The sequence below is a fragment of the Rhineura floridana genome, chromosome 6, assembly GCF_030035675.1.
Source record: "Rhineura floridana isolate rRhiFlo1 chromosome 6, rRhiFlo1.hap2, whole genome shotgun sequence".
In the NCBI taxonomy this organism is placed as follows: Eukaryota; Metazoa; Chordata; class Lepidosauria; order Squamata; family Rhineuridae; genus Rhineura; species Rhineura floridana.
Genome location: NC_084485.1, coordinates 1272897 through 1329428, shown reverse-complemented (window position 1 = coordinate 1329428; position 56532 = coordinate 1272897). Strand labels below are relative to the sequence as shown.

Genomic DNA, 56532 nt, shown 5'->3' with positions numbered 1-56532 from the left:
TGCTAGGGGGAGATGAGTGGGGTGTCCATCATAAAGCGGAGAGGAGGTGGGTGGAGAAAAAAATAAGCCCTCTTCCTTTGCAAAGCAGCTGTCAAGGTTTTGTATATAAAGCCAAGCATGGCATTAAAGAGAGCTTCAGAAAGGTGGCTGTGGAAAACCTATGCTGTTTATGTTGCCTGAGCATAAAAGACCGTCCTCTTGACCTTCCTGTCTGCTCAGCAGCGGCAAAGCCCTTCTTGGCAGTTCAGTTCTGTGCATTGGTAAAGAATTCTGGCCCCCTACACTTCTAAATATTTAGAAACTGTCCTGGAAAAGAGGAAGAACTCTTGTTCGCTACATAACCTTGAAGCTGGGCTAAGATAAGAAGCAGGGTGAGGTTTCATTGTAGCATTAGGAAGCTTATTAAGTAAGCATATGCCATCTCTTCCTGAAGGCATTAAAGAAAAGGTTGGCTGAGCAACTGGCAGGGATGCTTTGAAAATGAGCTATTGCATTGCAGAATATCAAGATGTTAAATCGGCAAAGGGGTTCCTGTGCCCCCACAGCATGGTTCCCAACTCCAGATCCTATGAGCATGGCAATAGTTGGGGATGATGGAAGTTGTAGTCCCAACAACGTTGAGAGGGGCGCAGATTCTCCAACCCTGTGTTAGATGGACTTAGGTCCAGCTCATCAGTCATAGAATCACAGAGTAGTAGACTTGGAAGGGGCCTATAAGGCCCTCGAGTCCAACCCCCTGCTCAGTGCAGGGATCCAACTGAAAGCACACCTGACAGGTGGCTGTAGAACCTTCTTTGCAATAGCTCAGAAATCTAGATTTCTGTACTAATAAGCCCCCCCTTCTGCAGTCAAAGTGAGAGAGGGCACCTTGGGTTCATTTATAAATGCTTAAATACAAAATCTGAGCCCCCTCCAAAATAGGTTATGTGAGTGGGACCTGACCTAGTAGAGCAAGTGACGTTGTACAAAAGTGGGAAGTTACAGGAAAGGATGGGGAGATGTGCTTGTCACTTCTTGGCTTCTGATTCCTGCATTGAGCAGGGGGTTGGACTCGATGGCCTTGTAGGCCCTTTCCAACTCTACTATTCTATGATTCTATGACCCCTTACTAGCCACAACAAGGAAATAGCCACAGTTACTTCTGCATTTCTATGCTTCTATAAAATCTGAAGAGTCTGTATAACCTGATACAATCACAGCACCCGTGTCAATAGCAAGAAAGGTATACACAGGAAAAGTGTATGCATTGTGGCTCAGAACTTAAATCTCCTGGAGGGTAAGGCTACAGCGGCTACCAGCCACAATGGCTATGTTCTTCCTCCACCATCAGAAGCAGCGGGCCTTTGAATACCAGTGGTAGGCATCACAAGTATGGATAGTGTGTTGCACTCAGACTCTGCGTGTGGGCATTCCAGAGGCATCTGGTTGGCCACTGTGAGAACAGGATGCTGGACTTATGGCCTGTTCCAGCAGGACTCTTCTTATTTTCTTACGCTCCAAATAGGCTTGAGAAGATGTTTGTCTTTCCAATTCACTTCAGTAGGCCTGACATCCTTAACTATCTGGCCACAAATCAAGATAATAAAAATGTGCTTTGTATAATTTGAATTTATAACAGCATGAAGGTTTTGCTGTCCTGTGTAATGACCAGCAACACATTGCAGTTTTTGCAGTGTAGAAGTTGAATCTGGAGTCTCAGTTGTTTGCCTGTTCCTAAAGGGGCATGGTTTTATTTTACGAATTTTAGAAAATTTCCATCTTCGTGGGGAAAGGCTATGGGTGGATGGCAGAGCACATTCTTCGCATGCAGAAGGTCCCAGGTTCAGTTTATTAAATTTATATATTGCCCTTCTAAAGGAGACCGGTGTAGGGCTTATGAGAGATCCCTGTCTGAAATTCTTGGACAGCGGCTGCCAGTTAGTGTACACAATACTGAGCTAGATAGACCGATAAGGCAGTTTCCTATGTCCCCACCCCATCTTTCTACCTTGCAAGGTGGCTTCCAGATTAAAAACATAAAAATAAATCATTAAAACAGCAGCAGAGAGCTTTTGGTATCCTAGTTTTGCAACTAAGAGGCAGAATGATCACACCCCATCTTGAATGATACCCATTGCCTATCTGAGCTGTTCTTTGGAACAAGTTTTTCCAGCATTCCAGGCCTCATTCTGAGAGATGGTAGACCTATTTCTTGGGTGTTCAGTGTCAGACTGAGAGTAGAGGTTCACATAATTGAATACTCACTGGTAGAAGAAAAGGCTGTGAAGCACAGGCTGTTGTAAAAATATCACTGTGTTGGACACTTGTGTGTCGTCTTCAGTGGTCTGGAGAGGGCTGTTTAGTTTTTAAAAGGAGGGGTGGAGCCTCTTCTCTAAGCTGCTTGAAAACAATAGCTGGTTGCCTGGTGTACATGACCTTATATCAGGTTAAGGAGAGGACTTTTGTGTTTATAGCCTGAACCTTGTGTCTTTCATTTATCAAAAACGGACAAGGGGACAAAAGGGAGATGACAACCGAGAGGTTTATGAAGCAAAAGGACAATACCTCCAGTTAAAAAGAAAGACCTCAAAGGATGACTGAAGAAACTCTTAAAATGGTTAAAGAGAGAAAGCAAAAGCAAAAGGTGATAGAATCACAGTCAGAACCCGAAATGCAACAATACAGCGACCAGTACATAGGGACAGCGAGAACTATTACAATAGGTATTGTATAGAAATAGAAGAGGACAACAAAAAAGGTAGAACAAGAGCCCTATTCCAAAAGATTAGAGAAATGAAAGGGACATTTAAACCAAGGGTTGGGATGTTGAACAATCAACGGGAACACACTGACTGACTGAGATGAAATAAAAGGAAGATGGAAGCAATACACTGAAGAACTCTATAGAAGAGATGCCAGGATGACAGATTCATTCACGAACCATATGATGAAGAACCAAAAATTTTAGAATGTGAGGTGAAAGCTGCTCTTAAAATACTTGGAAGAAACAAATCACCAAGAATAGATGGCATACCAATAGAGCTTGCCACAAGCTACTGAGACTGAATCTGTCCAAATTTTGACAAAAATGTGTCAAAAAATGTTATGTGCCTCCAAGTCAACTACAACTACCCAAGAAATATGGAAAACTAAACAATGGCCCACAGACAAAGTGCTCAATATACATCCCAATTCCAAAGAAAGGGGATCCCAGGGAATGCAGTAATGATCGAACTATTGCCTTAATCCCATGCAAGCAAAGTAATGCTCAAGATTCTACAACAAAGGCTCTTACCATATATGGAGCGAGAAATGCCAGATGCCCAAGCTGGATTTAGAAAGGGAAGAGGTACCAGAGATCATATCGCAAACTTACGTTGGATAATGGAACGGACCAAGGAATTTCAGAAGAAAATCACCCTGTGCTTTATAGATTACAGCAAAGCCTTTGACTGTGTAGATCATGAAAAACTATGGAATGCTTTAAAAGAAATGGGGGTGCCACAGCATCTGATTGTCCTGATGCGCAACCTATACTCTGGACAAGAGGCTACTGCAAGGACAGACTATGGAGAAACCGATTGGTTCCCCATCGGAAAGGGTGTGAGACAGGTGTATTTGATCATCCTACTTGTTTATACGCAGAACACATACGGAAAGCGAGATTGGAGCAAGATGAAGGAGATGTGAAAATTGGAGGGAGAAATATCAATAATTTAAGACATGCAGACGATACCATATTACTAGCAGAAACCGGTAATGATTTGAAATGAATGCTGATGAAAGTTAGAGGAAAACACAAAAGCAGGACTACAGCTGAACATCAAAAAGACTAAAGTAATGATAACAGAAGATCCACGTAACTTTAAAGTTGACAATGAGGACTGTCAAGGATTATCAGTACACTTCTCTAAGCTGCTTGAAAACAATAGCTGGTTGGCTTGACACAAGATCTGAACAAGGTGGCTCATGACAAATGCTCTTGGAGGTCACTGATTCATAGGGTCGCCATAAGTCGTAATCAGCTTGAAAGTACATAACAACAAGAGTATAGCACCATCGTTGTACAAGGTATTATTATTATTATTATTATTATTATTATTATTAAGGCAACTTACAACCTACAAGAGGACAGGATGAATCTATGATTCAGCATGAAGGAGAAAGAGGGAATAGAGGGGTAAGCACCAAAATGAGGGCTTCAAATACATCTACTTTGTCTTAGAGCAGGTTGAAGAAGCCCAAGGCTTCATGGGAAATTTGTTGTTGTTATGTGCCTTCAAGTTGATTACAGTAGGGCCCCGCTTTCCGGCTTTCTGCTGATGTGGCGGCTTTCAATTGGGAAATACCCCGTTTTAAAGCTGATTTTGCGGCATTTTCGTGGCATTTTCGCGTGACACGACCCATTATAGTCTATGGGTTCCGTTTTACAGTGATTTCTGCTTTACGGCAGGGGCCTGGTCCCTAACCTGCCGTATAAGCGGGGCCCTACTGTACTTCTTATGGCGACCCTATGAATCAGTTATCTCCAAGAGCATCAGTCGTGAATCACCCTGTTCAGATCTTGTAGGTTCAGGTCTGTGGCTTCCTTTATGGAATCAATCCATCTCTTGTTTGGCCTTTCTCTTTTTCTACTCCCTTCTGTTTTTCCCAGCATTATTGTCTTTTCTAGTGAATCATGTCTTCTCATGATGTGTCCAAAGTATGATAACCAGTTTCATCATTTTAGCTTCTAGTGACAGTACTGGTTTAATTTGTTCTAACACCCAATTATTTGTCATTTTTGCAGCCCATGGTATGCCCAAACCTCTCCAACACCACATTTCAAATGAGCTGATTTTTTTCTCAGCTGCTTTTTTCACTGTCCAACTTTGACATCCATACATAGAGATTGCGAATACCATGGTCTGAATGATCCTGAGTTTGGTGTTCAGTGATACATCTTTGCATTTGAAGACCTTTTCTAGTTCTCTCACAGCTGCCCTCCCCACTCTTAGCCTTCTTCTGATTTCTTGACTATTGTCTCCATTTTGGTTAATGACTGTGCCAAGGTATGGATAATCCTTGACAAGTTCAATGGCCTCATTGTCAACTTTACTACATAAATCTTCTGTTGTCATTACTTTAGTCTTCTTGACGTTCAGATGTAGTCCCACTTTTGTGTTCCTCTTTAACTTTCATCAACATTCATTTCAAATCATTACTGGTTTCTGCTAGTAGTATGGTATCATCTGCATATCTTAAATTATTGATATTTCTCCCTCCAATTTTCACACCTCCATCTTGGTCCAATCCCACTTTCCGTATGATATATTCGGCATACAGATTAAACAAATAGGGTGATAAAATACACCTGTCTCACACCCTTTCCAATGGGGAACCAATCGGTTTTTTCATATTCTGTCCTTACGGTAGCCTCTTGTCCAGAGTACACGTTGTGCAACAGGACAATCAGATGCTGTGGCACCCCCATTTCTTTTAAAGCATTCCATAGTTTTTCATGATCTACACAGTCAAAGCTTTGCTGTAATCTATAAAGCACAGGGTGATTTTCTTCTGAAATTCCTTGCTCCGTTCCATTATCCAACATATGTTTGCGATATGATCTCTGGTGCCTCTTCCCTTTCTAAATCCAGCTTGGGCATCTGGCATTTCTCGCTCCATATATGGTAAGAGCCTTTGTTGTAGAATCTTGAGCATTACTTTGCTTGCATGGGATTAAGGCAATAGTTCGATCATTACTGCATTCTCTGGGACCCCCTTTCTTTGGAATTGGGATATATATTGAATGGTGCCAGTCTGTGGGCCACTGTTTAGTTTTCCATATTTCTTGACACATTTTTGTCAAAATTTGGACAGATTGAGTCTCAGTAGCTTGTAGCAACTCAGTTGGTATGCCATCTGTTCCTGGTGATTTGTTTCTTCCAAGTATTTTAAGAGCAGGTTTCACCTCACATTCTAAAATTTCTGGTTCTTCATCATATGGTTCCTCCACGAATGAATCTGTCATCCTTGCATCTCTTTTATAGAGTTCTTCAGTGTATTGCTTCCATCTTCCTTTTATTTCATCTTGGTCAGTCAGTGTGTTCCCCTGTTGATTATTCAACATCCCTACTCGTGGTTTAAATTTCCCTTTCATTTCTCTAATCTTTTGGAATAGGGCTCTTGTTTTACCTTTTTTGTTGTTCTCTTCTATTTTTATACAAGAACTATTGTAATGGTTGTCTTTGTCTCTACGTACTAGCGGCTGTATTGTTGCATTTAGGGTTCTAACCATGTTTCTCTCTCCTTTTGCTTTTGCTTTGCTTCTCTCTTTAACCATTTTAAGAGTTTCTTCGGTCATCCATTGAGGTCTTTCTTTTTAACGAGAGGTATTGTCTTTTTGCATTCTTCCCTGATAACGTCTCTTGCTTCACTCCATAGTTCTTCTGGTTCTGTCAACTAAGTTTAAAGCCTCAAATCTGCAGATAAGTGGCAGCAACTCGTTTTGTTTATTTAGTTTTATCTTATTTGTTATCTCTTTATTGATGCTCTTATTTCTGTCTTTCATTGTGTTTAAAAAATATATTTTAGCATCTAGCACAGCACTTACAATTGCTAAACAGGGAGAAAGATCATTTAAGTGGGCCACCAATTTCCATGGGGTGGGGGGTAGTTTGTGAACCTCAGTCCTGTGCTAAAGAATCTTGCATCAGTCTAATGAAATCAATAGAAAATAGATTCCAGATTGGACCAAGGAAGAGTCAAGACACAACGGCATCATAAAGCGATCCAGCGTTTTGTTCTAGAAGCTGAAGCGATGGCCACTCCCTGAAAAGGGGAATCAGACAAATGACAGCGGGGGGAGAGCAGTGGACCATCAACAGCTGGCAGCCATAATCATAGAGTTGGAAGGGGCTTGTAAGGCCATCGAGTCCAACCCCACGCCCAACGCAGGAATCCAACTTAAAGCATAATAGTTCTTTGGAACCTCCGCCTTCGGAGGCAGCCTATCCCAGAGCACCAATCGCTGGAGAGCGGCAGTAGGCAGCATCTGGGTGGGCACCGTGTGAAGCGGGGTGCTGGGCGGGCTTTTGGGCCTGACCCAGCAGAGGCCTGTTGCTGCCGGAAAAACCGGCCTGCCTCCTTGGGCTTGTGGCCATGCGGATGTGGCCAACGCTGCGCCCTCCAGACGTCGCACCGGCGAGGAAGGGAGCCCAGGAGAAGCAGGAGGAAGAAGAAGAGGGCACCGCTACGTGGGGGCGGGAGAGGGGCCCGCCCAGGGGCCGTGACGGGCCGGGCCAAACGAGACACCTCCCCCCCTCCCAAAAATAATCTTTAATGGAGGCGGGAAGCCAAGCGTTCTTCGTCACGTGAGCACGCCGCTTTCCCACCCACCCGCAGACCCTCACTAGTTCCTATTGGTCAACAAGTTGCCTTGACGACTCAGCCGCGGCCGCCTTCCGGTGTCCCAAGCTCTGATTGGTTAGGAGGGCCTGGGCACGGTTTGACAGTCTGGAGGCGGCGGTCTACGATTGGTGCGTTCGCCACTCGCTCACTTGGTGCTGGCGGAGGCGCGGGGCCGGCATCGGAGTCTGGGAGGAAACAAAATGGCGGCGCCAGTGGCCGGTGAGGGACGCGGAGCGGGGCGGGAGAGACCCGGCGGGAGGCCCACCCCCGGACGCAGGCCGCCTCCTTCCTTCCTTCCTTCCTTCCCCCGGGGTGGGCGCTTCCCACCGCACTCCCGGTCTGCGCCCACCCCAGCGGGGTAGCGTCTTGCCCTGAGGCCTGTGAGGCCGTCCTCGGCCTCCCCTCCGCCAGCCTCCGGGGCATCTTTCCACCCGGCGGCGGCGGCGGCATCCCGCGTATGCCTGGTCCACCTTGCTCCGTGTTGCCTGCTCTGGCTGGCAGCAGCGGCCCTCCAGGAGTTCAGGCGGGGAGTTCTGGCCCCAGCCCTCCTGGAGAAGACGCCGCGAGGGCCGCTCTGCCGTGCAAAGCACAGGGGTTTGTGCCCCTGAGCGGCGGCCCTTCCCCTACGCAGAAACAAAACGGGGTTCTCGTGGCCGGGGCCCTGAAATGAGGAGCTGGCTGAAATGGGAGTCGAGGAAGCTTTGGTTTGGATCCCTGCATTGAGCAGGGGCTGGACTTGATGGCCCCTTCCAACTCTACTGTTCTGTGATTCTATGATCTAAGCGGCCTTGTGCCGGCCCAGTATTGCCAAGCTGACTTTCAGCAGTTCTCCAGGATTTCAGACCGGGAGTCTTTCGCCGCCCAGCTGCCCTGGCCTGTGGTGAGAAGATAGTTCGCTGCTCTTAGTGGAGCAGGACGATGGGATGTTCGTGGGCAAATGACAACTTGGTAGAGATGCACCCGAACAGTCCAGTAGTATGAGTGCAGCTTCATCAAATGCAATATCCATATAAAAATTCGGAAATATACTTTAAGAAGTATAAGAAATAGAAAAATTATACAGAGCAATAGGCCTGTTTATGGTTAACCTTTATATTAAACAATATAAAGAAGAAGTGCAGTCTTCTGTAAGTCCTATAGCAACAAGTGTGCTGGATATGCTTGGGATACCAGTAACAATGGTATAATGTTATGCTTGGAAGCAACTGGCCTCAAGAACAGCAGTCAAGGGGACAGCAGAACAATGGAATAGGACTGTGCTTGTATTCAGTGGAAGTCTACCTGCACATACGCTCTTCTATCTAGGTATTAGAATTACCTAAAAACTACCTGATTGGGTTAGAAATACTGCAGAAAGTCGGAACCCTTATGTAATGCTTTAAGGTAACTGTATGATTGGTGGAATAGTTTCATATGCTTTATTTTGAACTGTATAAAAGGCCTATGCTGCCAGTGCCACGTGGTAGTCCTCACCAGTTGCTTTAGGGAGGCTGTCCGTGCTTACGCTCGTATAGAATAAAGGCCTACTTTTGCCTGAAGCCCGTGTTCTCTAATTCCTTAAGGACCCCTAGTCCAAGAACCCCAAATTTCCCGTCATTATTTTGCATAATGTAAAATACTCGTGTCAGTCACCTTCTGGAGGCTATTCTGGGCATCCTTTTATTTATTATTATTAATTGAATTTATTAATCGCCCATCTGGCTGGCTGTCCAGCCACTCTGGGCGACGTACAACATAGGCATACAATACGTAGGCATTAAAAATCAAAAACAATGAAGATAAAATCTAACACACCAGAACAGCAGCACCCATCGGGAAAATTGTCTTTGTTTAACCATTTTTCTTTCCCACTAGGCCCTGCAGTCTGAGATGAGCTTTGATCGCTCTTAGCACCTGCATGAGAGCAGCAGAAACACCAACTCTTTCCCTGATTAGCATCACTGAAAAAGCTCTACAAGAAAGAGGTTCAAGAAGAGAGTCCATCCAGCCCCTGGGGAGTGATGGCCCTTGACACTGTGAAGGAGCTACTAAGCTTTGACTGTGGCTCACTGGTGGCTTACCAGCTGGACAAAAACTCCCAGCTGGAGTCCATCAGTTTTCAAACTATCCTAATGAGGGATGTCTTCATAAATCACCCGGAGGTTGTGCTTATTCATCGAACACACAACCCATGGGGCAAGGCCCTCTACGTGTTCATGGTGGACAAGCCTTTCCTGAAGCTTGAAGGGGAGATGACCAAAGTGATTCACTTTTCAGTCCCCACCAGGGAGTCGGCAGAAGGCCTGGCTCACATGTACCACACCTTCAAGGCCTTCAATCCTGAATGGAAGCAGATCAAGACCTTCCTTGTTGATCCACGCTTCCGGTGGCTGCCAACACTGTCAGAAGCATTCCCCTCTGCAGATGTCCAACTGTCAGTCTTCCATATATGCAAACATTTGCAGCACAAGATCCACCAGGTCTCCCTGGAATTCCACACGGAAAGGCTGATCCTGAGTGCCTTGAGGAATGCTATGTGCGCCCCCAGCGAGAGTAACTTGAAAAAGATGTACACCATCTTGAGTGACTTTGTGAAACCAAACTTGTTGCCCCAGCTCCACAAAGACTGGTTGCTCAATGAAAAGATCTGGGCGTTGCACCGCTGGCGGACCTGGGGGGAATGTAGTCAATATTTTAAAGATCTGGAGATGATTACGCACAGCTTAAGTCAAGTCTACTGCTTAGGGCCATCCCTGGATACCTGTATCACCAGCATAGCAAAGAATTACCAGAAGGGTGTTCTGAAGAGCTCCTTGGAGACTGTGCCATGCCCAGCCACCCTGCTCAGTGGGAATATCTCCTCTGTTCAGAACCTGCTGGTACTTAACTCATCTGCTGTGAACTCTCAGAGGCCCCTCCTTCCTCGGGATCCTCCTCCAACAGCCCCACAGAATCCTCTGACGCAAAAGGCAGAGGTTGCTGCTGAAGATCCAGCTTGCAAGCAAGAGATAGAGATCACTTTAGAAGAGGCTGAACAGCAGATCAAGCAGTCACTGAGTGACATCTGTACAGATCCTGCAGCCAGGCTGTGCTTGAATGAACTTGCAGTTGTCCAAAGTTCTGTATACTTGATGGGAACCAATGAAGACACTGTCAACATACAGCTCCTGGAAGATGCCCAGGTTGTGCGCCTCAAGGGTCTCAACAATTGCACTTGCCACTTCAGCCAAACATTCCAGCTGCCCTGCAGGCATGTCCTGGCTGTGCTGAACTCAAAAGGGAAGGATGTCGAGCCAGAGAGGATCCCTGTGCGGTGGCGCAAGGGGCATGGCGTCTCTCAAACAGGGCAGACCAGCACTGATGGCCTGCTGGAGGTCCTGAGGAGTTCATGGGATGAGTTGTTAGATAAGTACCTGGCTGTGTCATTTCTAACTGTGGAGATCAGTCGGCTTCTGAGCCAGTGTAGCCACGAGGAGTTTGATCGCAGGTACAGCACCCTTCGTGAACTGGCTGATAGCTGGATTGGGCCTTACGTGCAGGTGAAGTTATAATTAAGGTCTGGGGCATCTGGTCCTTGTCCTGGGAGCAGACCCTTCTGCCTAGCTTCTTCCCCGCAGAAGCAGTCTTCTAGCTGTGGTCTCCACAGAAGAGTTAGAAACATAAGGTTAATGTTTCATTGTGATCTGAGTGTCTTTGTGAGAGTAGCATTGATGCACAGTCCAAGATGGTGCATTTACACGCAAACCTGTGCTTTTGTGTGGGACTCTGCAGACAACTCAGAAGAGGGCCGGGGCATGCCTGACATGAACTGTGGTTGGTCACTGGCCCGAGATCCTGTGAAGCTCGACCCCCCTCGCCTCTCTCCACTACTATTGCTCAAAGGCACCAGTGTGTCCCCAATTCTGCACAGCAAAGATGGCCTGGCCTCCCCCACTCCTGCTGTCCTATTCCCTTTAATTATTAAAAGCCCCCCCCCCCCCAAATATCCCATCAAGAGCATGGCTTTCTTTGGTAAAGTCCCAGGTTGTCAGTAAATGAGTCTTTCCTGTTTGTCATTTCTCAGTATCAGCCATTAATTATCATTCTTGCTCTAGTGAGGAAACAGGGTGGGGCACCTCTGCAAGTGTACACAGGAGCAGTTTGGCTAGTTCTGGCCTCCTGTACTCTGCCAGGCAGCAAGCCAGTGCCAGAGTTGGCAGAAGCACCCAGTTGTGTGTTGTGTCAGACTGGAAACTGTGGTGGAGGAAGGACACAGCAAGACCTGTGGGAGACGCCGTGAGGGGAGATGGGCCGTGGCTGCAGGAAGTGGCAAGCGCTGCAGTTTGGGACATGAGCAGAGAGCGCTGTGTTACACCTTCCACTATGTCCCAGGGAGCCTAGCTGTATAACCACCCCATTTTCTGTCTGGGGCAAATTCTAGTTAGGCTTTTGGAGGTCAGGGTGGGGGCAGGGCATGTGGCCAAAAACCTGGTTACTGAAATGGAAGGACAGACTAGCACAGCACTTCATTTGTGCAAACTTTTATGTAGGCTTTTCAAACCAGAATCATGAGTCTCTTGCAGAGCGTCTCTCCCCTCCTCTTACTTCTCCAGCTGTTCTAGAAACAGAGGCAGGAGGCCCCTGTGGGTTGCCCTCTTCCGCTGCCTCTGCCCCCTCTTGCTGGACGGCCCCAGGCGCTGCACTGAAGCCCATCTCCTCCTCCTCCTCCTGTGGGCTGCCTCCCCTTGCAGTTCTGCAGGCTCCAGTTTCTCTGCCATGAAACACTGAGCAGCATGAATCATGTCTTCCTCGCGCACCCCTGGCACGGGGACTGTGGGGATGCCAGCAATCATCATGGCCAAGGTCAAGATGCAGATATTGGGGGTCAGGTGCAGCCCTGGCTGTGCCCCTCTGTCTTTGCCAAACTGTGCTGACATAAGGAAGACTTCACTGGGCAAGAAGCCCCACCTGGCCGGGGCAAAATCCTTGGGCTGCTGGCTGAGAGAGTGGGGCGGTGGCGCAGAAAAGAGGCACCGCCACCTGTCGCCTGTATGTTCCCTGGGACATTCCTGTGCCAGTCCCTGAGGGGGACGCTGTCTGCAAGAGAGACCCCTGTGTGGCTCCCACCTTGCTGCTGGTATCCCCTGGCCTGGGGCGCTTGGTGAGCGGCAGGCTCCCCCGCAAGGCTGCTTGACGTCTGGCTCCTGGAGCAGCTGGGTGGCACTGAAGTGGAGCGGATCTCCCTGTCTGGCTTGCAGTTGCCTCCTCAGGAGCCCTACAGCGGAGGAGAGCCCGACTGGAGCAGGGGTCTCCCTCGGTATCCCAGAGCAGAGGCCTGACAGGCTGCTTGGTGCCATTTTGACCTCTCTGCTGCTGGATTCTCCTGTGCAAAAGGTGGGGGGGAAGAACATCAGCTGGGGTGTTCTGGGGCATTTTCTTCAGCTGTCCTCCTTAGCAGAGCAGGGAGGCCATAGTGGGAGGTGGGTGAGATGGAGTATTAGCACACTCCATCCTTTGAGGTGGAACGGCACGGAGAAGGTGTGGCAAAGTCATGGGGGGGGCAGATTTTCAGGCTAGGTTGAGGACAGAGCAGATGAAGGGTGTGAGTCCCTTACATGCTGTCAGTATCTGTTTCCATTGCCCACGCATTCTCTTGCCTCCACATGCTGCATAAACAGCTTTCCCAAGAGGGAGATGCTTAGAAGCACTCTGATTTTCATTCCACTGGCTCCCTGTTCCCCACCCCACCCCAGGAGAACCTAGGAGAGGTTGCATGTGGGGCCTTCCTCCTAGTCTTGTCCCTTTTATTTATTTATGTGTTTATTTAATTTCACAGATTTATGTACCACTTGATTGTGGAAAACCTCTTAGCAGTTTACAAAGCATACTGGGTCCAGCTGTCAGGCCTTGCTGAAGAGGTGTGTGGACCCAGGGTGGCCACCTTTGTGCCACTGGGAACAACCACTGATCTTTGGGGTAGTGTAATGAGCCCCCCCCCCGGATTTGGAGGGGGAGGAATAGGAAAGGATACGTGCCCAGAAGCAGAGGAGTGTCTGTTTCTCTCCCAGGTGAAATGTGACTTGTACAGGACATGCAAGGGTTGTGGGAAGGGAGATGCTTCTGCCCAGTGATGCTGTTTCTGAAGGGGGGGGACAATTGGCAGGGAGACAGCAAACTCCTTTTACCCAAACGGGCTGGAAGTGAGCAGGTCTGGGGCTCTGCATTTATCTTCCCTGGTGCGACTAACAGGCACCTTCCGTACGCAGACCTGAAATGGAACCCAGCCTGTTCGTTACGGATGTGCTTCTCCTCCATTGGCATTTTGAGCTGCTTGGGGACCTGATCCCATTTGGACTTGACAGCAGACAGCTGCCTGGTCGTAAATTTGAGAGCAGGTGCTGTCTGCACAAAACTCCTTGGAGAGCAAAAAGGAACCGTTACCTGGACTCAGAGATGAAAAGAAGCCTGAGGAAACTTTCCCCATCCCATAATAGGACATTGTGTCAGCTGAGAGCCGGCCTCTCCTGCTGCTGCTGCTCCAGTGCTGTGCCTGTCCTTAAGTTCCTCCCATTCTAGAACCAGTGTCACAGGGCTTGGCCCTTATGTCACACAGAGCCACTATGCAGCCACTGCCTTGCCCCTCTGCCCAAGGCGTAGTTCCTGGGGGAGTTTGAAAGGGGGGCAGTCGGGTGGCTAAGCCTCTTCCGACTCGGGTGGCCCGGAGTGGGCGCTGCATCTTTCTAAGCCTGTCTCCATAACCAGGCTATCTGTTTGTTTGTTTATAAAAATATTTATATTCTGCAGTATGAGGGCGGTGTACAGCAATGAAACAGAAAATATCCCTTGCTTAGGAGCCCTTGAGGGCAAGGCAGCCAAGGCCGCAGTGAAGTCACCATGCCCAGGATGCCTCTTGCTCTTTTCTCAGGCAGTCTTTATTGAACTGTCACAACTACAGTGAAGTCCACTGCCTTGTGCCTTACACCACTCTTTCCCCATAGCAACAGCCTCTAGGCCCCTGAGTACATGTCTGTTTGGCCAGTAGTTCCAGTCTGGCGCTGCTTGCTACTAAATCTTCTTGCAGTCTGAAAATCAAATCCTCCTTAGTTCGGAACTCTCCTGCCGTTTCTGGGTCCTGTTGTTTGACGAGCAGCTTTGTCTTTTCAGGGAGTATCTTGTGGCATAGGGGTGGCTGCCCCTAGGATTACATTGGAACTGAGGCCCACAAGCCTTGCATTCTGTTGATGGAGCCAAGATGGAGCATGGCTTCACCACTGTTTAATTGTTCATGTGCATTCTCTGAAAAAGACTGGTCTCCTGGGTAGGCGACTTGGGCAGTGGGTGCACAGGCGCATTGGCTGCTTCACTCGTATTTGCAGAAGTTCTTCAGCACTGGGGGGAGGTTGAGCCCATCAATGTCCAGTCGGTGGGCGATGTGTTTCTGGATGGCCAGCCGGCAAAGAGTCTGCAGGGAGGGGACTGAATGGAAAAGAACAGTTAGAAGTGGCCTTTGCTGTGACGCAGCCTCAGTGTGTGGCTTGGGACTCAGTCCTGTTCTCTGGAAAATGTACCCATCTGAGCCCTACCAAGACATGGACCAAAAAGAGCATCCAGAGCTGTTGGAATGCCCCTTCCCAACTCTGGGTGACAACGTGGCTGTTGAGAACGGCCACAGAAGTGCAGTTGGGAAGGAGGGAGCATCCCTGCAGCTCTAGATACACCATAGGCAGAGAGTGCTCAGAATGGCATGTTCCCTGCCCCAGAGAAAGGGCACAGTCGCAGAGGCTTGCCACCTTCCTCTCCAGTTCCTCCCACTGAGGGCAGAGGGGCAGTTTCTGTGGCTGGGCTGCTGAGCTGTCATGGTTTGGACAGGGTTAGTTCAGCCTGGCAGCACATGGAGCGAGCCCCAATTTGTTCTCCTGGCAAGACCTTCCCCTGCAATTCTCCATCTGCAATCCCCCCCCCCCCGTGGGCAAACAAGTGAGAAGGGCATGGGAGCTCCTTCCCGGGGTACAGCGAGGAGACAATTCCTGTTCTTACCTGTTTGTCATGAGCTTTTCTCTGCCTCTTTGGTCAGTGGCTTGTCTGGCATTTTGCCAAACTGATTCATCTTGGCAGCATTTCCAGTGTCACAAACGGGCCACATTCTCTCTGCAGCATATTCCTATCCTAATACTGTTCTTTACAGTTACCTAGGCTCCTTCACTTAGACTGCAAGGACTAACTGAGCTGCTTCCATCTTATATGCCAATTCAGGTAATGGAACATTTGTCATTCCTTGTGTAATGAATGATAGCACCTGAACTGCAGGTTGTGAGGATCAAAACTGAACTACGTATAGCAGGGCCTGGCCAGAGTCAACAGCAGAACCAGCGTCTGGGCTTAACCTCACCCTGGCCTGCAGTGGCCCTTAGGAAGCCCATCTGTTCACTAAGGGACACCTCTTTCTGGCTGGCCTGTTGCTGGGGAGCTCAACTTCCTGACATCTGAAAGGAACATGTGCATCAAAAGGCAGGCGCTCTGTGGCCATCAGAGTCACCCTGCAAGGCCTCTCAAACCTGGGGGGACTATTTTGGGGGGTGTTCTGAAAGCTGGAGTGGATAATGCTCTCAGCTTGTTGTAACCAGGACTTGGTGAGGAAAAGCCCCCAAATAACCCTTCTGATCCCTTCCCCTCCCAGACTCATATTGCCTCTGGACAGGCAGCTTCCTTCCTCTTTCTTCTTTTTTGCAGGCATGTTCTTGGGAAGCTAAACTGACTTTGCAGAAACAGAAATTTGGAATGGCAGAATCTGACCTTGCCGAGGTTTTAGAGAAGGGCCTTGAGCCAGCGCCCTCCCTCTTGCCCTGCTTTGGGGCATCTAATATCATTTAGATCCCTGTGGCAGATTTAGGGCAGCCATTTTTCATAGTGATCACCAGCTGGGCCTGTGGTTCTCTCCTTCACTAATCTTGAGCAAGAGTTGGAGTTTGTTCCCAAGGAGGAGCTGTGCTTGACTTTTGCAGCACAAGTGTACAGATTGTGCTATGGGACTCCGGAGACTGCCGGGATTATAGTGCCAGGGAAGCCTGTGAAGGCTTGTGCCATAACCAGCCTTTAGCCCTCCTGCAGTGGCCCATCTAGTCCCAACATCCTGCTCTCACAGGGGCCAACCAGATGCCTATGGGAAGCCCACAAGCAGGAGCTAAGCACAAGAGCATCCTCCCCTCCTGCCAAACCTGTTCCCTAGAGGCAGCCTCCGGCTGAATGTGCACACCATGGGCAGTTGTGCTTCTTTCATGCCACGATCCACTCTGAGAAACTCTTGTTCTCAATCTGGGTCTTAATTCTTCAGTCTGAAAGACTCTTGAGTGAGGAAATGAAAAAGCTGCCCCTCAGCCAGTTTGCTTCCTAAGAAGGAGGGGGGGGCGAGAGACCAGCTAGGCATAAAGCAGGGGCAGGAAACCTGTGGGAGCTCTCAAGCTCCCATCATCATCGCTGATCATTGGGGCTGATGGGAGTTGGAGTCCCAACAATATCTAAACAGCAGGTTCCCCATGCCTGGTCTAGTTGGGATACAGTCTCCTCAGCCGCTGCCACCTTTTACACTCTCTCCCCTCAACTCTTGTGATTTCTAGAACTTCTGCTATTACTCTGTTTTCACTTCTTATATTCCTGTCTGCTGAACGGTGTATTCCTTCTTTGAAAAGGAAATGTGAGTGCCTTCAAGGAGATTCTGACTTATGATGACCCTATGAATAGGGTTTTCGTGGTAAGCGGTATTCAGAGGATGTTTGCCTTCCTCTGAGGCTGAGAGGCAGTGACTGGCCCAAGGTCACCCAGTGAGCTTCATGGCTGTGTGGGGATTCGAACCCTGGTCTCCCAGGTCGTAGTCAAACACTCTAACCGCTATGCCACACTGGCTCTCATTCCTTCTTTAAGCTGGACCAATTTTCCCTCTGCTTTCCCTCTCTCTGCTAGGATTCCTTCAGGCCCTGTGTTCTCTTTCCTGTTCTGCCCTTGGGTGAGCTTATCAAGCCCCAGGGCTCTCGGCACCTCGTGTCTTCCAGTGGAGGCCCCCAGTTCTGCCTCTCCAGCTAAGACCTTTCCTTCTTCATCTCCAGCTGCCCCTCTGATGTTTTTGCATGGCTGTCTCATTGCTGTTCAGCAACGCATCTTTCCTCCCAAGCCGCCACCTCCTCTTTGATTCATTTGTGTGTCTGCTGACAGCATCACCAAGGACCACAGCCTTGCCTCGGATCTTTGGCTCCTCCCTCTCCCTTGCTCCCCATGTCCAGTTCTCTCTGCTGTGTTGATACTCCCTGCATAATACTCTTTTCCACCCTCTCTGGTAGGACATAAGAAGCACCCGGCTGCAGCTGGGTCAGGCCCAAGGGGGCCCATTTGTTCCAGCATCCCTTTCCTCACAGTGGCCAAGCAGGTGCTCCAATGGGAAGCCCATAAGCAGAACCTGAGTACAACTATTTATTTATTTAAGCCTTTTCTATACCGCTTAATATATATAGAAACCTCTAAGTGGTGTACAGCAGATAAAACAACAGCAAATATAAAAATATACACGAAAGCCACAATACAACTGCATACATAATACAAATTAACAAATAAATTATTAAAACAATTGCCTTGCACTTCTCCAGTCAACATCTCTCAACCTCCTGGCTGTCACTCAGGGTCCAACACACAAATTGCCCCCAAAGTCTACAAGCTTCGCAGCTCTCAACATTACAGCCCTCTCCTTTTGCAATTCCCAGCAACTTGTATTCAGAGGAATTCTGCGTCCAAGAGTGGAGGCAGAACATGGTCATCATAGCTCGTAGCTGAATGATATCCTCCATTAATTTGTCTAATCCTCTGTTAAAGCCATCCAACTGCATCTTGTGGGAACAAATTCCATAGTTTACCTATGTGATGTGTGAACAACTACTTTCCTTTGTCCTGAATCTTCCAGCATTCAGCTTCCTTGAATGACCTCAGTGGATTATATTATTATGAGAGAGGGAGAAAAGCTTTGCATTATCCACTTTCTTCCCCCACTCATCATCTCCTGCCGCAACTATAGCAATTCAACCTCCCTGCCTTCCCTTCTCAAACCTCAGAACTTTGTTGCCAAAGTCAGTTGCCTGTTTTGCATCGCTCAGCCCACTTGATGTCTCCCCTCCTTAGATCCTTTCCCTAGTTTCCAATTCTCTTCTGAGTCTGGTACAAATTATTTGCTCTCACCATTCAAGCTTTCCATGACTGGCCTCCCCCTGTGCCTCTACCTTTATATCCCCACCTGCATCCTGTGTGCCTCCAGTTCTGCCACTCTGAGCCATAGCCAAAGTCTTCTGCTTGATTGATCAAAGTATTTCTATAGCACCCTTTTGCAAAACATCAGGGCACTGTACGGCAGCATAAAAACATTTAAAAGCAATGCAAAATAATTGTTAAAATGACTGACTACTCAAGAGACATTTTAAACAGTTGCCTAGGTCTGTTGGCACAAGAGGCCTGTCTCTTAAATGCTGCATCCCTTTATGCCACTACCACTCCTCTCCCATTTCAACCCCTCCCTCATAGCACTGAAAATCTATAAAGCACCATGTGCATTCAGCATGATGTATAAATAAATGCAGTAATGATAAAGTGGCTGGTAAAAACTGGCAAGGAAAGGGTGGCCTGCTGGCCCATGGAGGCGTTTAAAGCCTCTTTGCAAGAGGGCTGGTTCCCGCCTGCCTAAAAGAGGGGATGGTAAGACCACTTCTTAAGAAACCCTCCTTGGATTCAAAAAATCTAAATAATTATCAGCCAGTCGCCAATGTTCCCTTCCTGGGCACGGTTCTTGAGCATGTGGTTGAGGGCAAGATCCAGACTCTCTGATGGAACCAATTTTCTAGATCCATTTCAATTGGAGTTTAGGCCTGTTTTGACACGGAAACTGCCTTGGTTGTCCTGTTTATCGAGAGAGGGGGGGAGTGTGTCCCTTTAATCCTCCTTGACCTCTGAGCAGTTTTCTTCTGGAACGGCTGAGTTGGGGGGTGGCACTGCTCTGCGGTGGTCCCAGTCCTACTTGGATGGTTGTTTTCAGAGGATGGCACTTGGGGACTGTTATTTGGGCCTGTGGATCCTTCAGTGTGGGGTCCCACAGGATTCAGATCTATCCCCCAAGCTCCTTAACATCAACATGAAACCACCAGGTGGGGTCATCCGGGATGTTGGAGTGTGTTGACAGTGATATGCTGATGATATGCGATTCTACTTCTTCATATCTGCAGTGTGGCAGTGGATGCATGGGACTGATGTCTGGCCTCATTAATGGCAGCTGAATCCAGACAAGACCAAGGCTCTGTTAGTGGGTGGTTCCCTAGACAGGTGGGTGGGGCATGGCCTGCTTTGGATGGGGTTACACTCCCTCTGAAGGAAAAGATGTGCAGCTTGGGGGTCCTTCTGGATCCATTACTGCTGCTTGAGGCCCGGGTGGCCTCGATGGCACGGAGTGCCTTCTGTCAGCTTAGGGAGGTAGCTGGGCTGCCACCCAATCTGGACAGGGATAGCCTAACTTCTGTTGCTTACACTCTGGGGATCTCTAGGCTAGATTACTGCAATGAGTTATATAAGGGGCTGCCTCTGAAGACAGTTTGGAAACTGCAGCTGGTGCAGAACTCAGCAGCCAGACCAGGTCATGATGGTTGGAACTCATAACACCAATTCTGGCACAGCTGCACTAGCTACCAATTAGTTTCTGGACCAAAGTCAAAGTGCTGGCTTTGACCTCATGCTGCTTAGGATCCCAACATCTCAAGGGCCACCTCTCCCCACACGAGCCAACCCAGACCCTCTGTTCATCACCTGAGGCCCTCCTCAATGTGCCCCCTCCAAGGGAGGCATGGAGGGTGGGAGCGCAGGAACAGCTCCCCATTTGTGGAATGCTCTCCCCAGGGAGGCATGCCTGGTGCCATCACTGCCAGGTAAGAACATTTTTATTCACCCAGACCTTTGGAGTTTAATTTTCTGTTTGTTTTTTGTCAGGTGGGGAGAAGTTGGGTTTTGTTTTTCTGTAGTTTTGAGATGTTTTCATTCCTGTTTTTAACGTAAATCCCTTTGAGTTCTCAAGAAAAGTGACTAATAAATATAAATGGTTGTTGTTATTATTGATTGAACCCACTGACCAGTAGCTAATATCACCAATTGACCCCCTCCCCTTTACCTAGTGTGAAAACAAATACAATATTTAGAATGTGGTGGAGATAGTTTAATAAAAATGTTCCAGTATTTCCCGGGAAAAGCTCAGACAAGCTTTCGGCATAGTTAAGTATGGCGCAGGGTGGGGACAGCTATGTTGGGTACCTGTTGGTTAGCACCTGTGACATCACCAAGCATAACCTCCACACACATGCACACATAGCCAGCCTCCAGAACACTTTTGCAAATGTTTTTTTTAAATGTTTGTGAATGTCTATTTTTATTAATATAAAAGGATTGATACATATAAGCCAGTATGTGCATCTTTTCAAAAAGGTGGACAGCCTATGTGGGGCATGAGAGGAAGGTCAGTCCATAGGGTGACGTAAGACCTCCATGGCATACGGAGCAACTTGCCCATTTATTCATCATTCACTTTGCCAGTATTTGTATCCCAAAGACAAGCTGTGAAGCTGCAGTCACACCCTGGGTGAAAATCATCCTGTGGCTACTCTTTGAAGGCAGCATCTCTCCTCACCTTATTGTGCTTCCCAAATTCACCTTCCCTGTTACTAAAAAAAGCTGCATTTGTTCTGCCAACTCTGTTCACTGCTTTTCAGCACCCTAAATGCTTCTGAAGACTGAAAAATATCAAGTAGCTCTCACTTTGCTGATACTGTTTGACTGCTTCATAAGTGTGTGTAACTTGATTCTTCCTCCAGCGAGGATGAACTCTAGTGTGGTTACCATAAAATTCCCAAGTCCTGCTTAGCTGCTCCTCTGGAATGTGTCCCCATGAAAAACAGGCAAGACTGTTGACCTTCATTCTAAATAAACAGGATTTACTTGAGTTATCATTCCCTTGAATATGAGTAATATCTTTTCCTTTGGAAAAGAAAACATTTACTGTTTGCTATGAATATCTTGGTCTGATGAAGAACATGATCTTGAGCTTTTTCTTCTTCTTTTGACTCTGTTGGGCAAAAGTGGCCTCTTGTTTAACACTCACCAAAAGAGCTGCTGCCTCATCCCGCCCTGGGCTCCCACTGGGAGGATGGGCGGGATATAAATCTAATGACTAATAAGTAAGCTGAGTGGTCTATCTAGCCTGGTAGGTACCATCTGCTCTGCCAGGAATTATCAAGTAGTCAGTGCCAGGGCTGTGGAGTCGGTACGTCAAACCTTCGACTCCGACTCCTCTGTTTCTCTACTGTCCAACTCCGACTCCTTCATAAATGGCAAATGTATATTATTTATTTATTTATTTTACTATTTGATTTCTGTCCCGCCCTTCCTCCCAACAGGAGCTCAGGGCGGAAAACAGAAACGCTAAAAACACTTTAAGACATCATAAAAAGACCTTAAAATACATTAAAACAAAAAAATTATTAATTTTATTTTGAAGTCAGTCGGTACATTTCTACCGACTCCGATTCCACCCAAGATTGCTTCCAGCTTCCGACTCCACAACTCCGACTCCACAGCCCTGGTCAGAGGGAGACATTGTGCTGAGCAAGGAAAGGGTTGCTCTTCTTCTCCACAATAATTTTCTGTGGAAATTCATTTGAGTTTCAAGGTATGGCTTGCTTTAGGCAGCAGCTACCCAAACTTTGCTACCTGCTGCTGTCCTTTTAACAGGAGACAATTGGAGACTGCATCTGGGGCCTTTTGCAGACAGAGCCTATGTCCTGCCATTTAAACATCCTCTCCCCTCTCCCACCACTGCCAAGTCATATAAACATACAAAGCTGTCTGCAGTCTTCTGAAGCCCACCCTTGGCCCCTCTAGGACTGAACCTGAAACCCGGGCCCTGCAGTCGGTACTCCGTCCCTGTTCTTCTTTTTTTCTTTTTTTACCTGGGGAGGGGAGGAGAGATTTCCATCCTATGCCACCACTTTTGAGTTTTCAAACAATCCAACAATAAGATAATAACTGGAATTAGGTCCAGGAAATGGTGGGAGAACTTTTGATCTTACCAGACAAACTAATAGGAGAAGAGCCCTGATGGTACACCAGCCAGAATATGATGGGCTTGTTTTAGGAAGTGGCAGTGTGCTCCCACCTCTGCTCCAGGGAGAACCTCAAATGGACTTCCACAGAAAACCAGCTTCAAATGAGAAGGCCTCTTCCCTCCCTTTTTGGTTGTCGTGACCTTGACAAAATGTAAACGGCAACAATGTCAACAGCAATCGTAACTCCCTGGGTCAGTCGTATGTGGCCAGTATGTGGCATTCTGTGTCTAATCCTTCTGGACCAAAGTCAGTTTGATAGCAGATAAATTATTTGCAAGTGTAATTTTCCTGGGAATGTCTTGTCTGGGGGGGGAGGGAGAGAAGGTGGCATTTTTGCCTCATTAACACTTTAATGAAACTGGTAGTGGGCACAACATAAAATTCAGCTAAAGGTGCTACTGCTGGCATAACAATGGACCAAAAGAGGCCTCCCCAAAAAAACCATTTCATTGGTGGTATTCTCTCCCTCTGTCCTTTTACTGCAGGCAACTTCTTTTCTCTCTGCCGCTCTCCTGGATTATTTTCCTATTTTATTGTTAAATGTTTTTTGCAAAATTCGATTTAAAAAAATGGAAGAAATGTGCGGTTCCTTAACTGGCCCACCTTCCAAACAGGTGGCCAACTAATCCTTAACACACGTGCGGGGAACCTTTGGCCCTCCAGATGTTGCTGAATGACAACTCCCATCAGCCCCAGCAACCATGGTCAATGGCCTGTGATAATGGGAACTGCAGTTCAGCAATATCTGGAAGGCCAGAGGTTCCCCATATCTGCCTTAGCAAATCAAGACCAGTCTTTGAAAGCTTGTGCTAAATAAATTTGCTAGTATCTAAGGCTGATATAAAGATACGCTTCATGTTCCTTAACAAGAGTGGCCATGTACCCTACTTTATAGAGGACAGTTCTCTCTTTCAAAGCCTCCTCTATTTGAAGGCCTGTCTAGTCCTTGTCCAATTTAATTTTGTGATTTTAACTTATTTTAAATTATATATTTATTTTAAACTGTTGCAACCTGTCCTGGGACCTCGGAGTGAAGGGTAATAAATTATCATCATCAAAAGATTTGACTTTGGAGATCCATTTTTGCTGTTATTGGGGCTATGGCTTTGTATTTTTGTTGTTAGACATTATTGTGAGGTATGTGGGGGTTGCTTAATTTTTATTTATTGAGATGTTTTCATTCGATTGTTGTTTATTACTATTGTTTGGCTACTTATGTTGATTTATTTTTGTAACTCCTAAAAGTACGGGTTTTTTTGATGTTGTGAGCTGCCTTGAGCATAGCTGCTGCGGAAAGGCAGCATGCAATTAAATGATGATGATCAAGCAATATGAAAGGAGAACCTGGGGGTGGGGAGTCCTTAAAGTTGCACATCAGCAGTCAGCAGACGGACTGGACAGGCACACCAGGCCGTCTGGCCACAGTTTTCCTCCAAGGACATACTTCTTTTTAAATGGTAGCCATTATTTCTAAATTAAATCAATACATTTAAATTAGCATATGCATATCCTCTTTTGCCCTCCTTTTTAAAGACATGCTTCCTGGTTTTTGGTGATGCGTAATTGGTGCCCACCCTCTCATTCCCACATATTAATTCCTGTTCTTCCTGGAGGGAGGGAGGAATGCGGGAAGTAGAAATGCCTTACTGGCCCCTGTTCAAGAGCACATTCTGTTCCTGAATGGTGTGGTGTTTGTGCAAACAGCCCCAGAGAAGGTGCTGTTAGCGTCGTTGTGAAAACAGCCAAAGGCTCCACAGATTTGCTGAAACGGGGTCATTTGCTTTTTGCCCTTTCATGAAGTGTCAAAAGATAACTGGAGGTGGTGCTCCCTCCTGAAGAGGGTGCAGGAAGAAGCATCAATTTCAAAGACAAAAGAGAGAGAACGCATGTTTAGGCAACTCGTTCTCAAGCTAACATTTTCATGCTGATTAATAGAAACTGCGTAGGAACAGTTTTCTGCTGCAGCACAATTTCCTTTGAATAAAGAGTTTCCTCATCTTTGGGATTTCAGGCTGTGATTGATCCTGTTTATCTGAGAGGTGCGCCAATTCCCTCTTGGGCCTTCACACTGGGAATTTGGAAAAAGCCACACATATGCAAATGACTCCACCCTCTGCTCTCTCATACATGAAAAAAGCCAGCAGCCTTAAGGTACGAGATGAAGGCAAGAGTCCGCCCTCTTTAACACTCCCCAGACTGAGGACCCTCAGCCTTTTCAGGCCAGAAGGGGCCTATCCAGCAGGGCTGTGGAGTCGGTGCATCAAACCTTTGACTCCGACTCCTCTATTTTTCTACTGTCCAACTCTGACTCCTTCATAAATGGCAAATGTATATTAATTTATTAATATTAAAAATGTAAATGTACTGCCTCCAAGTCGATTCCGACTTACAGCGACCCTATGAGTAGGGTTTTCATGGTAAGCGGTATTCAGAGGGGGTTTACCATTGCCTCCCTCTGAGGCTGAGAGGCAGTGACTGGCCAAGGTCACTCATTGAGCTTCATGGCTGTGTGGGGATTCGAACCCTGGTCCAAGCTGGGAAAACTAGCCCCGGACCTGCTGGATTCGGCTTGGGAGTGGAACAGCTGGCACTTGAAGCAGACGGCATCAGGCTTTCTCTGCGCTGATAAGGAGCCCCCTCCTGGCCCTTCCTCAGCCTTGTTCTGCAAGGCTCACTGTTTTTAACATATTAAGTCTAAATACTTGCCATTGACACATGCAGCTAGGCACAGCAAGGCTCTCCAGCCCACCACCACTCCACCCACCCACACGTTGAATGCAGCTGCATCGAATCTCCCTTTGGTTCAGGGAGGGGACACCTGTTTGCTTCTTCTTGCACAAGACTGAAAGTAAAGTTCATCAAGGAAAGGAAGTTATTTCTGTCCCTTGCTGGCTCCTCTTCCCAAAAAGCCCAACAGGAGTGGCCTTCTCTTGGCTTCCCACCCCCAGTCCACCACACCCCAACTGGCCACAAAGGCACAGGAGGAACTTGCAGGAGGGGGGAACAGGCAGAAGGAGCCTCTTTCATGGTTCTGCCACAGGGCAAAGGGCTGATAGGAGAAAGATGAAGGAAGGAGTGCTCAGAGGTGAAATGCAGAGGCATTGGTGAGTCCCTGGCTAAGGCTGATCCCTGTCCATGTCAGCTTACCCCTCCAGCAACCATCACATTACTCATGCTGGAGTTTCCTATTCTTTGCCAGCAGCAATTAAAGTTCCTACTCTCAATGGACCGTTTTGATCCTCTTACTGAGCTGCTCAGTTCAATTGGCATTCTGTACATGCCCTGGAACTACTTGGCAGCTAAATGTGCAATGAGCATTGGACTTTGCAAACACATGAGAGGAAACTAAGGTTCCTCTCCCTAGAAATAGGTTACTTGTACATCTGGGATTGAGCGGAGCACAAGCTCTGGATGTATGCTGACTATACACCTGCACTGTTTGCCAACTGCTTATACAAGCATGAGCATCTATTGACTGTCCAAGAGCTGTGGCAAAAACAAAAGCCGCCTTCTGCCTGACTCTTCCCCCCCCCGTGATCTAATAAAAGCTATTTACATTTAGTAAAAGTAAGCCCTGTTTCCCACATCACTCAAGTGCAAATATGATATGAACTGGAGACAGCCCTGCTCCAATTGGTACTTGCCATTCACCTTTGCCCCCTAGGACTGCCCAATTAATTTGCAGCAGGACATTAATATTGTTAAACCTGCAGGAAATCAGCAAATTGACCTATTGTTTGGCAGTGTCCCTTCTGATCAGTCTCCTCCTCTGTCTAACCACCTTTTGTCTCAAAAGTCCCCTCACCTCAACTATGTGTCCCAAAGACATCGTTTTGTTCAGTCCTTATGGATCCTTGACACAGAAATGCCTGTTCCAAGCTGGACTCTGCACACATACTCCAGACGTAGCTAGCTTCCCTCCCTTGCCTCATGTACCCCATCCCCTTGCCTCTTCTCCACGTTTGTTATTTTCTTCAGATTAGTCAGGAACCTTAAGGGAACACAAGCTTTGTGCTCTCTGTTAGGGAGATCCATTCCTCTGTTTGGGGAAACACTAAAGGGTACTGATCTTTGCATCAGAATATTAGTTGCATTGGGTAAATTTTCAATGTAGTCAAAGTATTCTGTACATAATGAACACCAGACTCTGAAATACATTCACAAGAGTTGTGCTTCTAACACCCCAGTAGATAGTTGTGACAATACACCCTGGGGTCACAGTGAAACTTAGGAAGCCCACTCCCTTCTTCCTCTTTTTGGAACAGGTAATTCCTCCTCCTTGTTGTCTCCTCCATTTCCTAAATCTTGTTACCCTCCTGCCCTCATATGGTCCAAACCCGTGTCATTTGCAGATGAGCATTTCCCCTGGTGCATCTATGCCTGCTGTCAGTTCACCAGAGCCCCAATTCCTCCTCCCACCTGCTTCTTATATGACAACCATTATACTCTCTGTCTCTACCTTTATCTCCATCAGAGCAAGAAGTGAAGGTTAGGCTATTGGACCAAGCAATGTGGGTTGTATAATAATAGCCTGCATATTGTATTACAAAAACTAACCATCTTACATTCTGCAACATTGCCTTTGGTGCTTCAAGTTGCAAAGCCATTCTGTGTATGTATTGTTAATAATGATGATGATGTCACATTCCTTGCAAAGCAACCCAAAGCAACTTACAAAAATAAGATTAAAACCAATCATAACAAACCCATTAAAACAACAAACGCAACTCAACCTAAAAACAGATCAGTACAAATGAAGACAGGTCTTGCAAGACCTGCCACATTAAAAGAGACCACCAATACCTGAAGCACTTCAAATTAAGGGCCAAAAGCCAAGGAAGGTTTTGCCTGGCGCCTAAAATTAGACAATGGTGGTGCCAGGCTTACCTCCCTGGTGTGAGCATTTGACAAGTGGGGAGCCACCACGGAAACGGCCCGTTTTCATATTGCCCCCCTCTGCACCTCCCTTGGAGGGGGCACACAGAGAAGGGTCTCAGATGAAGAATGAGGATCCAGGTTTGGTTCATATGGGAAGAGGTGGTTCTTGAGGTATTGCGTTCTTGAGCCCAAATCATTTTATTTGAACCCAGATTAGGACTCAGTGGTTTTTTACTAATCCGCCCAAGTAATAAAAGTGTGTAAAGATAGAGTGCAATACACACACACACCCTTAGACTGCAGCAAACTCTAGATTGAAGATGCCAAATACACCCCTCCTTGGTCAGACACGTAACATGTATGCTGAAGTGATACATGATTAGGAACCCAGGCAGGCCTGGGAACAGCACTGGTTGGTCTGCCAGGAAAAGACTCCCAGCATGTGTGCCACAGAGTACCAGAGGGTTGTGGGTCATGTCTGAGGGCACACACGCAGACTGTGAGGCCTACAGACCAGACACGTCCAGCGTTCACCTACAGCTATGCATAAATAAAGCGGTAAAGATGAGAAATGGTGGTCAAGCTGCGTTTCTCCGCTGGCTGGCTGATGCGAGCTCAGAATTTCCAAGAACACCGTCTGAAAACTACTGCTTTAGGTGATCTTAACCCTTGTACACTTGGGGTTCTCTTTGTCAGGCTCCCCCTGGATTTCTGCCTTTCTATCTCTACTTTCTCCCATCCGCTCTCCTCCCAGGATCATTTGGCAATGATAATACTGAACATCCATATAGCATGTTTCAGAGTGTTCAAGGCACTTCACATACATCATCTTAAAAGACGTACAACAACCTTGTAAGTTAGGCCAATATTATCGCCATGATGGGGAGGGGGCTGTTGAGGCATCCTGGTGGGTTCAGGACAGAGAAGCATCACATCCAGAACATCCTGATTTACAGCTCCATCTCTTACCTGCCACTGTGCTACACCAACCTCCAACTGCTGGCCTCTCTATTTATTTATTTTATTTATTGAATTTCTTAGTCGCCCATCTGGCTGGCTATCCAGCCACTCTGGGCAATGTACAAAATAGGCATACAAATATAATAGACATTAAAAATCTGAAAACAATGACAATAAAGTACACTGCTTATAGGGAGAGTGTTAAGCCTCCACTTTCCCTACACGTCCTTTCCTTTGTCTCATTTCAGTTGTGGGGCCCTTGAGGGCATGGGTCACTTTCTCTCTCTTGGTCCAGGGGAGAAAATGGCTGGATGGGAAAGAATAAGCTGAAGCTGAACCCTGACAAAACCGAGGGACTGTTTGTGGGAGGCAAGGGAAGGTTGGGGGATGTTGACCTGGTGCTCAATAGGATACAATTGCCCCTGAAAGACCAGGTCTGTAGCCTGGGGGTCATTCTTGACTCCCAGCTGTCCATGGAGGCTCAGGTCTCAGCTGTGAGCCGGGCGGCGCTGTATCAACTCCATCTAATACCGAGGCTGAGCCCCTACCTTCCCAACCATCTGCTCTCATCTGTGGTACATGCCCTGACTCCTCTCACCTAGTCTACTGTAATGCGCTCTACGCGGGGTTACCCTTGAAAATGGTCCGGAAGCTGCAACTGGTACAGAATGCAGTGGCTCGCCTGATTAAAGGCAGCCGCCGGCGAGATCACATCGCTCCAGTGCTGAAGGAGTTGCACTGGCTACCGGTTGTTTTCCGGGCCCAATTCAAGGTGTTGGTTCTGACCTTTAAAACCCTATACGGTTTCGGCCCAGTCTATCTGAAGGAGCGCCTCCAACATCATCAGGGATGCCGCTCAACAAGATCAGCCTCAAAAGGCCTCTCTATCCCACCAGTTAAAACAGCTAGACTAGGGAGAGGGCTCTTTCAATTGTGGCCCCCACTTTGTGGAATTCCCTCCCAAATGATCTCCACCATGCCCCCTCTATGATGAGCTTCCGCCGGGCCTTGAAGACCTGGCTCTTCAGGCAGGCTTTTGGGGTGGGCTAGGTTTTATTATTGTTGTTGAGATTTTTAATGTTTTAATGTATTTGTATGTTTTTATTTTGTACGTCGCCCAGAGTGGCTGGACAGCCAGCCAGATGGGCGACTAAAAAATAAATAAATAAATAAAAAACCACCCACGCTTCCTCATACTGCCCAGCAGCAACACCTGTCCCTTTCTGGAGTTGGTCTCTCTCCCTCTTCACACGACTTGCCCACCCAGTTCAGAGCTCTCATTTTGGAATGATCAGGAACTGAACCTTAAGAAAGGTTCTGTCATTATTACAGTGCCGGGAACCCTTTCTGATCTCATGTGGGGTTTCTCTGAACAGAAGGCAGGATACCTACAGCCATATTCCACCTGGATGACTCGGACACTCTTGGTGGAAGCAAAGATGTCAATCACGGCATACAGGGGGCGGGAAGCAGGCAGACCCCTGGCACTAGGTCCCATGTCCTCACCATTGATGACAATATGCATGTCGGCTGTCCCGTCAGGCTGCAAAGTGTAGAGCACCCCAATCCGACTCCTCCGGGCTGTCGCAGGGAGTACATTTGTTTTGTACAAGTCGTCCAGGAGGTGGCTGTAGCGGCCAGGCCTGCTCCGACCCACCAGTTTGTCCCGAGGAATCCTGACTTGCTCAATTAGCAAATAAGGGTTGGAGAGGAAACTCCTCACCCTGGTGGTTGCCTGGTCCTCGGCAGTGCCCACAGTGACTCGGTTGTGGTTGCGGGTGATGGCAAACACCCAGCTGTCCCCCATGTTCACCAGATCTGGCAGCGAGTACTCAGGCAGTACATCCAGGCTGCAAGGATCATGGGCAGTCAGCCCTACCCGCAGATGACCACACCACCCCAGCTCCTTCTCCTCAATCTCTACCAAGAAGATCTGCCCGGGTGCCAGAGGCTCAAGGCTGAAGCACAGGCCGTTCGCAAAGCTCTCCACTCGGGTAGCCTGGGTGCCTGAAGGATCAACACAGACATTGGCCCCGTGGACATGGTGGAACCGAGTGGGCGGGTGACACACAGCAGTCATCTCTGGGCCTCTCACATGCAGGACTGAGGCTATTTTTAAGTGGGCTCTGAATCCAGGCAGCTGCTGTTACCAGGGCCCTTGAGGTCTCCAAATAGGGAAAGCTGAGCTACCAGGAGCTGACCAGGTCCTAATGCCCCCAGCTCCTGCTGCCAGCAGGACTTCCAGAAAAGGACTGTGTAGCCTACCACGTACATGTGGCCCTGGGTACCATGGAGGGCAAGGTGTTCTGAGGATGTGGGCGATGCAGGCTTGCTTCACACTATATGTAATTATTTTATGCAACTCACTATGGGCACTAGGTTGGGTGGCTTGAAAGGGGGAGTCAGACAAACTCATAATGGTGATGGAGGAGGAGGGCCGACATGCCAGCCAAATAGAACCTCCATGTTCAGAGGCAGTCTGCCAATGAATACGACTTGCTTAGAAACTACCATGGAAGGGCCATTGCCCTCATGGCTTGTTTGTGGGCTTCATGGTGACATGTGTTTGGCCATCATGTAGGACTTTTGGACTGATCGAGCTGGATAAATCAGAAGACTTAATGTCATCTCTTTATACAGCCAAATTCACTTTGGTTGTGAAGGTGTGCACATTGTGGAGAAGAGGCCCTTGTGAAACACTTTGTGCACTGAAAACGCTGCCAACATAAGTAGTGAGAGCAAGTCTTAACTCATCCATTACCTTCAGCAGCAAACTCCTTGCGGTGGCGGCGGCTGGGCCGTGGGCTGAGCAACCTGTGGGGCTGGTGGAAGGCACCTGTGGGCAAGCCAACCAGCCTCCTACTCAACCATTGCAAGATGGCTTTTAGGAAGTTCTTCATAAATGAAATAAATAACAGCAGCTGTTGCTCAAGAGAAGATTACTTTGTACAAAAGCTGTCCATGAAATGTCCACACTGCTGTATCCCGAGTTTCCTGAACTCTTTCTGTGCCTTCTAGCAGCTTACTGAAGTCCTGCTCGGCAAGTATGAAGTCTACGGCAGGAGTGGGAGCGCGGGCGTCTCTGGCAGGCGCCTATGAGAAACTCCTACCGCAGAGACAGAAGAGCATCTCGCTTCTAAAAGGCTTCCAGTCCTCCCTCTGAGGCCTGACCTCCCTCTCCGAGGCCCAGTTATCTCAGATGAGGGAGGAGAGTACTTGCCCATCTGTCTCCCTCTGCCTCCCTCTCTCCAGCCTACGGAGCTATGGCAGATGTTTAGCTGGGACCTGAAGTGGTTCCCAAGGGAGGATGACTCAAGGGGGAAATGACAGGTGCTGATTGCAATCTCAAGGGAGCAACTGTGGCGAGTCTCATCCTAGTGGTTATTCAGCATCTCCCAGTGCTAGGTTGGTTGACCCTGGAGACCAGACTCTCGAGTGTTTGAAACGGTGGCAACTACTCCTGTTGGATGAGGAGCTGCGTGAAGGCCAGATAGCTGGAGACTCTTGTCCCAATCCTGCCAGAGGCCTCTGTTGTGTCAAGCGCTTCATGAGCAATCCATCTGACATCCGTCCCCAAGGCTAATGAGCCCCAGTCCAATTAAGCACAGAGTAAACACTTAGGTCCTCATAATTACTGACAATCCCCGTGACATCAGTCTTTTTTATTCTCATACCAGCCCTGTGAAGAAGGTGATTCATTGCCCCATTTGAGGCTAACCGAGAGAGAGTGACTTGCTCAAGGCCAGCCAATCAGTCAGTGGCGAAGCAAAGACTTGGACACACACACACCCCAAGTTGCATATATTTTATTTAAAATATTTTTATGCTGCGTTTGGGAGTAAACCTTTCAAGCTGGCTTCCAACAAAAACACAAAAGTTCAATACAAATACCCGAGGTAAAATACCAGGCCAGCAGCTAATAAAACAAGCCATATATCTCCATCTGTCCTGAGTCCTTACTCTAGGGCAGGACAGAAATCAAAAGCACTGCCTGTCCACTCTAGTGGCAAGTACCAGGGGCTGTTCTTGGTCCTGTGGTGCTTGGCACACTGGATCCCTTGAGGCTGATATGCGAATGGCCCAGTCATGCAAGGAAAGAGTAAAGATCTTGCTGAGGCTTCACTGACAGGCTGGTTTCCAGAACATGGGGGGGGGGGCAGAGCTTAGCCTGGCGGATGATGGCAATGAGTGCTGTGAGACCTCAGAAGCTGATAGAGTCTTTCTGTGATCCATGATGATCAGCTTCTGCAAGAAACAACATAGAATCAGATCAGATCAGAATGTTTATTGCAGTCAAAGACCCGTACAGAAAATATAAAATACAGAAATATAATAGTATAGAATGGAATAAAATGTTAAAATCTAAGTAAAATAGGACAACAGAATAAAATCTATAATAGGCTTTCAGGAGAAAGATTTTGAACGTTTGAGTTGGGCTGCATAAACAAATTTAGCAACTGAGATCGTATGAAACCTATTTGAGCCAGTCAAGAGATAGGATAACAAACACTCAGGAAATTTATTGAGAAGCTTTTTAGTGATTGGAAATATATATTTGTGACGTTCGAGCGAATATAATGGGCAAGCAAAGAAAACATGTGAGAGCATTTCTATGCTATCCACATTACAGGGACAAATGCGTTGGTCATAGCCTATTCCCTGATATCTCCCTTCCAACAATGCTGATGTTAAGCAGTTGAATCTAGCCTTGACAAATGCTTGTCGATATTTAGGTACAGTTAAAAAGTCAAGGTATAGGGCATGATTCAGGGGGTCAAAGCTCAGATTATGATGCAAAGGTGAGCAGACTTTGGATGCTGCAAGGATTGAGCTTTGAAGATCTATGTCCCTAAGTCGAGTTCGGATAGTATGTCTGACCATTACAGGGTCTTGGGAAGATAGATATTCTAAGGAAAGACCTAACCTGGGGAGTTTGGCAAGAAAGGTTTTCATCCATATGGAAAGATAGGAATCTTCCCAGAGGAATGCTAGATGTCCAGATGGACAACCGTAGGATAATTTGAGCCAATAATTAAAGGCAAGAGACCAAGCTTGGCATTCGATTGAGGTTAGGCCAGCTTCTAACCTAAGGGCAGCATTCGGGACACAGCTTGGGACACCAAAAATTTGGCGTAAAAAGGTTGAAAGTACTGATTCTACAGTAGAGTTGTAGGCACAGATCCAAAGAGGGGCACCATATAATAATTGAGGAATGATCTTGGTTCTAAAGACCTGGATGGCTGCGGGAATTGTTGCAACGTGTGTGCGGATACAATGAAGTTTCTGAAACAGGTTTAACTGCAAATGAGCCAGACCAGGCAAAGAATTCTTTCAGAGTCTTTACTGACAAAACGTTATTCAAATACAAAGCTTCCACCAAACTAAACCCCCACACCTCTCTGTCTGCGTGCTCTGCTTTTTATCTAGATGGTTGCCCTTGTCAACCAGCTGTTGGCCTTGGTAGGATTTGGCAACCGCTCTAGCAGGTATTAACCCCTTTACAGCAGGTTTCTCTTTTTCCTTTCCTCTTTCTCTTTCTGTGAGGAACACAGCATAAAGAGTTGTTCAACAGGAATAAATTGCCCCCCTTTGGTGTAAAAATAGCGTAAAATACTTTTCGCTGTAGACCGGTCTGTCAAAATAGCCGCACGAATATGTGGCACCCAAGAGAGAGAGGAATGAAACATAATGCCAAGGTATTTGTAGGACGTAACTTGAGCGATTCGTTGGCCATTAATTGTCCACTCAGAAACTATGGGTCGCTTTACGAAAGCTAAAATTTTGGTTTTGGAGAAATTAATGGTAAGGTGATTGTCTGTGCAATATAACATAAAAACTCAGAGCAAACGTTTGAGGCCAACTTTGGAGAATGATAGGAGGGCCGCATCATCTGCATATAACAGAATAGGGCATCTGTGTTCACTTACTTTGGGAGAATGAAAGTTTGGGGAAAGACATCTTGCTCCCAAATCATTCAAGAAGAGATTGAAAAGTAGAGGAGCCAAGACACAGCCCTGTCTAACTCCTTTTGTTGTGGGGATCGAGTTGGTCAGACCCCCATCACGTCCGCAGCGGACACGCAATGAGGTGTTTGAATGCAGATTGTGGATAAGGAGCAGCAATCTTTTATCAATTGTTGTTTTTGCCAGTTTAGCCCATAATTTGTCCCTAGGAATAGAATCGAAGGCGGACTTTAGATCAACAAAGGCAACGTATAGGCCGCTCCCCGTTCGGTTCCTATATTTTTCTGCCAGATGATTTAAAAGTAGGCAATGATCCAGGACAGATCTACCCCTCCTGAATCCTGCCTGTTCCCAGCCCAGAATGTTATCCTCCTCTATCCAGGTTGACAGTTTCCTCTTCAGATAGCTAGCGTAGAGTTTCCCTATTACTGAGAGGAGGCTAATTGGCCTGTAGCTAGTGGGATCGTCTCTTGGACCTTTTTCATAGATGGGAACAACTATAGCTTCCTGCCAGGTCTCAGGGAAATGGCCAGTATTGTTTATCAGAGTAAATAGGTTAGCTAGTATGGGAGCCCACCAGTCTTGATGAGACTTCAAGAGCTCCGGGGGTAGATTATCACTACCCGGGGCTTTGGCAGTTTTTAAGTCATCAATCAAGTCTGTTATTTCACTCTGAGTAACAGGTGGCCAAACTGGGAGGTTTCCAGGGTCACAGGTGAGGAGATAGTTTGGGGGGATGTAACGAATACCCTCCTGCAAATCTGTGAAATATTGTTCCCATGTGTGGGAAGAAATATTACATGGATCATGATTAGTAGACCTCATAGTTCCATTCACAAGGGATCAGAAGCTTTTTGAGTTTTTGGTCTTAGCTGCATGTATTAGGGACTTCCAACCCTCGTGTAGTGCCTGTCTCTTTTTGGTGGCTATTAAAGACTTGTATTTCCTTTTAGTGGTATAGTACTCAGAAGGCAAGGTACTGGCATTATGCTGTCGATATTGTAAATAGATCTGTCTTAGTTGTCTCTTAGTAGACAGACACTCTTTATCAAACCATCTGGGAAAGCCTGCTCTTAAGTTTGTTCTGGAGGCAGAGGAGTTGGGAATTAGGAATGAATGTAAAGTCACGGTCAGGGAGTCATATACATTTAGGGCCGTTGGAAGGTTAGAAATGTTCCCTAGATGTTCTTGAATGGCCAAGGCAGAAGAGGAGGAGATAAAGGCTGCTACCTTAGAAGCTACTTGTGGTGACCAGATAGAACTCCTATGTATGAAATACGCTGAGTTAGCTACCAGATTGTATTCCACATCTAATCGACTCTTCTCTTCTAATTGAACTAAGAGGGATAAGGGGAGGTGATCGCTATCTTGTCTCTTACCCACAGAGAAATTAACTACTGAATTCAATAGCTGATGGGAAGTTATCACGTAATCGATTACACTGCTTCCTCTACTAGAGATGTAGGTGTATTCAGCAAATATATCTAAAGAATTTAGGCCATTAAGGATAATAAAGTTATGACTACCAACTAGTCGGGTTAGGCAAATCCCTGGATAGTTAACCCTAAGGTCCTTAGAGGTCCTATCAAAGGCTGGAGTGTAATGTTCGTTATCCTCACCCTGCCACAGTTTAGATGCAAGGAGGCTATCATTGTTGGGACCGATCCTGGCGTTGAAGTCTCCCATAATAATTATTAAAGCTTTGGGGGACCAGGACTCCAACTCTATTATATAGTTGTCTAAATCGTCCCATGATTGGTCGGTGTATATCCTTGCCACAGCTGGAGGCATATAAACATTGATTAGGAGAAAGGATACTGTATGGAACATCAACAAAACAGCCATAGCAAGATTGTTACATGGATGTATGTTTCTAGAGTGAGCAGTCAGTGCAGTAGAGATTAATATTGCCATACCTCTTTTAGCTCTGCCTTGGCATATAGCCAAAGATGGAGCTGCTGGTAGATCAATAGAGACAAAGCCATCCAATAATAAATTATGGGTAGACCAAGTCTCCTGGAGGAAAATTATGTCATGTTGATTCAAATAGTTAGTCAGTTCTGAGTTATTTTGCTTGGCATTCCATCCTGCTATGTTCCATGATAGGAGGTATAAGGGAGGGTTTGTCAGCGATGTTTTTCGACAAGTGCAGGATGATGTTACTAATCCGTGTGGAGAGGTTATTGTAGAAGGAGAATGTCAATGTAATTCATCAATTCGGTTTAGAAAACCTGTATCATCCATAAAGATTGCACCAGATGACTTAAAGGCAACTGGATGTTTGGTCAACGTTTGAGTTGGCCTAGATAAGGGAAGGTCAGAGTCAGAAGAGAGTGAAGAGGAGTTTTTTTCCAAGGGACTCACGTCAGGTTTCATATCCTCTAAACGCTGAATTAACTGGTGTAGTTTGTTGATAATCATCGCTCGCTGGGTGTCCGGTAGTTGAGAGTAAAGTTCCGCGAGTTGGAGCAACTCCGGCTCCAATTCGTACATTAGAGTTGCCAAAGTTGGGGTCCGACTAGGGAGAACAGCGAAACGACTTGATACTGGAGAACTAAGCTGTAAATAAGACTTTGAAGGGTCATAAGTTAATGACGTCCCTGTCTCAGAGAGGCACAGTCTAGGGGATTGTGGAATATAGCTCACTAGTGGAGAAGGAGAGGCGGAATTAATATGGTAACGTTGTATTATTAGACCCCTAGTCTTAAGGTTCTCCCTGATGCCATGAATCTGGCTGGCAATAGCAGGAGAGTGGAAGGTGACAATCAAGCGCCAGTGGTCAGGTTTAGTGGCTACGTTAACCATGGACTTAATATAGTTCGTATGATACAATGGATGTAGAAGTTGAGCGAAACAATTATCCAGAAATGGGATACTCGGAAAGGAGGGCCAGCAACCCGGGGCCCTTGGATTATATGACACTGCCAGTTTTCCGGGTTGAAGTACAAGGTTCCAGGGGCAACGTTGAATATTAACAGAGGGTAACCTTGTATCCGGTTGTGGCGTCAGTAGAGGAGGACTTGCTTCACAGACCTTATTTAGCGATTGATAACTGGAAGGTTTGCCCACTTGTATTGTAGAGGAGCCATTCTTTTGTGAGCAGTTGTTGTCTGATTTGTTCTGGCATTGCTCTCTCAGGGTGTAAGCCGGCGTCTGGGTATCCAGGAGCTTAAACAGTGGCTTGAAATTCATTTTCCTATCAGAGATAGGTTTGATATTTTTGATGTTCTTTGGTTTCTTGGCTTTTCTTGTTTGCTTTTGCCTCCCAGTGACTAAGGAGTTTTCCTTCAAGACCCTATTCTTGTTTTCACCAGCTCCTCCTACAGTCGCCTTTTGCTGGGCACTGGTAGGTGGCATGGTCGCCAAATTCCCATGTCCCGAAGTGCTCTGAGGAAGGGGAGGCCCCAGTGTTTCCACCAGAGTAGTGAGTAAGTTGTTAGTTTCTGCAATATATGTTTTAACTAAGCTCAGTTCTTGGAACAAAAGGGGTTGCCAGCCCAAATCAGGAGTCTTAGGAGCAGAAAATGAGGCAGACGTTGAATGGTGTGCCTCTGAACTCGTCTCGGGTGAGGAAGATAGTTGTCTCTGGGGTTTGTGATATGAATCAATAGTGATCATCTCAGAGGGAGGTCCATCATTGACTGAAGTTGTAGTACAGTTAAAGCCAGCGTCTAACAACTCCTCACCCAAGCTCTTAGCAGCTATAGTATCAACATATGTTTTTACTGAGAAGGGTTGGTCTAAAGTCCATTCATGTAACACTGATGGTAAAGGAGTTGTTTCCTGCTCGTTTTGTGAAAGTGATAAGGAATGCGATGAGTCATGTATGAGTGGAAATAGCTCGTAATTTTGGCTTGAAATTTACTTATCAAAGTATCATCCTCCATATCTGTTCTCAGCTCCTGATGGCATCTCCTTGTTAAAGCCATTAACATACGTAGGTTAAAATAAATTAAAAGATAGGTTTCGTTCAGGAGAGTCCCAGGAACTTTACAATTGAGTTAACTCCCAGAGAATATAATTAGTAGATTTATTGGAGTGCTGTCACGGGTCGTTTGCGTCTTGAGTTAAAATTCGTCAGCAGGGGTGATTAATGGCTGTATCTACAGCCTAAGGTCAATGCGTTCCAAATCCTTCATTTTACAGCCCTCGTAGTAAACAGTGTTCCGAACATAAAGTGTTCTAATACTATAGAGGTTTGCAGTCAGATACTCGGGAATGTTAATTTCGAATGAGCAAAGGTTAATTACGAGTATTTAAGAGCGAAACACTGAGAGCACATAAATACGTATCTTACCGGAAGAGAAGTCTTACCGGAAATCCACAGCTAGAGCATATCCCGCAGATAGCTGTCCAGCCTCTGAAGACATCCAGCGAAGGGGATCCCACCACCTCCCTAGGCAGTTGGTTCCATTGCCGAACTGCCCTTACTGTCAAGAAGTTCCTTCTAATGTCCAATCTGAACCTACGCTCCTGCAACTTAAAGCCATTAGACCTAGTCCTACCCTCTGGGGCAGCAGAGAACAAATCTGTACCCTCCTCTATGTGACAGCCCTTCAGGTACTTAAAGAGCGCAATCATGTCACCCCTCAGCCTTCTCTTCACCAGACTGAACATGCCAAGTTCCTTCAACCGTTTCTCATAAGACTTGTTCTCCATACCGGCTATCATCCTCGTCGCCCTCTTCTGAACCCGCTCTAACTTGTCTATATCTTTCTTAAAATGAGGCGCCCAGAACTGAACGCAGTATTCCAGATGAGGCCTGACTAATGCAGAATATAGTGGGACTATTACTTCCCTCGACCTGGAAACTATAGCTCTGTTTATGCATTCCAAAACCGTGTTTGCCTTTTTTGCCGCAGCATCACACTGCTGGGTCATGTTCAACTTGTGATCCACTTCAACTCCAAGGTCCTTCTCACACGCACTACTGCTAAGCCGGGTATTTCCCATCCTGTACCCGTGCATTTTGTTTTTGTGGCCTAAATGCAGAATCCTGCATTTGTCTTTATTGAATGTCATTTTATTAATTTCAGCCCAATTTTCTAGTCTATCCAGGTCCCTTTGGATTTTATTCCTGTCTTCCATTGTGTTAGCTATCCCTCCCAGTTTCGTGTCATCCGCAAACTTCATAAGGCTTCCCTCCACCCCATCATCTAAGTCATTGATAAAAATGTTGAAGAGTATCGGCCCCAGGACAGAACCCTGTGGCACTCCACTCGAGACCTCCTTCCAGTCCGAAGCAGAGCCACCGACGACCACTCTTTGAGTACGGTTTTCCAACCAGTTGTGAATCCACCTGACAGTATTTCCATCTAGTCTGCATTTGACCAGTTTGCTAATCAAAAGGTCATGGGGGACTTTGTCAAACGCTTTGTTGAAATCTAGATAGATGACATCTACAGCATTTCCACCATCTACTAAGCTAGTGACCCGATCAAAAAAAGAGATGAGATTAGTTTGACAGGATTTTTTCTTGACAAACCCATGCTGGCTCCTACTAATCACAGCATTGTCATCTAGATAGTTGCCAATGGACTCTTTTATTATCCGTTCTAATATCTTTCCCGGTACTGAAGTCAGACTGACCGGCCTCTAATTCCCCGGATCTTCTTTTTTACCCTTTTTAAAGAGCGGGATGATGTTTGCCCGTCTCCAGTCCTCTTCAGCTCTCTCTCAGGCATCTGATGCAGCAGTCCATTTGGCTACCAAGCCTTTGGTCACAACAAAGCTCACAATTTTTTCCCCATTTTCTGGCTGTTTTCAGTTGACATGGTCAGTGTTCCTGGGGTGGAGGTGGGTCTCTCACAGTACCCTCCCTCCAATTCTGCCACTGATACCCTGAGCGACTTTGCAGAAGTCGTAACTTCACCTCTGGGCCCAAATGGTGAAATGGCTCATCCCAAAAACACGGAGAGAAGAGGCTCCCTGAAATGACAGCATTCCCCTCTTCAGGACTAAGACTACACAACAGGCCAACGATGGGGAGACTCCAGTTACAAGTGGGGTTTAAACCTGCAAACTGGCTCTGTCCCACCCCACCCCACGGACTCTAACCAGACACAGTGTTTTTGGCTCTGAGACATTTGCTATTTGGGGCATTTGAGGGAAGCATAGCATTGTTTTGAGGCCCCACCTATTTTGTACAGTGTGGTGGTGGTAGTGGTGGTGCCCGCTCTCCCCCTCCTCACTAATGCCAAGTCAGAAAGCCCACACAGTTCCTTAGACTCTGGCCCTGGGGATCATTTTCATTAAAAATAGATAGGAAAATGTTTTAAAAATCTTAAATGTTTTTAAAGCTGTTTTATTTTCATATATATTAAAGTCTGCTTTTATGTTTTAGAGTGTTTTTTGTTTGCCGCCCTGAGTGTCTACTGGAAGGAAGGGCAGGATATAAATTTAATAATGAGGGCCAGTAAACTGAGTCTGAATCCTAGCAAGACAGAGGTGCTGTGGGTTGGTGGTTCCAAGTTCAGATAAATGGTCAGTTGCCTGCTTTGGATGGGGTCGTACTCCCTCTGAAAGAGCAGGTCCGTAGTCTGGGGTAGCTCCTGGATCCATCTTTGTCGCTAGAGGCCCAGGTGACCTCCGTGGCTAGGAGTGCCTTTTACCAGCTTCACCTGGTGAGACTGCTATGGCTGTTTCTGGACCAGGATAGCGTGGCCACTGTTGTCCACGCACTGGTAACCTCCAGACTGGATTACTGTAATGTGCTCTATGTGCGGCTGCCCTTGAGGTTGGTCTGGAAGATGCAGCTGGTGCAAAATGCAGTGGCAAGTCTGCTCACTGGGGCAGGGTATCGCCAGCATGTCTCCCCGCTGCTGAAAGAATTGCACTGGCTGCCCATTTGCTACCGGGCCAAGTTCAAGGTTCTAGTTTTGGTGTACAAAGTCCTATACGGCTCGGGACCAGGATACCTGAAAGATGGGCTTACTCCTTATATACCCAGTCAGTCACTGTGCTCTGCAGGTGAGGGCCTCCTGCAGATACCACCTTATCAGATTTGTTCCTTCCGCTCAACATAGGAAACTGACCTTTAGTGTGGCAGCACCTACGCTGTGGAATTCCCTCCCCTTAAATGTTAGACAGGCGCCATCTCCATTATCTTTTTAGCACCTACTGAAAACCGTCCTCTTTCAACAAGCCTTTTAAGTAGAGACCTTATCCCAGTCTGCGTCTGTGTTGGAATTGCTGTTTAAGAATTTCTGTTTTTTAAAGTCTGTTTTTAAGACGTTTTAAAGTGTTTTTAGTGTTTTTGTTTGCTGTCCTAGGCTCCTGCTGGGAGGAAGGGTGGGAAAGAAATCTAATTAATTAAAATTCATTCATTCATTGATTAATAGCAAGAGAGTTACTCGGAACGGCCTGCGGTCTCAGGCAATTGGCCCACCGGTCCGGCCCCGCCTGGACTAGGGTCGAGTTTCCCGTGGTAGCCAACCAGATGCCTCCAGAAAGGCTACAGTCCGAGCCGTGTTGCTTACCCCCTCCCACCCCGGAGCGCCTTGTGTTCTGAGGTAGACTGCGTCTTTCCACGAAGATTCCATTCCCCTCGGGGCAGGGGACTCCCTAAGCTAGGGCTGCGCTGCGTGAAGAAGGGCTTCTCCTTGTACACGGGGTGGGGGGTGGAGGCGGGGCGGTTCGTCCCGTTTTCGTTTTTGTTTTGATTGCGCTCCTCTGAGGGGGCGGGAAAATACGGTAGCGGGGCGGGGCGCGAATACGGTCCCTCGGGGCTGCGTTGCGATTGGCTGTCGCGCCCTCAGGCCCCGCCCCCTCATTCCAGCACAGTCGTCAGGTGACTGAGGCCGGGTCATATGAGAGGGAGTCACGTGCCCTTCTCCCTCATTCGCCCGGACTGGAGCGCTGCTGCTGCCGAGTAAGCCGGGAGAGAGGAGCGGGTTGGCGGTGCGCGCGCAGGGGACGGGACTGGAGAAGGGCTGCCATTCCCCCCCGAGGCGAGAGAGCGCCGGCGGGCAGAGCGGCAGGGGCCTGGGAGACTCCCTCCCTCCCAGCCGTGTCCGACGGGGCCCCCTTGTCCCCCGGCGGGGTTTGAGCTGAGCTCCTGCTCCCTCTCCGCCCTTGCAGATGGGTCCTCTGCTGGTTCTGCTGGCCGTGGCCGCCGGGGCAGGAGCGGCTCCTGCGGAACACGAGATCACTTTCCTGCCCGGACTGTCCAAGCAGCCCGCTTTCAAGCAGTACTCGGGCTACCTGCACGTGGAGAATGACAAGCATCTGCACTACTGGTATGCGGGCCGGCCGGCGGGCGGTCTCTCCCCCCACCCCACCCCGGCAGTCCTGGTTGCAAACGGCTCAGGCGAAGGGGGGAAACCAGGGCGCTCATCGTCTCTCTCGCTTGCAGGTTCCTCGAGGCCCAGGGCAACGCTGCGGACAAGCCCCTGGTGCTCTGGCTAAACGGGGGCCCTGGCTGTAGCTCCGTGACCGGCCTCCTGACTGAGCATGGCCCGTTCAGGGTCAGTAGTAAGCAATCCTCCTCTTCGGCTGATCCTTGGAATTGTGGGAGCTGGCAGGCTGTGGGCTGGGCTCCCTTTCCTGTGATGGGGGAAAGCCCCAGCAACTTCCTAGTACTTCCCATGCCAAGGGGGCAGAGAACCAGGCCAAAGGGGACAGTGTAGTCCAGCATTCTCTTCTTGCAGTGGCTCACCAGATGCCCCAAGGGGTTGCCTGCAAGCAGGACCAGAGCACAACAGCACTTTTCCCAGTCATCATTCCCAGCAACTGGTATTCAGAGACATGCAGCCTCTGACAGCGGAAGCAGAATATAGCCGTTGTGGCTAGTAGCCATTGATAGCCTTATTCTCCATGAATTTGTCTTTTAAAGCCCTCCAAGTTGGTGGCCATTGATGCCCCTTGATGGCAGTAGCCCCACTGGGTAGGTTCTTCTGCCTGAGGTTGAGGGAGAGTGATCAGGTCTTGTTTCAGAATGTCCCGTAAGACACCTGCTTGACCACTGTGAGTACAGGATGCTGGACTGGATGGGGCCCCTTTGGCCTGCCACAGCTACTGCAGGGTTTTTCTGGTGCCCCTGTGCCAGAATTCACATAGCAGTTGTCATACAAGCTGTGGAGCTTCATAGGCAAGACAACAGGTGTCAGCCCTGAGAGGTGAGAGCATTCCATCTTGAGAAACTAAGCTCACATTTGTAAGATCCAACACACACCTTGCTGTTGGCTTGTGACTAGTATAATCTCTCAGTATCTAGAATTTGTGATTCTTCCAGCATCAGTCATCAGAAGTAATTGTCTGTCAACTCCCTTGGGAGAATGAATGATCTTAATTGGAAGTTGATTTGAGTGATTCACTGTATAATGATAGAAATGTGGATGTGTGAACATTCTTGCTGTGAGATTGCCTCCATCCCGTGAGCCTCACTGTCTTTCTTTGATGGTGTGAGATGGGCTGTCAGCTGGGGCCTCTGGAGACACCTGCTTGCTGTGTGCAATAACAGTTCCTTCTCCTTCTGCAGATTCAGCCTGATGGGGTCACCTTGGAATATAATGACTATGCCTGGAACAAGGTGAGACCTCCTCCCTCCCCCATTAATCAAGCTGGCCCTAAGAAATGCTCTTTGGAGACAAGGAGAGACTGCCCACTCTCAGGTGCTAGACTCACCAGCCTGCCTCCAGATAGCTAAATGCTGAAGGGCTGGCCACAAGCTGAAAGCTGCTTCGGTGTCCACCACTGATGGGTCAGGAGTCCATAGGAACTTAGAATCATGGAGTTGGAAGGGGCCTATAAGGTCATCAAGTCCAACCCCCTGCTCAATGCAGGAATCCAAATTATAGCATCCCCAACAGGTGGCTGTCCAGCTGCCTCCTGAATGCCTCCAGTGTTGGAGAGCCCACTCACTACCTCTCTAGATCATGGGTTCCATTGTCGTACTGCTCTGAGAGTTAGGAAGTTTTTCCTGATATTCAGTTGAAATCTGGCTTCCTGCAACTTGAGCCAATTATTCCGTGTCCTGCACTCTGGGACGATCGAGAAGAGATCCCGGCCCTCCTCTGTGTGGCAACCTTTCAAGTACTTGAAGAGTGTTGTCATATCCCCCCTCAGTCTTCTCAAGGCTAAACATGCCCAGTTTTTTCAGTCTCTCCCCATAAGTCTGTTTCCAGTCCGCACACCATCCTTATTGCCCTCCTCTGAAGCTGTTCCAGTTTGTCTGCATCCTCTTTATAGTGTGGTGTCCAGAATTGGACACAGAACTCAATATGAATCCCAACCAGTGCTGAATAGAGGGTGACTAGTACCTCATGGCATTTGGAGTGACTTGCTGTTGTCTCTTTCAGCTTGCCCACATGCTGTACCTGGAGTCCCCCGTTGGGGTCGGCTACTCCTATTCAGAGAGCAAAGACTACCGGACTAATGACACAGAGGTGTGTACTGTGCAGAAGGCTCTTGGGGCCTCCATTCCATCCCCTGGCATGTGCATGTGTCCTCTCTCACACTCTTCCCCTCCTGGCAGGTGGCTCGTGTGAACTATTTGGCCTTGAAGGAGTTCTTCCGCCTCTACCCAGAGTACAGCAGCAAAGATTTCTACATCACTGGGGAGAGCTATGGTGGGGTCTACATCCCCACGCTGGCACAGTGGGTCATGCAGGACCCTAGCCTCATGCTGAAGGTGTGTGTTGGGGTCCTACAGGATGTTGGAGGGAGAGGGAAGAGTCTGCAGCCCTTGCTGGCTGGGGTGCTGTTTATGTACCAGAGAGAATGCCTGGGTGTGACCGTGTTGCCTCTGCATCCTTCTCTTGAGAAAGTAGGCCACTCACTGCGGCAGGATTTCAGGCTTTAGCATCAGGCCTGGGCTTGAAGGAGCCGTGGGTGGAGCAACGTTTGGCAAAGGCACCTCTGAGGCGGTATTGATGCGATGTTCCATAAGCTCCAGAGGAACCTCCAGGAGGAGAAATTCAGTCTTGTCTGGCATCTCCTTCTGCAAAACCGAAACTGCTTCTAGTTCCTCTGGAAGACGACAGAGAGAGGGCTCGAAGGCTACCCTCTCAAACTGCAGCACTTGAGGATGCCCAGTGAAATGCCGGACTCCCCGAGTGCATCATTCAACTTTAAAAGGAATTTGCTGTATCTTGTGATGGCAGAACTGCTGCTAGCTTAGGTGGGATGCTTGCGGGCTCCCTTGCTGACGGGGCTGTGGCTGTGTCTTCCAGGGGATTGCAGTGGGCAACGGGCTGTCCTCTTATGAGACCAACGACAACTCCCTGGTTTACTTTGCCTACTACCATGGCCTCCTGGGGAGCAGGTGAGAGTCTGCCAGCTAGCGTGGCTGGTCCCTTGGTTGCTGAAGGTGGGCAGAGGTGAGGCAGGGGGCTGGAGCCCCACACTGCTCCAAGGCACCCTAAAGAGTGGGGAGGGTGGGGGAGTGTAGTTTGGATAGTGGGAGTTGTAACAAAGGAAGAGGAGTATGACGGGTGCTGGCCTTCATCTTACTATTGCAGGCTCTGGACAGACTTGCAGGCCTATTGCTGCTCTGATGGGAAATGTAACTTCCACGACAACATAGATTTAAACTGCACTCTTGCTGTGAGTTGAGGGCAGCTACACTGGGCATCTTCTTCACTCTCCTGTATGGGCCAGCCCCCCTGAACCCACTTGTGGGGCACTGCCTGAGTGATGGAGTGGGGTTGGGCACTCTCTCAGCAAGGGCGGGGGCTCTACCTCTACCCTCTCACCCTCTCCCACCCCCTTGTCTGGAACTGGATCATGGCATGCACTTGTGGCTCGTTGCAGATGGCGGAGGTGATCCGTATTGTGGACGAGTCAGGCCTCAACATCTACAACCTGTATGCCCCGTGTGCCGGCGGAGTCCCTGGAAGCTACAGGTAGGCTTGGCTCTTGGCAGGCTCCCTGCCTGGCTCCTGGGCAGTGGCAAATGGGGCTGCATTGTAAGCCTTTCCCCCCGGGCTCCATCCAGCACCCGCTGTCTTGGGAGGGGAGGAGCAGCAGATGCCAGACTGTCCAGCAGAAGCGCAAGTGGAGCTTTTTTTCTTTTGCTTCCAGTTACCATGATGGGATGTTGGTCACCCACGACCTGGGCAACCGCTTCATCAGGCAGCCACTTCGCTCCTCTTGGAAGCAGGTGAGGCCACTTCCTGGAGGACGGTACGTCGCCATCTTCTGAGCAGAGGGAGATGGAGTGGGCAGCAGGGCCAACAAAGGCTTCACAGGTGCAAAGACCCAGGAAAGGCCCTTGGGTCTTTGAGAGGACATCCATATCTGCAACCCTCACAACCTCTCTGATCTGCCAGGAAATTGCCGAGGGGGGGACACCCTGAGGGCCTGCATCAAGCCATTCTTAGTGCCCTCCCATCCCTCAGAACTCATGCCCACCATTGGTCTAACAAAGCCGAGTGCTGCAAGGCTTGAGTAGTCTTTGTGGTGGGGAAGAGAGGAGGAAGGGGTTTAAAGGGCTACTTAGCAACCAAAACAACCATGGGCATCTTCTGCAATGTTTTATTTCAGTTAAATAAAATATATATTTAAAGTGTTTTCATTCCTAGAACCTGCTCAGGTTGCAAGTTGCAAAGAACAAGGTGCGGCTGAACCCCCCCTGCATCAACACCACGGCCCCCTCCAACTACATGAACAACCCCCAGGTGCGCAAGGCCCTGCATGTTGTAGCTGATGCCCCAGAATGGGAGATGTGCAGGTGAGAGGGCGGGGCTGGCAGGGACAAATGCGGCCACTGGAGGGCTTGGCCTGGGATTGGGTGTCTCCCACTCCGCTGACACTGCTTGTTCCTCCTCCTTGCAGCTTTGCAGTCAGCCGTGGTTACAAGCGCCTGTACATGAAGATGAATGACCAGTACCTGAAGCTGCTTAGCACCATGGTTAGTTGGAGGGGGGAGAGAGTGGCGGTGGCCGCCTCAGGCCCCGGCTCAAAATTGTACAGAACCTGGGCTGGCTGCTTTTCCCTTACGGGGGCTGTTCAGCACAAGTGTGCTCTTCCTCTCACTAATGTTTTTTTTAATGCTTTTAAAAAGATTTTTTTAAAGCTTTTTTAAAAAATGTTTTTAAAGTTGTTTTGTTTTGGTGTATTTTAAGGTCTGTTTTTATGATGTTTTAAAGTGTTTTTATCTCTTCTGTTTGCCGCCCTGGGCTCCTGCTGGGAGGAAGGGCGGGATATAAATCAAACAATAAATAAATAAATAATGCTAAGCTGGTTCTCCCACAGAAATACCGCATAATGCTCTACAATGGTGATGTGGACATGGCCTGCAACTTCCTGGGTGATGAGTGGTTTGTGGAATCCTTAAGCCAGAAGGTGGGTTGAGCTGGGAACCGCATGGGCCCCTTCAAGCTGGTCTGCCCCCTGCTAGGGGCAGGTGGGCCTTTCAAGCTCTCTAGTCCTCATGGAGATGAGGGGAGTGGGAGAAGGCGGGTGCCTTGCCTGCAGTGCTGCTGAAGGCGCCCAGACAAAGGTCTTCCAGCTGTCTGACAAATGTGCAGCCGATACTCCCTCCACATCCCAGCCAGGCTGCGTGTCCCTCTTTGCTGCTCCACCATCTGGGGAAAACAGACTCCAGTTGCTGGCGTGACTGGGCTGCCCTTTGAAAAGGAGTAAACCAGTTTGCAGACTGGAGTTCTCTTGGTGCTAATTCTCAGTCCTTCTGGCTATGAGGCGCTGGCCTTTGAGCTGTTGCTCTCTGGAGACTGGGTTGGACTGAGCTGCTGCAAGCTACCAGTCTTACGCCCCTTCTGGAATGGATCCTCATTGGGAAATTGGCACTTGCAGAGCTGGGCCGTTCTGAGGCTGCCATCTGCAACCCATTTAAAGGTCACTGTAGGCCCAGTTTAATTAGAGGAAGGTGTGGTTGTGTGTGCCCGTTCTCTCTTTCTGTTCTGGTTTCCAACTCGACAAAAGTGAACAGTGGAGCACTGAACCCTCTGACAGGATATTTTGGGGAAGCCTCAGGCACCAGCAGGAAGTCTGCAAGACCCTCCCCGCCCCCCTTTCCATCTAAAGGAAGCTCTTGCCCTGCTCTTGGCAGGTGGAGGTGGCGCGGCGGCCCTGGATCTACACGGATGAGAATGGGCAGGACCAGATTGGGGGCTTTGTGAAGGAGTACACCAATATCTCCTTCCTCACTGTGAAGGTAATGGGGGGGGGGAGCAGAGCCGCAGCCTGGACTCCCAGGCAGGGGCGTGACTTCTGCCTCCTGAACTTCAGCAGCAACACTGGGCAAAACCTTTTGTGTCTTTTCCTCCCTTCATAGGGTGCAGGTCACATGGTGCCCTCAGACCAGCCACGAGCCGCCTTCAACATGTTTGAGCGCTTCATCACACAGCAGCCCTTCTAGGACTGGGCTTATCGTGCCTCCTCCTGCCTCTGGAAGAGAGCTGCCTTCTCTGCACAGTGGGCCCTCACTCCCCCCTGCAGAGCAGGCCCTCCTCACTCCTGTTGTGCAATGATGGCGGCCAGGGGCTCCTGTGGGTCCGCACACCCTGTTCCTACTCTGGGTGGAGGCGCACTGACTCTCTCAACCTGCCACCCTGTGCTGCTCGTGGGCTTCCGCACTGCTCTGCTGATCGGGGTGTCTGCAAGAAGCCACTGTTCCTCAGGCAGCCCTTGCCTTCCCCTCCCCATCACTCTGCACGTTTCGCACTGTCTTCACGAAGGCGGCAGAGAAGACCTGCCTCTCTCACCCACCCTCAAGGGACCACTTCTCAGCCTTAGTTCTTGGTCAATCTCAATGAAGGAACCTGAATCACTGGTGAAATAGGAAAGCTGTACCTTCAAGTCTCTGGTCCTGTGGCCCAGGGCACACAATTAAAGCTATTTTTCCAAAGGAACCAGAGTGCTGTGTCCTTCCTAGGAGGTGTGCCTTTACCGGGAGATGCTGCCCTGATGCTTTGATTTTTCTGCTCCCCTAATTGTGCTTTGGCAGGAGTGGCCAATGGAGGCTAGCAGATGCCTCTGGGTGCCTCTTCCCCTCCCAAAACAGCTTTAGCAGGAAGCAGATAAACTTTCTGCTGAAACTTCAGAGACGAAAAGAGGATCCTTTTCTTCCACTTGTACATTGGTGTGTTTTCTCTTCCTCTGCCTCACGTGTTCCCCTAGCTGTTGGGAGGTCGCATAAGGAGGCGAACACACACCCTAGAGCTGGGGGAGGGGGCAGAGTTGAGTTCACTTCCCTAAACTCCATCTCTCAGGCAGCCACTTCGTTCTTAAGGAGGAAGCGTTTGTCTTGTAGAATGCTGGTAGCTGCCGTGGGTGGGTCTGGCCTGCTGGAACAGGTAGGCCAACCTCCTGGTCTTCTGCAGCTCTTTCCAAGTATTACGCTTTCACATTAGTTATGTATCTTTTCGATCTCATCAGTTCACAAACCCTGAAAAGTGTGTTAGACATCCTGTAAATTCTTGTAGTGACTGTGCAACCAAGGCTGTGTCATAATTGCCTTTTTGCTATGCAGTGCAGAATGCCTCCTCCCAGCATATCTTGGGGTCATTGACCACCTGGTTAATCATAGAAGTGAAACTGCTACATATTTTAGTCAAACATCAAAAGTCCCTCACTAAATGTCAGTTTAGGCCATAGTAAGAACATAAGAAGAGCCTGCTGGATCAGGCCAGTGGCCCATCTAGTCCAGCATCCTGTTCTCACAGTGGCCAACCAGGTGCCTGGGGGAAGCCCGCAAGCAGGACCCGAGTGCAAGAACACTCTCCCCTCCTGAGGCTTCCGGCAACTGGTTTTCAGAAGCATGCTGCCTCTGACTAGGGTGGCAGAGCACAGCCATCATGGCTAGTAGCCATTGATAGCCCTGTCCCCCATGAATTTGTCTAATCTTTTAAAGCCATCCAAGCTGGTGGCCATTACTGCATCTTGTGGGAGCAAATTCCATAGTTTAACTATGCGCTGAGTAAAGAAGTACTTCCTTTTGTCTGTCCTGAATCTTCCAACATTCAGCTTCTTTGAATGTCCATGAGTTCTAGTATTATGAGAGAGGGAGAAGAACTTTTCTCTATCCACTTTCTCCATGCCATGCATAATTTTATACACTTCTATCATGTCTCCTCTGACCCGCCTTTTCTCTAAACTAAAAAGCCCCAAATGCTGCAACCTTTCCTCGTAAGGGAGTCGCTCCATCCCCTTGATCATTCTGGTTGCCCTCTTCTGAACCTTTTCCAACTCTATAATATCCTTTTTGAGATGAGGCGACCAGAACTGTACACAGTATTCCAAATGCGGCCGCACCATAGATTTATACAACGGCATTATGATATCGGCTGTTTTATTTTCAATACCTTTCCTAATTATCGCTAACATGGAATTTGCCTATTTCACAGCTGCCGCACACTGGGTCGACATTTTCATCGTGCTGTCCACTACAACCCCGAGGTCTCTCTCCTGGTCGGTCACCGCCAGTTCAGACCCCATGAGCGTATATGTGAAATTAAGGTTTTTTGCTCCAATATGCATAATTTTACACTTGTTTATATTGAATTGCACTTGCCATTTTTCCGCCCATTCACTCAGTTTGGAGAGGTCTTTTTGGAGCTCTTCGCAATCCCTTTTTGTTTTAACAACCCTGAACAATTTAGTGTCGTCAGCAAACTTGGCCACTTCACTGCTCACTCCTAATTCTAGGTCATTAATGAACAAGTTGAAAAGTACAGGTTCCAATACCGATCCTTGAGGGACTCCACTTTCTACAGCCCTCCATTGGGAGAACTGTCCGTTTATTCCTACTCTCTGCTTTCTGCTTCTTAACCAATTCCTTATCCACAAGAGGACCTCGCCTCTTATTCCATGACTGCTAAGCTTCCTCAGAAGCCTTTGGTGAGGTACCTTGTCAAACGCTTTTTGAAAGTCTAAGTACACTATGTCCACTGGATCACCTCTATTTATATGCTTGTTGACACTCTCAAAGAATTCTAATAGGTTACTGAGACAGGACTTTCCCTTGCAGAAGCCATGCTGGCTCTGCTTCAGCAAGGCTTGTTCTTCTATGTGCTTAGTTAATCTAGCTTTAATAATACTTTCTACCAGTTTTCCAGGCACAGAAGTTAAGCTAACTGGCCTGTAATTTCCAGGATCCCCTCTGGATCCCTTTTTGAAGATTGGCGTTACATTTGCCACTTTCCAGTCCTCAGGCACGGAGGAGGACCCGAGGGACAAGTTACATATTTTAGTTAGCAGATCAGCAATTTCACCTTTGAGTTCTTTGAGAAATCTTTCACCTTTGAGTAATCATGGAAAAGGAGGGGACTAATCCTAGAGAATTGATGGGGCGTGCCCTGATGTTAAACTTAATAATAATGAAGTAGTTGTGGTTATGGCTTGCGGAAAGCATCAGTTTCTGCAAGCAAACCAGATCCTGTGAAGAATTCAAAGGGGAATGAACAAAAACAACTTTGAGCTCCACCACCCACGCCTAAGCACCTTTACTCAAAAATGCTAATTTACCCTCAATTAAATTACACCTTGGTGTCAACACCGAGCGATGCTGCTGCAGCAGCCTACCCACGCCAGCCCCAAGCACATGAGTGAGGGAAGTCTGCACTGGTGTGGCTTAAGTGGAGGGCTGTGGCACAGCACATGCGCTGCATGCAAAAAGTCCCCAAGTTCAAGGCCCAGTGTCTCCAGGTAGCGCTGGGAGAGCTTGCTGCCGGTCAGTGCAGACAATACTGAGTTGGATAGACCAATGGTCTGACTTGGTATAAGGCAGATTCCTACGTTGCCTATGACTGCTTGGAGGAAATGCCACCTCAGCTTATTGCCTTCTTGGATTATGAGGAACAATAGATGGCTGGTGAGCAATTTCCAAGCTGGGGTTACTGAGAAAGGGAGCTAAAAATAAATAGCCAGTATTCATAATACCTTTTATGGCAAGAAGCCCTGGCAAACCTGGTGCCTTCTAACTCTTTTTGCCTACAGCTATCGTCCCTGACCACTGCCCATGCTGGCTGGGGCTGCTAGGAGCTGGAGTCCAGGCTGCTGGGGAAGGCTGTTTAATAGAAACAACGTATTGAGAGTCAGTGTGATGTGGTGGTTAAGGTGCTGGACTAGGACCTGGGAGACCAGGGTTCGAATCCCCGCACAGCCATGAAGCTCACTGGGTGACCTTGGGCCAGTCACTGCCTCTCAGCCTCAGAGGAAGGCAATGGTAAACCCCCTCTGAATAGTGCTTACCATGAAAACCCTATTCATAGGGTCACCAGAAGTCGGGATCGACTTGAAGGCAGTCCATTTCCATTACAAGCACTTTAAACTGGGCCTGGAAATGAACCGGCAGCCAATGCAACTGTGTTAGAATGGGAGTTATATAAGTTCTAAAAGAAACCCCAGCCAGTAATATGGCCACTGCATTTTGGACCAGTTGAAGTTTGCAAATTGCCTTCAAGGGGAGCCTGTGTCGAGTGCATTGCAATAATCCAATCTGGAAGTTACCAGAGCAGGGAGCACGGTGGCCAGGTTTATAGCCAGCCCTTCCTCCAAACAGGAGCCCAGTGCCAGAAGAGCAGGGGTGTGTGGGGGACCTTTACCTGTCCAAAGACTGGTGGACTACAACTCCCATCCTCCCCCTCCCTGACCACTGGCCATGCTGGCTGGTGCTGATGAGAGTGGGAGACCAGCGGCATCCGGAGGGCTGCAGGCTCCCCATCTGAGTAGAAGGGGAAGCAAAGGGCTTCACGGAAAGGGTGGGCAGGTAAGGGGGGGTCCTCAGAAAATGCTCAAGAGGCTGGAGCAACCCTCTGATGAAGAAGGGTTACATCTAAGGCTTTGTCGTTTAAAAGAAAGTGGAGGGGGGGCATGACAGAGAGTTAACCCCCCGCCCCCATAAGACTAGAACCCAGTGGGGCCATCCAGCGAAGCCAAACGTCGGAGGATTCAGGACAGGTGAAAGGCAGGACTGCCACATGCAGCGCATCGTTGAATAAATAAATAAATCCACCAGTGTGGCCTAGTGGTTAGAGTGTTGGACTATGACCTGGGAGACCAGGGTTTGAATCCCCACACAGCCATGAAGCTCACAGGGTGACCTTGGGCCAGTCACTGCCTCTCAGCCTCAGAGGGAGGCAATGGTGAACCCCCTCTGAATACCTCTTACCATGAACACCCTATTCACAGGGTTGCCATAAGTCGGGGTTGACCTGAAGGCAGCCCATTTCCATTTTTTCATTTCAAGGTATTGTCACTTTATAATACTCCACAGCTCTGACTGCCCCATCTCAAAACAATCTTTGTGCCAACATAGACAAGGGTTTGGACTCTAACATATGTGAACTTCAAGAAGTTTATGGCAGGAAAGTTAACTGTTGCTCTTTTCCCTGTTCCCACCCAGCATCATTGCTCAGGAGAGTCCTGTTTCCCAACCCTCCCTTTGGAGATGGGGGGGGGAGTCACAGGGGATTGCAGACGGTGTTGGGATGTGTTCCTTCCGTACATTAGTGCACCTCAGATGTTCAATGAGCAAGAGCCTGGAGCACCTTCTCTGCAACGGTAAAAGTGGATTTTTAGATCAGAAGAGGGAAATGTTTGGGAGGGTAGCTGTAGCCCAAGGGTGAGCTGCAAACCAGAACAGCCCCCCTCCTCTGAAACGCATTTCTCCACCACACAAACTCCTGTTAGGGGGCCTTAGCTAAGTCATGTTCTCTCAGCCTCCCTCCCCCCCCCTAATATGTGGATAATAATTCTGACCTACCTTCTAGGGTTGTTATAACTCTTACAACACAAGGATGACAATGTATGTGAAGTACTTCTTAGAGTATGCAAATGCAAAGAATTATTATTATGGGGGGTCAACCTTTCACTGCCAGCTGTTTTTCTCTTCAACATTCTCCTCTGCCCCCACTATGGCAACCCCCACCCCGCATATTTATTCACACAAGAAAAGATGACTATCCATGGGGTGGGGGTGGGGGCTCCTGCATGAGACTGGAGCTTCCCCACCTGCCTTTGGGGGTGGTTTCTTTTAAAGGAAGGGAATTCACCCATTGGCACATTGCACAGAGTTTGGGCCGCAGTGCCTGCTTTGTGGCAAGAGTCCCCACCTACCTATCCCCCACCCCCTTTCTGTTAATGGAGTTCAGGTTGCAAGGTCAGCAAAGACCTCGGCTTGCAAGGTGCTGGCCCTTGGCCTCAGGCTGTAAGTGGTCCTGGGCTGGCTGAGCCATAGTAGCCCCTTCTGCAGCCAAAGCGCTTTCTTTCATTAGGGAGGAGCAGAACAGAGTCCCAGCAGATGTTAAAAAGGTTGTATTTGTTGAGTGACAATCAAGGCTCTGCAAGACGCAAGGAGGCAGTGGGGTGCGTGGGGTGGTCTTAACCTGTTTATTGAGGCTCCCAAAGCCACAGCAGTAGCAGCCGCCTTCTGCTGGTGATGATGCCTGCCTGGGCCACACGTCATGGAGGGCAGAGGGGCTGCCAGGGCAGACGGGCACTGCCCTTGGGAGGGAGGGAGGGTGAAGAGTCAGTAAAGTAGGGAGGAAGTGCTGGCAGGGGGAGCAGCCCTGGGGCCCCTCAGACGGCCACGGTGGTTGGCGATGGACCTGGTGCCATCCGGAACTGCTCAATCACCTCTCTCAGGCCCTTGGAGAAATGGAGATCTGCACCGATGGTCAGGTAGCCCTGGGAGGGGAGAAGAGAGAGGCAAGGTGGGGAGGGGGGTCTGGGCCTCCCCAGCCACCTCTCCAGGCAGCCAAGATGCCCGCACCTCTGCCCCACCCCTGGGAGGAGGTGAAGGCCCGGCCCGGCCCCACCGTGCCCGAGAAGTGAGCCGCGGGAGGAGGCTCTGCCTACCTTGTGGTTGGTGACTACTTCCTTCATGAAGTCTATGCCCTCCGGGAGTGGGATCTGGACCCCCTTCTTGGTTCTCTCTGCGGGAAAAGGGGGAGGGCTGAACCTGTGCCTGGGCTGAGTGCTGGAACCAAGGGTGGGTTTCTGACGCTGCGCGGCAGGGGTGGCCCTTGAGGGGTTGTCGCACCCCGACTCCCAGCAGCCAGCCTGGCCAGTGCCGGGTCGGGGTGAAGATGGGAATTGCCATCCATCAACAGCTGGAGGTTCCCCACCCCGATGACAGAGCAGCGCCGTTCCTCCCCCCCCCCCATGCATCAGAGAGGAGAGAGGTTTGGGGTGAGGTTGCCTGGAGCTGCAGGACATTTCTCTGGTCGTCCCCCCCCCCGTGCCTGCTCCATGCCCATCTCTTACCATTAATAATGGGCATAATGGTCAACTGCAGCAGCGTCTTCAGGGGCCCTTGCAGCGGGATCAGCTGGAGGAGGAAGCGGGGAAAGGGGGTGAGCTGGGGCACCTGACCACAGGGCTGCCTTGTCCTCAGTCTCTGCTCTGGCCAGCAGCAGCTCTTGGGGATCCTGGGCAGAGACAGGTCTTTCCAGATTCTCATTGGTGGAGATGAGGGAAGCAGACCCGCTGCACCCGGGAACCTGCCTCAGCGTGCACGAGGCTCTTCCTCAGCGCTGCAGCCCTGCCTGACCTTTCCCAAGCCACGTGTGAGGCCCACCTCTAGAGGCAGCTCTCGCGGGGCCCACCCCAGCCGCCAGCACTTACGGCCAGAGATTCCAGCGCTGATTGGTTGGAGTAGATCCGGAATCTGGACAAGGCACAGACAGAGAGTGAGCAGCGAGCAGCAGCCACCCCCGCCCCGAGCGCTGGTTCTCCCCTCCCCCCTCCCGTGGCATCGTGGCTGGCAGTACCTCTTCAGGTCCATCTGCACCTGCAGGGCTTTCTTGCACAGCTCCACCTTGGCACTCAGCCGCGCTTCCTGAAAGGAGACCAAGGCCAGGTCAGTGCCAACCCGCCGGGGACGCTGACCTCCCGCCAGCCTTGGTCCTTCTCTGAAGGGAACAGCCTTCGCTTTTTCTCTTTCCAACCAAGACAGGACCACAGTTTGGCCTCCCAGAACGGCCACAGCATCAGAGATGAACCTAACAGTGGACCCATCCAGCTGCCCTGCCCCCAAAGTGGCAGGACAGCCTCTGTGATTCCAGATTATGGTCACATCCACACCGTACATTTAAAGCATGTGGGAACCGTAGTTTACCCCTCGCCTAGCTACAATTCCCCGGACACTTAAACTACAGTTCCCAGGATGGGGGTGGGGAGCCATTGCTCTGAATGTGTACGGTGTGGATATGACCCAGGTGCTGCGTGCGGGGGGGGGGTGTTGGAAGTGGGGGAAGAGCAACTCCTGTTTTGTTCTTCTGCTTATGTTCCAGAAGGGAGATAGAGTCAGGGTCCTCCAGATGGCTAGGCTT

The 56532-nt window shown here is 48.6% G+C and overlaps 5 protein-coding genes and 1 long non-coding RNA gene across 14 annotated transcripts in view; 2 read left to right on the top strand and 4 right to left on the bottom strand.

Moving 5' to 3' along the window:
* The first annotated feature begins 7447 nt into the window (after window positions 1-7447).
* On the top strand, window positions 7448-24443 carry ZSWIM1 (zinc finger SWIM-type containing 1). Of its 4 annotated transcripts, none has more exons than XM_061630722.1 (2): window positions 7448-7587; window positions 9223-24443. In XM_061630722.1, the coding sequence occupies exon 2, from the start codon at window positions 9369-9371 to the stop codon at window positions 10896-10898; it is 1530 nt and encodes a 509-aa protein (XP_061486706.1). In that variant the 5' UTR covers window positions 7448-7587; window positions 9223-9368; the 3' UTR covers window positions 10899-24443. The 4 variants fall into 4 exon arrangements, with proteins under 4 accessions (XP_061486706.1, XP_061486707.1, XP_061486708.1 ...); XM_061630723.1 differs by lacking the exon at window positions 7448-7587 and adding an exon at window positions 7594-8248; XM_061630724.1 differs by lacking the exon at window positions 7448-7587 and adding an exon at window positions 8257-8673.
* On the bottom strand, window positions 9012-13627 carry SPATA25 (spermatogenesis associated 25). Its single transcript, XM_061630726.1, has one exon. The coding sequence runs from the start codon at window positions 12735-12737 to the stop codon at window positions 11928-11930; it is 810 nt and encodes a 269-aa protein (XP_061486710.1). The 5' UTR covers window positions 12738-13627; the 3' UTR covers window positions 9012-11927.
* Window positions 13776-30424, bottom strand: NEURL2 (neuralized E3 ubiquitin protein ligase 2). Of its 2 annotated transcripts, none has more exons than XM_061630727.1 (2): window positions 29727-30424; window positions 13776-14802 (listed from the first exon to the last, which is right to left on the bottom strand). In XM_061630727.1, the coding sequence occupies exons 1-2, from the start codon at window positions 30412-30414 to the stop codon at window positions 14687-14689; spliced, it is 804 nt and encodes a 267-aa protein (XP_061486711.1). In that variant the 5' UTR covers window positions 30415-30424; the 3' UTR covers window positions 13776-14686. The 2 variants fall into 2 exon arrangements, with proteins under 2 accessions (XP_061486711.1, XP_061486712.1); XM_061630728.1 differs by having other exon boundaries at window positions 29841-30424.
* Window positions 30425-32125: 1701 nt separating this feature from the next.
* LOC133386913 (uncharacterized) lies at window positions 32126-36752 on the bottom strand. The gene is made up of 2 exons (XR_009763310.1): window positions 36214-36752; window positions 32126-32579 (listed from the first exon to the last, which is right to left on the bottom strand). It is a non-coding gene; the product is annotated as an uncharacterized LOC133386913 (long non-coding RNA).
* Window positions 36753-37405: 653 nt separating this feature from the next.
* CTSA (cathepsin A) lies at window positions 37406-49110 on the top strand. 3 transcript variants are annotated; one of them, XM_061630721.1, is made up of 16 exons: window positions 37406-37725; window positions 41638-41808; window positions 42377-42534; window positions 42651-42762; window positions 43776-43826; window positions 44596-44682; window positions 44772-44927; window positions 45469-45560; window positions 45757-45841; window positions 46049-46140; window positions 46319-46397; window positions 46819-46967; window positions 47072-47147; window positions 47492-47581; window positions 48309-48413; window positions 48534-49110. In XM_061630721.1, the coding sequence occupies exons 3-16, from the start codon at window positions 42377-42379 to the stop codon at window positions 48615-48617; spliced, it is 1416 nt and encodes a 471-aa protein (XP_061486705.1). In that variant the 5' UTR covers window positions 37406-37725; window positions 41638-41808; the 3' UTR covers window positions 48618-49110. The 3 variants fall into 3 exon arrangements, with proteins under 3 accessions (XP_061486705.1, XP_061486703.1, XP_061486704.1); XM_061630719.1 differs by lacking the exons at window positions 37406-37725; window positions 41638-41808 and adding an exon at window positions 42063-42167; XM_061630720.1 differs by lacking the exons at window positions 37406-37725; window positions 41638-41808 and having other exon boundaries at window positions 42174-42534.
* Window positions 49111-54575: 5465 nt separating this feature from the next.
* Window positions 54576-56532, bottom strand: part of PLTP (phospholipid transfer protein) — a 13278-nt gene continuing 11321 nt past the window's right edge. For all 3 annotated transcript variants that reach the window (XM_061630715.1, XM_061630716.1, XM_061630718.1), the window contains exons 12-16: window positions 55972-56039; window positions 55826-55868; window positions 55466-55529; window positions 55058-55134; window positions 54576-54886 (exon numbers count right to left, since the gene is read on the bottom strand). In XM_061630715.1, coding sequence (XP_061486699.1) covers window positions 54779-54886; window positions 55058-55134; window positions 55466-55529; window positions 55826-55868; window positions 55972-56039 — 360 coding nt within the window. In that variant the 3' untranslated portion in view covers window positions 54576-54778. The remainder of the gene's footprint in view (window positions 54887-55057; window positions 55135-55465; window positions 55530-55825; window positions 55869-55971; window positions 56040-56532) is intronic.

Excerpts from the sequence above, each read along its gene's own strand:
- ZSWIM1 (XM_061630722.1), top strand. The coding sequence starts at position 9,369 with ATGGCCCTTGACACTGTGAAGGAGCTACTAAGCTTTGACTGTGGCTCA.
- SPATA25 (XM_061630726.1), bottom strand. The coding sequence starts at position 12,737 with ATGTTCTTCCCCCCCACCTTTTGCACAGGAGAATCCAGCAGCAGAGAG.
- NEURL2 (XM_061630727.1), bottom strand. The coding sequence starts at position 30,414 with ATGACTGCTGTGTGTCACCCGCCCACTCGGTTCCACCATGTCCACGGG. Across the intron at positions 14,803-29,726 it reads CATCCAGGTGGAATATGGCT|TCCCCTCCCTGCAGACTCTT; the intron begins GTAGGTATCCTG and ends TTTTCCATTCAG.
- CTSA (XM_061630721.1), top strand. The coding sequence starts at position 42,377 with ATGGGTCCTCTGCTGGTTCTGCTGGCCGTGGCCGCCGGGGCAGGAGCG. Across the intron at positions 42,535-42,650 it reads GACAAGCATCTGCACTACTG|GTTCCTCGAGGCCCAGGGCA; the intron begins GTATGCGGGCCG and ends TCTCGCTTGCAG. Across the intron at positions 42,763-43,775 it reads CTGAGCATGGCCCGTTCAGG|ATTCAGCCTGATGGGGTCAC; the intron begins GTCAGTAGTAAG and ends CTCCTTCTGCAG.